The 67,923-nt window shown below is 64.5% G+C and overlaps 3 protein-coding genes across 3 annotated transcripts; all 3 read right to left on the reverse strand.

The window, feature by feature from the left end:
- Nucleotides 1-17,083: 17,083 nt before the first annotated feature.
- Nucleotides 17,084-36,961, reverse strand: FIS1 (fission, mitochondrial 1). The gene is made up of 5 exons (XM_045000094.1): nucleotides 36,647-36,961; nucleotides 21,783-21,915; nucleotides 21,447-21,523; nucleotides 17,748-17,853; nucleotides 17,084-17,525 (listed from the first exon to the last, which is right to left on the reverse strand). The coding sequence occupies exons 1-5, from the start codon at nucleotides 36,689-36,691 to the stop codon at nucleotides 17,428-17,430; spliced, it is 459 nt and encodes a 152-aa protein (XP_044856029.1). The 5' UTR covers nucleotides 36,692-36,961; the 3' UTR covers nucleotides 17,084-17,427.
- Nucleotides 36,962-39,842: 2,881 nt separating this feature from the next.
- LOC123356623 (dromaiocalcin-1-like) lies at nucleotides 39,843-45,796 on the reverse strand. The gene is made up of 6 exons (XM_044999984.1): nucleotides 45,704-45,796; nucleotides 44,660-44,765; nucleotides 43,162-43,280; nucleotides 42,155-42,301; nucleotides 41,077-41,206; nucleotides 39,843-39,975 (listed from the first exon to the last, which is right to left on the reverse strand). Exons 1-6 carry the CDS (start codon nucleotides 45,794-45,796, stop codon nucleotides 39,905-39,907), a joined length of 666 nt encoding a protein of 221 aa, XP_044855919.1. The 3' UTR covers nucleotides 39,843-39,904.
- Nucleotides 45,797-51,206: 5,410 nt separating this feature from the next.
- On the reverse strand, nucleotides 51,207-60,637 carry LOC123356678 (alpha-2,8-sialyltransferase 8E-like). Its single transcript, XM_045000076.1, has 7 exons — nucleotides 60,552-60,637; nucleotides 58,910-58,987; nucleotides 57,328-57,414; nucleotides 56,970-57,114; nucleotides 56,179-56,291; nucleotides 53,206-53,292; nucleotides 51,207-52,274 (listed from the first exon to the last, which is right to left on the reverse strand). The coding sequence occupies exons 1-7, from the start codon at nucleotides 60,635-60,637 to the stop codon at nucleotides 51,812-51,814; spliced, it is 1,059 nt and encodes a 352-aa protein (XP_044856011.1). The 3' UTR covers nucleotides 51,207-51,811.
- Nucleotides 60,638-67,923: the final 7,286 nt, after the last annotated feature.

Consider the following 67,923-nt stretch of genomic DNA (forward strand, 5'->3'; position numbering starts at 1 on the left):
AGGAATGGTGTCCCTAGCCTCTGTTCGTCAGAGGATGGAGATGGATGGCAGGAGAGAGATCACTTGATCATTACCTGTTAGGTTCACTCCCTCTGGGGCACCTGGCATTGGCCACTGTCGGTAGACAGATACTGGGCTGGATGGACCTTTGGTCTGACCCGGTACGGCCGTTCTTATGTTCTTATGTCATTTCACTAAAACTGAACATGCCTGCTGGGAATGTGGCAAATTTAGTGGAATTTTGGTTTGGATTTAAAAAAAAAACTGACAAAAAGCATTTTGACAGGGTTGAAAGGCTCCGTTTTGATGTTCTCATGTGGGAACATTTTGCGTTTTTGTTTTGACGTTTTTTTTCCATACTGGAAAATTGACCCCCCCCCCCCCAAAAATCAAAATTTCAAAATCGAAAGGAAACGTTTCCACGGCCCTGGAACGAACTGTGTTGGGAACTTTTGTTTCCCAAGACATTTTGCATTGTGTTGGCGCTCATCCGATTCGGCGCAAATTTAGACAGCGTAGAATTGCTCATGAAATGGTTCCCGGGCAGCGCTCGCCCCGACACCCTCTCCCACCCAGAGCTTTTACCCTGAAAAGGGAGACGTGTGTCCCCATTAGGGTCTTCGCTCTAGCCCCCGATTACCATAGAAATTTCGGGCCGTTCATCTAGTCCAGCCCCCGAGGCTGGATTAAGTAGGCCCAGGCGAGCCCAGATCCTCAAAGGTATTTGAGATGGCAGGAGCCCAGAGCTACAGTGGTGAACAGCAGGTTACAAACCTAAGAGGTCTGTGTTTGTCCCGTAGCTAACGCAAGGGGGTCCGGCCCCATCACTGGGGGGGGGGGGGGCTCGATGATACTGCAATACACCTACTAAATCCTGTAGCACCTCCTGCAATCGGGCCATGACTGATGCGACAGACACCGTAACTAATTATAAAAAGAGGATGAGAGAAAACACGGCAACAAAAATCCAATTTTTGGTTCCTTTTTAAACGGTTGGAAAGATTTTTCCAAGCCATTTTTATTTCACAGCGACAGGCTCAGGCTCTCGGCAGACTCAGGCAGCGTCGCTGCATTAGTTCTCTTTTTCCATTTTTCTTGGGTTGTAGATGTAAGGTCCTTGTGACCCTCTCCTGCCTAGCAAACTAAGAAAGACTCGAAATTAGGCCAAGTGCATAAAGAATAATTTGATGAGCCGAGTCACATGGGCCCAGAGCGTCAAATGGATTTGGGCCCTTAACGCCCATGGGGTCTGGGCCATGGTGCAATTAATTATTATTATTTATGTTATTAATCGAGCTCATAATTATTATTATTTGAACTAATTATTCCAAGTTTTAAAGAACCAATCGCAACTGACAATGTCTCATTTGCGAACTGTGCTAAAAGAGACGTGAAAAAAACTCTGACGACAAAATGACAATTAAAAACGCAGTGAAAAAACACAGGAGAAACTGACGAAGTGGGAATGTTCTTAATGGTTGCGCTGACTACTGTGTGGGTGCCTCAGTTTCCCCTGTGCAATTCTTAGGTCTCTAAGTGATGGGAGAAGGGGGGTGTGATTGGTGCAGAGCCCTAGCCGGACAGGGGGATGGTGTCTGCACAGAGAATGGCCGACACCCTGTCTGCTGGAAACTGATGCCAGCTGGGAGCTGGCTGGGGAAACAGAGAGACGCCCAGACCCGGGGTCTGGCCTCCCTGGCCCCAAATTGGACCTGACGGAGGGGTCCTGTTCTCTGTACCTAGAAGCTCTGTGTTCCTGTCGGCTAAAAAACCTGCTGTTTTCCCGGCTGGCTGAGCGTCCCGGGGAATCGCCGTGACTGAAACCAACCAGTCGGCCTGTCGCCGCTTTGAAAAAAGGCCATTTGTGTCATTAAAACCCGCAGGGGGCTCGATGGGGGGGCGCAGGGCTGGTTACTTAAAAAAAAATAATAATAAAGATTTCAAACTTCACGTTCGTCCCAGAACAGGGTGGCCCGGTGAATGCAGGGAATTGTTCAGAAAAATGAAATAGTCCAAAAATTTTTTGTTTCAGACTTTAGCGTGTTGTATATGAATTAATTAAATTATATCTATCACGTGACTTGGCAAAATTCATTCATTCTTTAACTAAATTAGACCGGTAAAATAGATGTTTGTTTTTAAGCAATCAACCCAGGTATCCTGCCTTCCAGCCCCCCGCTGCTCTAACCCACTCCCCTCCCAGAGCCAGGGAGAGAACCCAGGAGTCCTGGCTCTCAGAGCCCCCTGCTCCGACCCACCAGCCCCCACTCCCCTCCCAGAGCCAGGGAGAGAACCCAGGAGTCCTGGCTCCCAGCCCCCCCGGCTCTAACCACCAGCCCTCACTCCCCTCCCAGAGCCGGGGAGAGAACCCAGGAGTCCTGGCTCCCAGCCCCCCCCCGCTCTGACCCCCCAGCCCCCACTCCCCTCCCAGAGCCGGGGAGAGAACCCAGGAGTCCTGGCTCCCAACCCCCCTGCTCTAACCCACCAGCCCCCACTCCCCTCCCAGAGCCGGGGAGAGAACCCAGGAGTCCTGGCTCCCAGGCCCCCCTGCTCTAACCACCAGCCCCCACTCCCCTCCCAGAGCCGGGGAGAGAACCCAGGAGTCCTGGCTCCCAGCCCCCCCCCGCTCTGACCCCCCAGCCCCCACTCCCCTCCCAGAGCCGGGGAGAGAACCCAGGAGTCCTGGCTCCCAGCCCCCCTGCTCTGACCCACCAGCCCCCACTCCCCTCCCAGAGCCGGGGAGGGAACCCAGGAGTCCTGGCTCCCGGCCTCTCACCACTATATTCGTCTCCCCCAGAAGCAAGGCGTGTACCCCCTCCCCCCGGGCTGGCCCTCAGTGTGGAGGGGGGGATGAGAGGCGGGAAGCCCCTCTGAGTGAGTGTCCACACGGCATCGCAATCCCCGGTGCGCCCCCGGGTCCCCCAGCTGCGCCGTGCCGGCCTGACGCGGCGGGTCTGCGGGGTCCAGGCTGCCAAACGCCAGGGCCGGGACCCAAGCCGCAGCAGATCTATCCGCCCCCTTGCTCCTACCCCCCCCCCGGTCTCCTGGTTCTGCCCCATTGCCCCCCCCCCCGCCCAAATGGGGCAGACTGGTCAATCCAGCTCTTAGCAGAGACAGACTTGGCACCAGTGCACGTCACCGGCTCGGGCGATTAGCCAGACGGCGAAGGGGCCTTGGCCGAGAGGGTTTAACGGTTCCTGAGACCCGAGCGACAAAGCTTGGTTCCCTGTTGGGCGGAAGATTTCGCCCCAGAGTTCTCAGTGCCGGCCCGGCGGCAGCAAAAACCAGGGTGCCCCGAAATGGGATATTTCCTCCCCACCCAGTTCATGAGACATCACGTGGCCTCCAGTTCACTGCAGACCCAGGCAGCGTCGCTGCGTCTGTCACTGGGGGCAGCTCCCTCCCTGTCCGGGCGACGGGCTCAGGCTCTCGGCAGACCCAGGCAGCGTCGCTGCGTCTGTCACTGGGGGCAGCTCCCTCCCTGTCCGGGCGACGGGCTCAGGCTCTCGGCAGACCCAGGCAGCGTCGCTGCGTCTGTCACTGGGGGCAGCTCCCTCCCTGTCCGGGCAACGGGCTCAGGCTCTCGGCAGACCCAGGCAGCGTCGCTGAATCTGTCACTGGGGGCAGCTCCCTCCCTGTCCGGGCAACGGGCTCAGGCTCTCGGCAGACCCAGGCAGCGTCGCTGAATCTGTCACTCGGGGCAGCTCCCTCCCTCTCCGGGCAACGGGCTCAGGCTCTCGGCAGACCCAGGCAGCGTCGCTGAATCTGTCACTGGGGGCAGCTCCCTCCCTCTCCGGGCAACGGGCTCAGGCTCTCGGCAGACCCAGGCTGCGGCGCTGAATCTGTCACTGGGGGCAGCTCCCTCCCTCTCCGGGCAACGGGCTCAGGCTCTCGGCAGACCCAGGCAGCGTCGCTGAATCTGTCACTGGGGGCAGCTCCCTCCCGCTCCGGGCAACGGGCTCAGGCTCTCGGCAGACCCAGGCAGCGGCGCTGAATCTGTCACTGGGGGCAGCTCCCTCCCACTCCGGGCAACGGGCTCAGGCTCTCGGCAGACCCAGGCTGCGGCGCTGAATCTGTCACTGGGGGCAGCTCCCTCCCACTCCGGGCAACGGGCTCAGGCTCTCGGCAGACCCAGGCAGTGTCGCTGAATCTGTCACTGGGGGCAGCTCCCTCCCTGTCCGGGCAGCAGGCTCAGGCTCTCGGCAGACCCAGGCAGCAGCGCTGAATCTGTCACTGGGGGCAGCTCCCTCCCGCTCCGGGCAACGGGCTCAGGCTCTCGGCAGACCCAGGCAGCGTCGCTGCGTCTGTCACTGGGGGCAGCTCCCTCCCTGTCCGGGTGACGGGCTCAGGCTCTCGGCAGACCCAGGCAGCGTCGCTGCGTCTGTCACTGGGGGCAGCTCCCTCCCTCTCCGGGCAACGGGCTCAGGCTCTCGGCAGACCCAGGCAGCGGCGCTGAATCTGTCACTGGGGGCAGCTCCCTCCCTCTCCGGGCAACGGGCTCAGGCTCTCGGCAGACCCAGGCTGCAGCGCTGAATCTGTCACTGGGGGCAGCTCCCTCCCTCTCCGGGCGACGGGCTCAGGCTCTCGGCAGACCCAGGCAGCGGCGCTGAATCTGTCACTGGGGGCAGCTCCCTCCCTGTCCGGGCAACAGGCTCAGGCTCTCGGCAGACCCAGGCAGCAGCGCTGAATCTGTCACTGGGGCCAGCTCCCTCCCTCTCCGGGCGACGGGCTCAGGCTCTCGGCAGACCCAGGCAGCGTCGCTGAATCTGTCACTGGGGGCAGCTCCCTCCCTCTCCGGGCAACGGGCTCAGGCTCTCGGCAGACCCAGGCAGCGGCGCTGAATCTGTCACTGGGGGCAGCTCCCTCCCTCTCCGGGCAACGAGCTCAGGCTCTCGGCAGACCCAGGCAGCGGCGCTGAATCTGTCACTGGGGGCAGCTCCCTCCCTGTCCAGGCGACGGGCTCAGGCTCTCGGCAGACCCAGGCAGCGGCGCTGAATCTGTCACTGGGGGCAGCTCCCTCCCGCTCCGGGCAACGGGCTCAGGCTCTCGGCAGACCCAGGCAGCGTCGCTGAATCTGTCACTGGGGGCAGCTCCCTCCCTGTCCGGGCGACGGGCTCAGGCTCTCGGCAGACCCAGGCAGCATCGCTGCATCTGTCACTGGGGGCAGCTCCCTCCCTCTCCGGGCAACGGGCTCAGGCTCTCGGCAGACCCAGGCTGCGGCGCTGAATCTGTCACTGGGGGCAGCTCCCTCCCTCTCCGGGCAATGGGCTCAGGCTCTCGGCAGACCCAGGCCGCAGCGCTGAATCTGTCACTGGGGGCAGCTCCCTCCCTGTCCGGGCAACGGGCTCAGGCTCTCGGCAGACCCAGGCAGCGGCGCTGAATCTGTCACTGGGGGCAGCTCCCTTCCTCTCCGGGCAACGGGCTCAGGCTCTCGGCAGACCCAGGCAGCGGCGCTGAATCTGTCACTGGGGGCAGCTCCCTCCCTCTCCGGGCAACGGGCTCAGGCTCTCGGCAGACCCAGGCAGCGTCACCGCATCAGCCGGGCTCGGGGAAGCTCCCCCGTCTCACGGCGACGGGCGCAGGCTCTCAGCAGACTCAGGGACAGGTGCTTTCCAGCGTGTTACTCACTGGCCTTGAGCAGCAACGCAGATCAATGCGCTTCCTTCCCAGCCCAGCCCAGCCGGCCTGGAGCGCCGATGCCCCGTGCAGGAAGCGAGTTGCTGTTGACAGAGCTGCCGGCCAGGAGGCGACAAGGCCGATGAAAGCTGGGCCCGTTCCCAGTGGCCGCCCCGTGACCCTGACATGTCAGCGGAGCGGAGCGAGGCCAGGCGAGCTGAGCCGGGCCTGCACTCAGCCCTTCTGTTTACCCTGCTGGGGGGAATCAAAGCAGCCAGCGTTGCGGTCGCGCCTGCCAGTGATTTGCCAGGTGGGGAAACTGAGGCACAGAACTGGGGGGCGGGGGGGACAAGGAACCTTGTAGGACAGAGCCAATGAGACTTCGCTGCTCTCCTAATCTCTAGGTGTTGGCTTTCTCCCGGGGCCTGCCGGAGTCTATAGAAACCCCGAGACAATCACTCTGCCCGTAATGCAATCAAAGCTTACCACAGGCCTCCACTTCCCGCAGTGGGTGAGAACCCAGGCGTCCTGGCTCCCCCCGCTCTAACCCCCCAGCCCCCACTCCCCTCCTGGAGCCAGGGAGAGAACCCAGGAGTCCTGGCTCCCAGCCCCTCCTGCTCTAACCCACCAGCCCCCACTCCCCTCCCAGAGCCGGGGAGAGAACCCAGGAGTCCTGGCTCCCAGCCCCTCCTGCTCTAACCCACCAGCCCCCACTCCCCTCCCAGAGCCAGGGAGAGAACCCAGGAGTCCTGGCTCCCAGGCCCCCTGCTCTGACCCCCCAGCCCCCACTGCCCCCCAGAGCCAGGGAGTGAACCCAGGAGTCCTGGCTCCCAGCCCCCCCTGCTCTAACCCCCCAGCCCCCACTCCCCTCCCAGAGCCGGGGAGAGAACCCAGGAGTCCTGGCTCCCAGCCCCCCTTGCTCTAACCCCCCAGCCCCCACTCCCCTCCCAGAGCTAGGGAGAGAACCCAGGAGTCCTGGCTCCCAGCCCCCCCTGCTCTAACCCCCCAGCCCCCACCCCCCCTCCCAGAGCTGGGGAGAGAACCCAGGAGTCCTGGCTCCCAGCCCCCCTGCTCTAACCCTCCAGCCCCCACTCCCCTCCCGGAGCCAGGGAGAGAACCCAGGAGTCCTGGCTCCCAGCCCCCCCCCTGCTCTAACCCACCAGCCCCCACTCCCCTCCCAGAGCCGGGGAGAGAACCCAGGAGTCCTGGCTCCCAGCCCCACCTGCTCTAACCGACCAGCCCCCACTCCCCTCCCAGAGCCGGGGAGAGAACCCAGGAGTCCTGGCTCCCAGCCCCACCTGCTCTAACCGACCAGCCCCCACTCCCCTCCCAGAGCCGGGGAGAGAACCCAGGAGTCCTGGCTCCCCGTGCTCTAACCCCCCAGCCCCCACTCCCCTCCCGGAGCCAGGGAGAGAACCCAGGCGTCCTGGCTCCCAGCCCGCCCTGCTCAAACCCCCAGCCCCCACTGCCCTCCCAGAGCTGGGGAGAGAACCCAGGAGTCCTGGCTCCCAGCCCCTCCTGCTCTAACCGACCAGCCCCCACTCCCCTCCCAGAGCCGGGGAGAGAACCCAGGAGTCCTGGCTCCCCGTGCTCTAACCCCCCAGCCCCCACTCCCCTCCCGGAGCCAGGGAGAGAACCCAGGCGTCCTGGCTCCCAGCCCCCCCTGCTCAAACCCCCAGCCCCCACGGCCCTCCCAGAGCTGGGGAGAGAACCCAGGAGTCCTGGCTCCCAGCCCCTCCTGCTCTAACCGACCAGCCCCCACTCCCCTCCCAGAGCCGGGGAGAGAACCCAGGAGTCCTGGCTCCCCGTGCTCTAACCCCCCAGCCCCCACTCCCCTCCCGGAGCCAGGGAGAGAACCCAGGCGTCCTGGCTCCCAGCCCCCCCTGCTCAAACCCCCAGCCCCCACTGCCCTCCCAGAGCTGGGGAGAGAACCCAGGAGTCCTGGCTCCCAGCCCCTCCTGCTCTAACCCACCAGCCCCCACTCCCCTCCCAGCGCCTGGGAGAGAACCCAGGTGTCCTGATGGCCAGGCTACCCATCCCCCCCCCCCCTCTGTTTGCATTCTCAGCTCCAGGATCTTTTTGATTTTTTCACCTTTCCAGCCTGGGCCGCAGCCAGTCGACGTTATAAATCACGACGGCTCCAGGAGCCGAGGTGGAGGCAGCCTCCGGGTCGCCCCACAGGCCCTGCCCGGCGGGTCGTGCCAGGAGCACGGGCCGGAGCCCAACGCCCTCGTGTGCCGGGCAGCCGTGGGGCGGCACGGAGACCCCGGCGCAGGCGCTGGCCGTGCCGGGGAACGCACAGGGCCCTGAGCTGGCCTGCACCCCGGAAAAATCCCCCCCAAAGCGGGACCGAGCTGAGATCTGGGCTGCGCGGGGGACAGCGCCCCACTGAGGCCATCTGAGCTCGGGGACCCCCCTCGTCCCCGGCCGGCGCAGCGGAGCCCCCCACGGGCCCCTGGCCACCCCGATGTCCCCGCTGCTGCCGGCGGCAGCGCTGCCGTCAGAGCTGCCCCGGCGACCTCACGCCCTCCCGGCGCCAGGACCCCCTGGCCTGAGACCCACCCTGAGCCGCTAGGGATTCTCCTCCTGCTGGGAGACGGGGGAGATCCCCATGGCTGGCACGTGGCTTTAGAAGGGACTTTCGGCCCGAACGGCGAAACGCCGCCGGCCCGAACGCTGAACCGAGCCGACCCTGCAGGATTATACGGCGCAGCCGGCGTGGACGTCCCAGGGACCCGCCCAAGCAACGTAATTCCTCGTGGCGGAGCGGCGCCGGGGACGGGATATGGCATCATTGGCGTTAGGTGTCTGACACGATCCCCTTGAGCAACCTAGCGGCGCGTGGGCCAGATGAAATGGCTGTAAGTGGGGTGACCAGATGTCCTGATTTTATAGGGCCAGTCCCGATTTTGGGGTCTTGTTCCTATTACCCCCACCCACCCCCATCCCGATTTTTCACACGTGCTGTCTGGTCGCCCTCGCTAGAAGGTGAGCGCACGACGGGTTGCACGCCCGTCCTCAAAGCGTCGTTACCACGGGGCACCGTCACGCTAGTGGGGGGGGGTCCCGCCGGGGTCACCCCTGGAGTGGGTCCCTTTCGCTATTTGCCTGGATCCCTTGGCAAACGGAGCGACCTGAGCACGTGTTGAAAATTTTGCGGCTGGCCCCCCAAGCTGGGGTGGGGGGGGGGGGAGCCGCGCTTTGCAGGCCGGGGGCAGGATTCGAACCGCCCGCGACAAAACGGGAGAATTGGCCGGAAAGGAACGAGCTGCCGCTCGGTAAAGACGGGGTGGCGGGGGGGGGGCCGAAGACTTCGCCGCTGTTAAGGGCTGGCCTAAAGACGACGTCATGAGCATCGGCAGCGAGGGAGATTTGGGGTCGATCTTTCTAACTCCCAAGGGGAAGGAACCGGGGGAGGTTGTGGGGTCCCTGTCACTGGGGGGTGGGGGAGTGTTTAAGGCTTGGTTGGCCAAACCCCTGTCAGGGATGGTCGACGTTGAACTTGGTGGGACGAAGTGGGACTGTTCTTAATGTTTCCTCTGAATACTGGGTGGGTGCCTCAGTTTCCCCTGTGCAGTTCTTAAGTCTCCTTAGTTGGCCGACACTCTGTCTCCTGGCAACTAATGGCCGGGCCCTTCCCCCTGCAAGGGGGTGCTAACGGTGGGGGAGACAGAGAGATCAGGTGCCTCCTGGCCCGGGAAAGAGACGAAGGCCAGAGAGGAGGGGCTGGAGGGGGTTTCAGTCTGGAGCTGGCTGGGGACGAGGAGTGAAGGGCAGACGTCGGGGGTCTGGCTCACTGCCCCCCAGAAAGGACCCGTGGGAGCTTCTTGCCCTGGAGACAGTCTGCTCCAAGGGAGAGGAGGCCCCCAGAGTCCTGCCTGGCTCCGTGGGGAGCAGTTCAGAGCATCGCCCGGGGACCCCGTGACACTTGGTCGTGCCTCAGCGCAGGGGGCTGGATAAGACGACCTCTGGGGGTCTCATCCTCCCCTACATTTCTATGATGTCGTTACGAAAAAATGGCTGGAAACAAAGGAATTTTTTTTTCTCAAAACAAAATTGGCCCAGCCCTGCCACAGTGCTGCGAAAAGCTTCTCTGCCCGCCAGACAGGATTTCCGGAAGGAAAAAAACCAGCCACCTGAGCCAATTAGATGGTTCGCGCGGCTCAGGGCCTTGGGCGGTGGCTTTCTGTCCTTGCCAGCTATCGCTGCACCAAGGGGCTTAATTGCTCTTGGCACAGGATCGCCCTTAGCAAACAGCTTTCACGGGGCCCTCGGCGGCCTCCACTGAATCTGGCAGCTGCATCACTGAGCTGGATCCCGGGGGCAAATCGACCCCTTCAAAGTCCCAGTCCCAGCACAGCACCATGCGCCCACCCCCTCCCAGCCCCCACCTGTGGCTTTCTCCCCCCAGCCCCACAGAAGAGCTGCCCCCATCTGCCAAGTGGGGGCGGGGAATCAAGCTACACAGACACTAAAGGCCTGATCCTCTGGCCGTCTGTGCCCCCCCCCCGCGCTCCCCCCAGCCCGTGTGCGACAGAGCTCTCAGAAACGGGACCCCCCCACACGCTATGTGGGGGGCCCAGGAACATGCCGGGACCTTAATCACAATGGTGGGAAGGAGGGTGGGGTCTGGTAGGTTAGGTCGGGGGGGGGCGGAAAGTGATTAGAGCAGGGAGGACTGGGCGCCAGGACTCCTGGGTTCTCTCCCGGCTCTGGGAGGGGAGTGGGGGCTGGTGGGTCAGAGCAGGTGGGGCTGGGAGCCAGGACTCCTGGGTTCTCTCCCGGCTCTGGGAGGGGAGTGGGGGCTGGTGGGTCAGAGCAGGGGGGGCTGGGAGCCAGGACTCCTGGGTTCTCCCCCTGGCTCTGGGAGGGGAGTGGGGGCTGGTGGGTTAGAGCAGGGGGGCCTGGGAGCCAGGACTCCTGGGTTCTCTCGCCGGCTCTGGGAGGGGAGTGGGGGCTGGTGGGTCAGAGCAGGGGGGGCTGGGAGCCAGGACTCCTGGGTTCTCTCCCCGGCACCGGGAGGGGAGTGGGGGCTGGTGGGTCAGAGCAGGGGGGCTGGGAGCCAGGACTCCGGGGTTCTCCCCCGGGCTCTGGGAGGGGAGTGGGGGCTGGGGGTTAGAGCAGGGGGGGCTGGGAGCCAGGACTCCTGGGTTCTCTCCCCGGCTCTAGGAGAGGAGTGGGGGCTGGTGGGTCAGAGCAGGGGGGGCTGGGAGCCAGGACTCCTGGGTTCTCTCCCTGGCTCTGGGAGGGGAGTGGGGGCTGGTGGGTCAGAGCAGGGGGGCTGGGAGCCAGGACTCCGGGGTTCTCCCCCGGGCTCTGGGAAGGGAGTGGGGGCTGGTGGTTAGAGCAGGGGGGCTGGGAGCCAGGACTCCTGGGTTCTCTCCCCGGCTCTAGGAGAGGAGTGGGGGCTGGTGGGTCAGAGCAGGGGGGGCTGGGAGCCAGGACTCCTGGGTTCTCTCCCTGGCTCTGGGAGGGGAGTGGGGGCTGGTGGGTCAGAGCAGGGGGGCCGGGAGCCAGGACTCCTGGGTTCTCCCCCGGCTCTGGGAGCGGATTGGGGGTTGGGGGGTTAAGTTGGGGTGCAGGCTCGGCCTGTTGGCTCCTGAGGGCCGGGAGATCCGGGTCCGGGAACCCCGGGGCCGTCCCATGGCGGAAGCGTGGGAACCAGCCGTGCGTGGCTCGGGCGACAAACGGCCCATTGTCCCGCGCGGAGCCGGCTCGCCCACAACTGTCAGGCAGGTGACGGGCGTCCCGCGAGGGAGGGACCCACCGCCGCACAAGGGAGCCTCTGTGCGGCCTGGCGCAGGGCCCGGCCGGAGAAGCCAGCTCGCTGACCCCCGGCGGAGCTGTGTGTCAGGAGCCCCGTACGGCGGGGGAGCGCCCAGGGAGGAGGGGGCCGCTTGGGCACCTCTGCTGGGGGCAAAGGGGTGTGCACGGTCCAGTAACCAACACCCCACGTTCACTGACTGCTATTGGGGTTCGGGGAGCACCCCCACAGCGGGGGCCCCTTGGGCCAGGCACCGTTCCGGACCCCCCCTTGAATGGGATCGGGGCCCCCGTGGGGCAGGAGGAGGCTGCAGAGACAGAGGGGGAGACAGGCCCTGCCCCACAGAGCTCCCAGGAGAAGTAGACAAAGGACAGAGGAGAAAACACAGGCCCGAGACTCCCCCCCCCCGAGGGAGAGCGACAGAACCCAGGGCAGCGGAGCTACCTCCCCCCCTCGCACCTCTGGGTCAAGAGGACTCCTGGGTTCTCCCCCCGGCGCTGGGAGGGGAGTGGGGGCTGGTGGGTTAGAGCAGGGCGGGGCTGGGAGCCAGGACTCCTGGGTTCTCCCCCCGGCTCTGGGAGGGGAGTGGGGGCTGGTGGGTCAGAGCAGAGGGGGCTGGGAGCCAGGACTCCTGGGTTCTCCCCCCAGCTCTGGGAGGGGAGTGAGGGCTGGTGGGTTAGAGCAGAGGGGGCTGGGAGCCAGGACTCCTGGGTTCTGCCCCCGGCTCTGGGAGGGGAGTGGGGGCTGGGAGCCAGGACTCCTGGGTTCTCCCCCTGGCTCTGGGAGGGGAGTGGGGGCTGGTGGGTTAGAACAGGGTGGGCTGGGAGCCAGGACTCCTGGGTTCTGCCCCCGGCTCTGGGAGGGGAGTGGGGGCTGGGAGCCAGGACTCCTGGGTTCTCCCCCTGGCTCTGGGAGGGGAGTGGGGGCTGGTGGGTTAGAACAGGGTGGGCTGGGAGCCAGGACTCCTGGGTTCTCTCCCCGGGTCTGGGAGGGGAGTGGGGGCTGGTGGGTTAGAGCAGGGGGGGCTGGGAGCCAGGACTCCTGGGTTCTCCCCCTTGCTCTTAGAGGGGAGTGGGGACTGGTGGTTAGAGCAGGGGGGGCTGGGAGCCAGGACTCCTGGGTTCTCTCCCCGTCAGGTTGACCTTGGCCCCATCCCTTTCCCGCTGGGTGCCTCCGTTCCTCTCCTGCAGCCCCCCCATCTATTTAGGGTGGGGGTCTCTGGAGCACGAACTCCCTGCTTGTGGGTCCGCGCAGCGCCCGGCCCCGCTCCCAGGCCTGGCCAGCAGCCCGTATCCCCGCAGCCCAGCCTGGCCCCCTGGCCGGCCGCCCGCCCAGCTGCGGCGGGGCAGATTGATGGGCTCAGCCCTGCCCCCCCTTCGGCCCCGGGGGTCCCGCGTCCCCCTGATCCTCGTGCCGCTCCTTAGCCAGGGACCCCGGCCTCAAACCCCAGGGGGAGCCGCCCCCAGGGGCTGCTCTCTCAGGCACCCCGGCCCGGGAGGAGCGCTCCCAGGGCCGTGAGCACCCCGGCTGGCGCTTGCCGTTCAATTGCTGCTCTGGGGCCGCAGACGAGCCCGGTGCAAATCTCCCCGAGAGTCCCCCCTGCCTCAGTTTCCCCAGCTGGCAAATGGGATCGAAAACCCTTCTGCGGCTGCGGAGCCCCCACGCTGTTGGGCGGCGGGGTCTGGGCCACGCCTGGCACAAGGGGGACCCCCCTCTTGGGGGCAGCCATGCAGGGGCTGGCACAAGGGGGGGGCACCTTGTATGACTGGGTTTAAACACCACGCTGGGAACAACCCTCGGCGACAGCTGCCCCAGCCCCTGGCAGATCCCGGCTCCGTGCCCCCCTCCACTAGCTCGCCCACCGGATCTGGGCGGGCGGCAGGAAGCCCCATGTGGAAAACTGACCCAGACCCAATCAGAGAATCAGCGAGGGGCCAGGTTTGTTATGGGATATGGGGCCGGGGCCGGCGCTGGATGCCCTGACGCGCCCCACGGGCAGTTGTCTCGTGCCTGCCCCACAGATTCAGGGCAGTCGGGGGGGGCACACCGAGGAGCCCCCTTTCCCATGCTTTGCTTACACGGTCAGCCAGGAGCACACCCCGCCAGGCGCCAGGTTTGGGGTGCCCGCGGCCTCGCCCTGGGAAACCGCTCACTGGCCCGAAAGGGGGGGGGGTGGCCCCCAGGCTCAGTCAGAGCCCAGCACAAGGCGGACCCTGAGCTCCCGGCCACGGGTTCGGGTTCGGCCTTTCTCTGCTCCGGCCCAGGGAACCGGCGTCTCCGCCGCGTCACGGCACGTGCCCCGTTCCCCGAGGCCAGAAAGGGCTAATGCGACCCAGGGAGGCGTAAACGGGGGGATCTCGAGCGGGAGCAGAGAGGGGATTTTACCTGCGGCTCTGGCCCTGCTGGGATCCTGGGTCCGGCTCCGGTGCCCACAAGTCGAGGCGGATGTGGATAGACTGGAGAGGGGTCGGGGAAGAGGATGAGAGGATTCGGAAACCCGCCTTGGCGTGAGAAACGCCAGGAGCGCGACCAAGGAGACGGTTAAGGGGGGACGACTCAACCCCAGTCTACAAGAACTACGGGACCCAGTGTTTAATAACGGGCTCTTTGGCCCAGCCGAGAAAAGTCTGGGGATTTTTAACGGCGACGGTAATGAACCACGGGAACCATTTACCAAGGACCCTGGTGGATTCTCCATCACGGATCATTTTTAAATCAAGCCTGGACGTGCTTCTAAAAGCTCGGCTCTGGGAATTAGTTTGCGGGGGACGTTGTGCAGATCAGACCAGGTGATCACCACGGTCCCGGCCGGCCGGGGAGGGAGATCTCCAAATCTATGAACATACGGATCCTTCTAGAGCGGAAATTTTAAAATCGGGGCTGGATATTTGCTGGAATCAATACGACTTCCTGGCCCCGTTCCTCGCAGATATTTAGACCGACGTCTCCTTCGCGCCCGGGGCGGTTCGGGCTGCGCCGAAGGCCCGGGAGGATGGGGGGGAGGAGGCCGGGAGCGCTGTCTCTTTAACAGCCGCATGTTTACAGGAGGGAGCTCGTAAAACTCGCTGGAGATAAAAAGCAGATAAGGGAGTACTTGGAAGAGCCAAGCCGTGCCAATGAAATGGGTCCGGCTGACACGGAGCCCGGGGAGCAGCTGAGGATTTCACCCCCTCGAGGCAGCTCACGGGTTGTTTACAAGCCCGGGAATGACCCCAAGGTCGGCCTGATTTTCGCCCCCAAATACGTCGGGGAAAGCAGCCGCGTCAGCGTTACGTATTGCCGCAAATCAAGCTGGTTTTTTATTTTAAAAAAAAAAAGACCAATTTGTGTAAAAATACGTCCAAGTTTATGACGTGTGGGGGCGGGAAAAATATGAGACTTTTCGGAGCCAAGTACAAGGCTCCCTTTCGGGGGCCCCACCGGGCCGAAACCCGGCATTCAGACGGTGCAAACGTGGCCCTGATTCTCAAAACACCGGGGAGAGAGAAACGGGGGGCCCGGCCGTTACCGGCATCTCCACTCCGTTTGCTCTGGGAGCGGAGCACAAGGAAGGGGTCGCCAGAGGGGCCGGCGAGCCCGTGTCTCAGAGCCGGGAGAAGCCAGAACGCCGGAGACCGGCCAGCCGGGATCCAGCCATCAGCTCTGGGCCCCTCGGCGCAGACATTTCACAGGTGGCAGGACTCAGACGCCCCAGCCCCAAAGGAAAAATTGGGGCTTTGATGAAAAAAATCAGAATTTTTAAGCTCCTCCCCAAATCATTTTTAGGAGTCCCCAAAACTCCCGCAGAGCACGTGAAACAGCCGCCTTGCGCCCACTCCCTGGGAGCCCCCCAAAGTTGGGGGAATTTTCGTTGTGGTTCGGGGGGAAACACCCGCTTCGCGGTAGCTCTTCTGGGTCACCCAAAGGATGCCACCCCAGAGGCAGGAGTTCAGCGCGGGCCAGGAGAGGCCGAGCCGGGACACAAGCCATGAATTACGGCCGGCCGAGGGGAGAGGACCTGGGGGAGAGGCTGAAATGAGGACAGCGGCTGGGAGGTTCATGAAGAGTTTCCTGCTCCCGTGTCTGCCCACGAGCCAGAGCCACCACTAGAGGACAGGATCGACCGGGCTTCGCTCCAGCAAAGGACCCGACCCTGCTGGCGCACGGAGAGACGGGGGAGGGAGATTCACCCCGGCACAGACCCTTGGGAGACCATCTCGCTGGACTCCCGCGGGGCGTCATTCACCCGACACCCCCCGGCCTGGCACGTCGGGGTCCGAAGACCCCGCGCGACGGGGAATCCTGCAGCCGGCCCCGGGAGCTCTTGGGAGACGTTTGGACGATGGGACACTCCCGAGCGTTTTGGCGGATGCGTTGGCCCGCCTCTTCCACCCCGGCATCGGCCCCGCTTACAAACCAGAGCCTCGAGCCCGTCCCCCAGCCCCGGGAAAGGACGTCTCCCCACGGCGTCCCCGTGCCCCAGATCATTTACCCCTCTCCTAGCCTGCTGTTTCCGAACTGGGAGCCGGGATCCCGCCCGGGCCCCGGACGATGGCCAAAGGCGGCAGAGACTTGCCGCCGATAACCCCCGGGCCTTATCCAGCCAGAGAGCCCCACGTGCTTTGCAAAACTCCGCAGCTACGTCCCCGTCCGAACGTCTCCAGCGGCAACTCCCAGCCAGGACGTTTGGCCTGCCAGGCGGACGAGCCCCCGGCTAGCAAACCCCTGCTCCCCGCGGAGGAACCGACCCCACGCGCTATTTCAGAGTCGCCGCTTCCCGGGCTCGAGCCCCAGGGGTGGTTCCTAGAGGTACAACCTTCCCGGGGGGGGGGTCCGGGTGCACTGGGGGCGGCCCCTTGACTTTGCAACTTTCACACCTTTTTTTAACGGGGTTTTTTTCCCCTGGAATTTCTTACCCTTTTTACAAGGGGTGGGGGGATAAATTCCACAGGCTGAAACCACCCACCTCCGCGTGACGCAGCAGCAGCGGGGTTTGAAAACTAGCCCTCACCCCAGCCTGCTCTCCAGGGACCAGCTCCAGGCGCTGGCGGCAGTAGAAGGTTGTTATCTCACAAAGGAGAAATCAGAACTCAAATCCCGCTGACTTCACAGCTGAGGCCACTGGGCCCGTGGGGGGAGAGAAGGCACAGGCAAAGGTCTCCCCCCCCGCCCCCCGCTTTCCGTCTCAGCCCCATCCCGGGACAAAGCCAGACCCCTCCGGGCGAACGTCCTGCTGCCTAGCAAAGGCTGGCCCCAGACAATCTGCCACACAGGGCGGCTGCCTGCTCCCCGCCCCCTCCCCAGCAGCAGCCGCAGCGGCAAGAAGAAAAGGGCGCTCGCCGGGCTGGCAGGGCCTGCGTGCGAGAGCCGCCTGCCGTGTGAAGGGCCCCAGCTGTACACGCTGCAATCGGCTGGATTGCCGTGGGCCGTGCCCGCGTGTTTACGGCTCCTGGCCAGAGTCCGGGGTTCAAGGCGAGAGCCGCTTATCGCCCCAGAAGTTTATTGGCCGGGAAATGAGCTTTGGCAGGCGAGAAGGGCTGGCCGGAGGGGATGGGCGGAAAGGGCCCATCGCCCGTGGCCTCCCGCCTGCGAGGGGCCCGCAGCGCTGACGCCTCCGTCGACTCCAGCTCCCGCCCCCTGCCTGTGGGGCGAGACGGTGCCCTCTCCCCCCCCCCGCCCCACACCTGCGCGCGCCGAGCCGGCCGGGAGCGGGCAAAGCCAAGATCCCACTGCGGGTCGAACCAGAACCAGCCTTTATTTACATCGCGAAGGCAGCGGTTCCAGCGGGGACAGGAGGGGCGCGTGTGGGGCGGGGAACCCTGGCGCCGGGGGGGCCGGACGTCAGCCCCCGCCCCCTGCGGGGGAACCACCGTCGTCTCCCCCTGCTGCCTGGGAAAGGGGGGGCCGGCCGATCGCCCCCCCACGCCCCTCTGGCCGAACCCCTATTGCACTGATTAGCCCCCCGAGCGCGGGGGGGGATCCGGGGGGGGGGAAGATTAGTGACTCGGAGCGGAGTTGGCGCGTGGGCTCCCGGGCCCGGCGGGAGGGGAGAACGGGGGGGGGCGGAGCTACGATTTCGACTTGGAGATGGCCAATCCGATGAGGCCGGCCAGGCCGGCCACGCCCAGCGCCATGCCGCCGACGATCGCCATGCCCACCAGGCCGTCTGCGGAGAGAAGACAGGGCTTAGCCGCGGGGGCGGGGCCTCCGCCCGCCAGGCCCCGCCCACCTCTCCCCTCCCCCGCCACCCCGGTGCAGGCTGGGAAAATCCAGCCGGCTGGCGGCGGGGCAATGCATGCTGGGATGCAGAGAGGCGCCGGGGAAAAGCGGGGGCGGGGCCGAGAGGGGGCCTGGATTTCGGGGGGCAGGGCGGGACGGGGGGGCTCACCTTTCTGCATGGCCTTGTCGATGAGCTTTTCCAGCTCCAGCGCCTGCGTGTTCGTGGGCTCCGTCTTCAGCAGCCCCCGGATGTACTTCAGGGCCTGCTCGTACTCCTGGGGGGCAAGGGGGGGGTCAGCACCCACGGTACCTCCCCCCCCGGCCCCCCACCCGCGATCCCGCCCATGGCACAACCCCGACCTGGCTCCTCCCATCCCGTTACCCTCCTCCCACTGAGTAGTGCCCCCTCCCTGCTCCGAGCCCCCCACCCCGCCCCTCTCCCGCCGGGCCCGGCCCCCTCCCTGCTCCGAGCCCCCCACCCCGCCCCTCTCCTATCAGCGCCTCGGGGTTTATGAGCTGCGGCGGCAGAGTCCATAAACCCGGCCATGGCGGGGCCCCGCCCGGCCACCGCCCCGGCTCCGCGAGGAGCCGCCCTGCGATAAGGCGGGGGCGCCCCTGGCCCGCTCCCCCTGCCGGGATTCAGCGCCGGGGTGGGGGACCCCTGGCCGGGAAAGCGAACCCCCTTCCTTTCTGGCCCTCCCAGTCCGCTGCCTGCATCCCTCTGCGGACACGGAGGGGGGAAATGGGGCACGGGCTGGGGCGAGCTGGCCCTGCACCCCAGCCTGTCCCCGAGTCCGTATAACCCGCTCCCCGCGCCCCCCAGCCTGTCCCCGAGTCCGTATAACCCGCTCCCCGCGCCCCCCAGCCTGTCCCCGAGTCCGTATAACCCGCTCCCCGCGCCCCTCAGCCTGTCCCCGAGTCCGTATAACCCGCTCCCCGAGCCCCCCAGCCTGTCCCCGAGTCCGTATAACCCGCTCCCCGAGCCCCCCAGCCTGTCCCCGAGTCCGTATAACCCGCTCCCCGAGCCCCTCAGCCTGTCCCCGAGTCCGTATAACCCGCTACCGTTGACCCCCAGCCTGTCCCCTTGTCAGTATAACCCGCTCCCCGAGCCCCCCAGCCTGTCCCCGAGTCCGTATAACCCGCTCCCCGCGCCCCCCAGCCTGTCCCCGAGTCCGTATAACCCGCTCCCCGCGCCCCCCAGCCTGTCCCCGAGTCCGTATAACCCGCTCCCCGAGCCCCCCAGCCTGTCCCCGAGTCCGTATAACCCGCTCCCCGCGCCCCCCAGCCTGTCCCCGAGTCCGTATAACCCGCTCCCTGCCCCCCCAGCCCGTCCCCGAGCCCGTATAACCCGCTCCCCGAGCCCCCCAGCCCGTCCCCGAGGCCCTATAACCCGCTCCCCGAGCCCCCCAGCCCGTCCCCGAGTCCGTATAACCCGCTCCCCGCGCCCCGCAGTCTGTCCCCGAGTCCGTATAACCCGCTCCCCGCGCCCCCCAGCCTGTCCCCGAGTCCGTATAACCCGCTCCCCGCGCCCCCCAGCCTGTCCCCGAGTCCGTATAACCCGCTCCCCGCGCCCCCCAGCCTGTCCCCGAGTCCGTATAACCCGCTCCCCGAGCCCCCCAGCCTGTCCCCGAGTCCGTATAACCCGCTCCCCGAGCCCCCCAGCCTGTCCCCGAGTCCGTATAACCCGCTCCCCGAGCCCCCCAGCCTGTCCCCGAGTCCGTATAACCCGCTCCCCGCGCCCCCCAGCCTGTCCCCGAGTCCGTATAAACCCGCTCCCCGCGCCCCTCAGCCTGTCCCCGAGTCCGTATAATCCGGCCCCCGAGCCCCCCAGCCTGTCCCCGAGTCCGTATAACCCGCTCCCCGAGCCCCCCAGCCTGTCCCCGAGTCCGTATAACCCGCTCCCCGAGCCCCTCAGCCTGTCCCCGAGTCCGTATAACCCGCTCCCCGAGCCCCCCAGCCTGTCCCCCAGTCCGTATAACCCGCTCCCCGAGCCCCCCAGCCTGTCCCCGAGTCCGTATAAACCCGCTCCCCGCGCCCCCCAGCCTGTCCCCGAGTCCGTATAACCCGCTCCCCGCGCCCCCCAGCCTGTCCCCGAGTCCGTATAACCCGCTCCCCGCGCCCCCCAGCCTGTCCCCGAGTCCGTATAACCCGCTCCCCGCGCCCCCCAGCCTGTCCCCGAGTCCGTATAACCCGCTCCCCGCGCCCCCCAGCCTGTCCCCGAGTCCGTATAACCCGCTCCCCGAGCCCCCCAGCCTGTCCCCGAGTCCGTATAACCCGCTCCCCGAGCCCCCCAGCCTGTCCCCGAGTCCGTATAACCCGCTCCCCGAGCCCCCCAGCCTGTCCCCGAGTCCGTATAACCCGCTCCCCGAGCCCCCCAGCCTGTCCCCGAGTCCGTATAACCCGCTCCCCGCGCCCCCCAGCCTGTCCCCGAGTCCGTATAACCCGCTCGCGCCCCCCAGCCTGTCCCCGAGTCCGTATAACCCGCTCCCCGCGCCCCACAGGCGGTCCCCGAGTCCGTATAACCCGCTCCCCGCGCCCCCCAGCCTGTCCCCGAGTCCGTATAACCCGCTCCCCGAGCCCCCCAGCCTGTCCCCGAGTCCGTATAACCCGCTCCCCGAGCCCCCAGCCTGTCCCCGAGTCCGTATAACCCGCTCCCCCGCGCCCCTCGAGGGTCCCCGAGTCCGTATAACCCGCTCCCCGAGCCCCCCAGCCTGTCCCCGAGTCCGTATAACCCGCTCCCCGAGCCCCCCAGCCTGTCCCCGAGTCCGTATAACCCGCTCCCCGCGCCCCAGCCTGTCCCCGAGTCCGTATAACCCGCTCCCCGCGCCCCTCGAGGGTTCCCGAGTCCGTATAACCCGCTCCCCGAGCCCCCAGCCTGTCCCCGAGTCCGTATAACCCGCTCCCCGAGCCCCCCAGCCTGTCCCCGAGTCCGTATAACCCGCTCCCCGTGCCCCCCAGCCTGTCCCCGAGTCCGTATAACCCGCTCCCCGCGCCCCCCAGCCTGTCCCCGAGTCCGTATAACCCGCTCCCCGAGCCCCCCAGCCTGTCCCCGAGTCCGTATAACCCGCTCCCCGAGCCCCCCAGCTTGTCCCCGAGTCCGTATAACCCGCTCCCCGAGCCCCTCGAGGGTCCCCGAGCCCATATAACCCGCTCCCCGCGCCCCCCAGTCTGTCCCCGAGTCCGTATAACCCGCTCCCGCCGCCCCCCAGTCTGTCCCCGAGTCTGTATAACCCGCTCCCCGCGCCCCCCAGCCTGTCCCCGAGTCTGTATAACCCGCTCCCCGAGCCCCCCACCCTGTCCCCGAGCCCGTATAACCCACTCCCCGCGCCCCTCGAGGGTCCCCAAGTCCGTATAACCCGCTCCCCGCGCCCCCCAGACTGTCCCCGAGTCCGTATAACCCGCTCCCCGCGCCCCTCGAGGGTCCCCGAATCCGTATTACCCGCTCCCCGAGCCCCCCAGCCTGTCCCCGAGTCCGTATAACCGGCTCCCCGTGGCCCCCAGCCTGTCCCCGAGTCCGTATAACCCGCTCCCCGCGCCCCCAGCCTGTCCCCGAGTCCGTATAACCCGCTCCCCGAGCCCCCCAGCCTGTCCCCGAGTCCGTATAACCCGCTCCCCGCGCCCCCCCCCCTGTCCCCGAGTCCGTTTAACCCGCCCCCGAGCCCCCCAGTCTGTCCCCGAGTCCGTATAACCCGCTCCCCGCGCCCCCCAGCCTGTCCCCGAGTCCGTATAACCCGCTCCCCGCGCCCCCCAGCCTGTCCCCGAGTCCGTATAACCCGCTCCCCGCGCCCCCCAGCCTGTCCCCTCCAGCGCCCAGCCCCTAGGCACAGCTCCCCAAGCCACCCCGGGACCCCCCCCCCCACTCACTCACCTTCAGCCGGTAGTTGGCCACGGCCAGGTAGAAGACGTAGTCCCGCTGCTCCTCCTTGCAGCCTCTGGGCACCAGGTCTAGAGGGCAGAGCGGAGACGGGGTCACCGGGGGCTCTGGCTCCGGGGCCCCCCAGCCCCCCGGTTCGGGGCAAGGCAGCAGGGCCGGGGGGGAACCAGGCAGACAGACCCAAGGAGGGGAGGCCCTGGCCAGGCTCGCCTGACCCGGGGCCGCGGTTCCCAGGGGAGCGGGCAGGCCCCTGCCGGGTGTCTGCCTCAGCGGGACAGGCCGGGGGGGGACCCCGGGGGGGGGGGAAAGGGGGCGCAGGGCGTCACTCACCCTCCAGCAGCACGACGCCCTTTCTGATGTCGGCGTTGTATTTGCTGCGCACCAGGCACCAGGCGTATTCGAACTGCGTCCCCTTGGAGACGGTGCCGCCGCTCAGCTCCGCGTTGTACTTCTTCTCGAAGCGCTGCGGGGAGACGGCGGGTGAGACCGCGGGGGTACCGGGAACCCCCACCGGGCTCCGGCTCGGGGACGCACGCAGGGCCAGGGAACCCCCCGCCCGCCGGGCCCCGGCTCAGGGACACACGCAGGGCCAGGGGCAGCACCGGTAACCCCCCGCCCGCCCGCCGGGCCCCAGCTTGGGGACACACGCAGGGCCAGGGGCGGCCCCGGGAACCCCCCGCCCGCCGGGCCCCGGCTCGGGGACACACCCAGGGGCCGTGAACAGCACCGGTAACCCCCCGCCCGCCCGCCCGGCTCGGGGACACACGCAGGGGCCGTGGGCAGCACCGGTAACCCCCCGCCCACCGGGCCCCGGCTCGGGGACACACGCAGGGCCAGGGAGAGGGTGGGAGTAACATGGCAGAGCAGGGCCTGTCACCCCTAACCCTCCATACCCACCCCTAGGTGCACACAGGGGAGAGGAGGGGAGAGAGAGAGAGACACACACTTCCCCCACTCAGGCTCAGGATTCCTGGGTTCTCTCCCTGGCTCCGGGAATGGGGTCTAGTGGTTAGAGTAGGGGGGCTGGGAGCCAGGACTCCTGGGTTCTCTCCCCGGCTCTGGGAGGGGAATGGGGGCTGGTGGGTCAGAGCAGAGGGAGCTGGGAGCCAGGACTCCTGGGTTCTCTCCCCAGCTCTGGGAGAGGAGTGGGGGCTGGTGGGTTAGAGCAGGGGGGGCTGGGAGCCAGGACTCCTGGGTTCTCTCCCCGGCTCTGGGAGGGGAGTGGGGGCTGGTGGGTTAGAGCAGGGGGGGCTGGGAGCCAGGACTCCTGGGTCCCCTCCCAGAGCCAGGGAGAGGAGTGGAGTCTAGCTGGGGAAAGAACCCAGGAGTCCTGGCTCCCAGTCCACCCCCCCTGCTCTAACCACTACACCCCGCTCCCCTCCCCGGGCTGGAGGCAGAACCCTGGTGGGCCCAGGCTGGGAAAGGAGCCCCACAGATCCCTAGCCGGGAGCATTTCTGCCCCGGAGCCCGTCTCCCTCCTGGACCGGGCCGGGCTCCAAGAGGAACAGGCTCCCTCCGATTCCGGGTCTCTGATGCCACATTTCACCTGAGCCAAAGCCCACCCTCCGCTCCTGCCCCGGGCGCGGCGGGCGGCACCCCCAAAGCCAATCCCTCCCCCGCTCGGCCCAGGGCCCCTTCCGTTTTCTCCCCCCCGTCCCTCCCGCTCCTGCGGCGGAACCGGATCGGGGGGGGTCGCAAGCGAAATATGAGGCACCGGCGTAACGTGACTCTGGGCTGTATCAGCAGGAGCGTCGTGGGCAAGACACGCGACGTCAGTCTCCCGCCGGCTCCACGCTGGTTAGGCCTCGGCTGGAGCCGCGCGGCCAGTTCCGGGCGCCACGTTTCAGGGAAGATGTGGCCCAACGGCAGAGAGTTCAGAGAAGAGCCACAAAACTGATTCAAGGTCGAGGAAACATGGGGAAAAAATGTGGATTGTTTCGTGTGCAGAAGAGAAGCCTGCGAGGGGACGTGACCACAGTTTTCAAGTCCGTAAAAGGTTGTTACAAGGAGGTGGGAGAAAAATTGTCCTATCCCCAGAAGTTGAGAACAAGAAGCAATGGGCTTAAATTGCAGCACGGGAGGTTTAGGTCGGACATTAGGAAAAACTTCCCGTCAGGGTGGTTAAACGCCGGAATAAATTGCCTGGGGAGGTTGTGGAATCTCCATCATTGGGGATCTTTAAGAGCAGGCTGGACAAACACCTCTCAGGGATGGTCTAGATAATACTGAGTCCTGCCATGAGCGCCGGGGACGGGACTAACCGACCTCGCGAGGTCCCTTCCAGCCCTACGATTCTGTAATCGTCACTCAGCACGTGCCTGGCGAAGGAGCCTTTGAAACCCTCCCCCCACGAATCGTTTGCTGCTCGTTAATCCCCTGGCGGGATGGCATTAAGCATTACGAGGCTAGGCCGGAAGGATCCCTGGCTTGCAAACACGGCAAGCGAGTCGTTCGACAGGTCCGTCCTAAACGGAGGAACGTGCCTTTGATTTGCCTGATATTTGGACCTACGCCAACCAAGGTCCGTGTTTACACACCAGCAGAAGCCCTTGAGACGGCCTGTCATCGGAAAGTCACGCGCCGCACATCCCATTCCGAGCAGTCCCTCCTTCGGCATTGTTGGGGGAAGAACAAGGTGCCAGATGTATTGAAAGAGGTCGACGGCGCTTAATATGACAGAGCGGCTCAAAGAAAATGCCACCGGCTCAACCACGCAAATCAGGGTGGCAATGGATAAGTGAAGCAAAAGGTCACATTCTGGGAACAAATATTTGATCTTGACATCATACCTTTCTTTAATCTCGTCTACCCATCAGGCACGAGAGTATTCAGCGACATCTGAGCCACCGAACAAGAATGACAGACCCACACGCTCTCCTCTGGCCCCCAGCAACGGGCGTTGCCATTGAATCGCCAGCTCCATCTTCCCGAGACTGATTTTTTCCCTATTTTCCCCAATCAGAAAGAAAAAGCAGGAGGCTGCAGGAGGTGAGACTGGGAGGACCTGGCAGGTTGGGAGCTCAGCGGCATGAAAAAAAAAATGGCAACTGCAAAGATGTGGCCGAATTTTAAAAAACTAACCAGGGAATCATTGGAGATTTAGATGAACAGAATTTCCCCATTGCCGGCCAGGTTTTCCATGCGGATGGGCTGCTTTTCCCTCGGCTCCGCTCCAGTTCGAGTAGGAATTCAGGGCAGCCGGCCGGCCGGCGTTAGACGGGTGGTTATCTGGGGGGCATTGGGGCCGTGGGATCTACGAATACAGGGAGCTCGGCGATCCTTGGGCTGCGGAGCCCCCTCGATCCACAGCCAGCCCCCGCCACGGCCAGCGGGACACTTCCCTGCAGCGTTAGCCGACACTTCCCCACAATTCCCAGGGAAGAGATCAGGGGATGTCTCAGCTCCCCTTGGGATTACGCCCCTCGAAGTCCTAGCAGCAGACACGGGGGGTGGCACAGCCCCCGAGAGGACCCAGTAAGTCGAGGGCAGCCGCTCGCCTGGGCTAACGCTCCAGGGACACGGGCCGCTGCAGAACTCGAGGACGAGAAGCTGCCCGGCCGCAAATCCACCTCGGCGCGAGCTAGCCCGTCGCTTCGGGCCTTCCCTCCCGGGCCGCGGCGGAGACGACCCGCCAGCACGCTCCTTGCGGTTCTGAATGACGCCGGCCGCTTTAATCCACGCTCATGCTTCAGGGGCTCACCCGCCGGGGTCAGGAAGGAATTCCCCGCTGCCCCGCACAGCCGGCCGGCTGGATTCGGTAGGGGTTGGGGTTGCCTTCCTCCGAATCCTCCACACGGCGGGACTGCGAAGCCTCTTTCTAGCGGCCGGGCTCTTGCTCATAGGTTTGGGGCCCCCAGATTGGCAGGGACGTTGGGGTTGGGGTTTTTTGCCCTCCTGGCGGCGCGGAGGGCGGGCCGCCTGCGGGATCACCCAGGCGTGTCTCGCCCAGGTCTCTCCCGCGCCCGTCTATGAAAATCTCCCCCTGCCTCCACTTCCCTGGCCCCCGCACCCTCCTCCCATCCCAGCCGCTACAGCAATCGGCAGACGAACAATTAACCCCGCAGGCTTCCGCCCCACGGAGATCAACAGGGGATTTCCCCACCGCGGGCTTCCCCGTTCGCCACCCTCCGCGTGACCGGCAGAGGCGGTGCCGGGTCCGTATCCGGAAAGCCGGTTTTACGATCGCCCGTCCCACTCTTGCCAAGTGAGAGCGCCACCGGGCCCCGGCCCGACCCCACACTCCCGCCCCAAGGCTGTGTTTGCTCACCAGAGCGGAGAGGCGGGGCCCGGCCGCTCGAGGAAGTCAGACGACGACTGAGAAATGCTCTTTTCATGGCAGGCTTCCCCCCTCCGTGGAGGAAATTAAACCCGGATTCCTTTGCTTCAAACCTCCCAGGGTTGCAACACCCCGGCGCGGGAGCTGGGACGTTGCAACCAAGGGTCACGGCGCGAGCCCTGCCGGGCCGCCCACCGCTCTCCCAGCCTAGCAGACGGAGCCCCGGGACCGCCGGACACCCGGGACCTAGTCCCAGCTCCGCTGGCTGACCGCTTCCCCCCTTCTGTGCCTCAGTTTCCCCCCAGTGTGCAAAATGCGGCGCGAGAGGAAGGCTGGTTTCTCCGGCTACCTCGGGGTGGGCAAAGTTTTTGGCCCGAGGGCCACATCGGGGTTGCAAAATGGTATGGAGGGCCGCCACCCCAAACAGCCTGGGCCCCGCCCCCTGACTGCCCCCCTCAGAACCCCTGACCCATCCAACCCCCCCTGCTCCTTGTCTCCTGAGCGCCCCCTCCTGGGACCCTGCCCCCTATCCAACCCCCCTGCTCCTTGTTCTCCTCCCGAGACCCCCACCCCAACCACACCCCTGGGACCCCGCCCCCTATCCAACCCCCCTGCTCCGTGTCTCCTGAGCGCCCCCCCCGGGATCCCGCCCCCTATCCAACCCCCCTGCTCCTTGTTCTCCTCCCGAGACCCCCACCCCTACCCATACCCCTGGGATCCCGCCCCCTATCCAACCCCCCTGCTCCTCGTCCCCTGACTGCCCTGACCCCTATCCACACCCCCGCCCCCTGACAGGCCCCCCGGGACTCCCACGCCCCATCCAACCCCCCCTGTTCCCCATCCCCTGACCGCCCCCCATCCAACCCCACCCGCTCCCTGTCCTGTGACCCCTAGCCACACCCCCACCCCGACAGGCCCCCCCAAACTCCCACCACCCCATCAACCCCCCCGCTCTTTGTCCCCTGACTGCCCTGCCCCCCTCCAAACCCCTGCCCCCTATCCAAGCCCCCCTGTTCTCCATCCCCTGTCCGCCCCCAGAACCTCCACCCCATCCAACCACCCCGACTGACCCCGGGACCCCCTGCCCTTTATCCACCTCCCTTCCCATGCGGCTCAGAGCACCAGGACGGCCCGGGGGGGACAGCAGGGGAGGGGCGGGGGACGAGCGTCCCCGGCCGGGGCGCAAAGGCTGAGCAGGACGGGCCCGGCTGTGCTCTACAAACGTCGGGGAGGGGGAGGTGAAAGTCCTTGAAGCCGAAGGACCACGCGAGCGGGGGATCAGGGAAGGCCGCAAAGGAGCAGCAGCTTTCAGCCGCTCGCGTGAGGGTGGACCCGGGGTACCAGCAGGGACTGGGACCTTGGCCGTCCTTTCCCGGCCGCGCACTCGGCCAGGGCCACTGGCGCCCCCTGCTGGCCGTCGGCAGGGACGGGCATTCGGCAGAGAGAAGGCACCGCACGGATTCAGAGGAGCCGGGCCCACCGATCACAGCCCCGGCTGCCCTCCTGCGGCCCGAACGAACCGCAGCCGCCCAGCCGCGCCTCAAACACGGGGAATCCTCCGGGTGTCCCAATGGGCAACTCCCCTCGCCGGGGAAACCCAGCCCTGGCTTTCTGGGGTTTCACTGGATCTCGGGGGCCCTGCTATCAGGCTCACCTAAAGTGAGTCACGTCACCCCTCAGCCCAGCGGGCAGCTCCTTGGGTTGATCGCCTGGAGTCTCCCCGCTCCCAGGCCGGTTCTCCAATCCCTCCGTCCTCCCCGCGGCCCCTCTCCAGCCGATCAACCTCCTTCCGGAACCGCGGGCCCCGGAACCAGGGGTCCCACGACGGTCGCCCCGCGGGCAACTCGCCTCCCTGCTCCGAGGTGAGATTCCCCCGTTCACGCAACCTGGGATCACATTCACCCCCGTCTCCAGCTGCTTATCCACCACGATCCCCACGCCCTTTGCCGAGTCCCTGCTTCCCAAGATCCCGGAAGAACGGCCGACGTTCAAACGAACGATCCTGACGCCAGGGGAGCCAGGACCCGCCCCAGGCATTCAGAGGGAGACGACCAGCCTCGGCCTGCCCCAGAACGAGAAGGCAGGGTTGGCCCTTCTGGAAGGCACCACGGAAAGCCAGACAAGCGCAGGCCGGGCCTTCGCCGCCCACCGCAGCCGACGGAGCGCCGCAAACAAGGACACGCCGGCACTTAAAACTCGGGTCTTCCCGAGAGACGGTGGCCAGGCCGACGGAAGAATTCTTCCACCAACCTAGCGCCGTTTACGCCGAGGCTTAGGTGGGCCCGGATACTCCCAAGGATTTTTCCCAGCCCAGAGTCACCGTGACGCTGGCAGACCAGGCGCCAGCTCACGCCGAGGCTGGCTGAACCCGACAAACGCAGAGCTGGAAGCCAGTCCGGCTGCGCTGTGGTTAGTGTTATCAAAACAGGCACTGGCGGGAGAAGAACGTGCTTAGAGTTTGCAGAAGGCTTGTAGGATGAGGCGTGTATTGCTCCCGCCTACCGGATCTGTCCCCTGTGACATAACGCAGCATTTAAATAGTTGCCCGGCGACTATAAAAAAACGTTGGCTAGGACCGTAAAACCACACAGTCGGGGGGAGACGCATTACCGGGTGCGAAATGCTAGTTTACCACGAGAGGCGCGAGCTTCTCCCCGACCAAAGAGGGTCTGCGGGCGTCAGACAAGCCATGGCGGACGGAAGACTCGGCCGGCGGCTTCCCCGACACCCGCGAAGAGGAGTCGTGCACGAGCCCGAGTCCCATCACAGCTTGAACGCTCAGGTAAGGGGGGGGAAAATGCCCGTTAAAGAGAAATTGGTACCTTTATATCTCAAACAGGGTGGATTTGATTTAAAATCACACTGATTTAAAATCATGATTTAAATCTCACTGATTTAAAATCATGATTTAAATCTCACTGATTTAAAATCATGATTTAAATCTCACTGATTTAAAATCATGATTTAAATCACTAGTCAGGAAGACGCAATTTAATCATGGTTTTCTACATAAAAAGTGCATTCTTGTTGGTTGTTATGACCTTAATGCCTATTCTTTACAACTCAGAGCTGGATGAAACCCAAACTGGGTCTCTCTTACGGCCTCCTGCCATCACAGGTTTTCCCTTCTAGCGAGAGAACGGTACGGTAGATCTCAAATCAATGAAGGCCACAGTCCGAAAGACCTCGAGACTTCTGGAATATGCTGCTCCCAGAGTTTCACTTTTGTTTCTACTGCCTGTCCCTCCCGTCTCACATTTATCTCCAGACGTCTTCTCCGTGTCCAGATCTATCCCGCCCCCAACGATCTCCTATTTTGGAGACTTTGCACTTTTAGAGAGAGGGAAGGGCTTGACACACATTTGTGGAGGGACAATGGAGTTGAGGTCTCTACACATGAGGTATTTATTTAAAAACATCGTTGCCGTTAACTAGCACGTTCTCTCCAGAGACACGAACCCCCAGTTTGAGAACTGCAAAACGACGCCTCTCTGATGGCATCTTCTAGATTGAGCCCCATTGGGTAGATAGAAAGATTAACCTCAATAATCGATACAGAGGCCCCTGGGACCCCATAAAATCGGGTCCCTAATCTGTGAACTATTGAAGCTCATTTACAAAACTTTCCTTAAACATGACATGACTACATCGTCTCATACTCTAGAATTAGAATGTATCATCCTATTCCACGAAGGGATCTCTTTGAGCTATAACGTAGCTTAATTAAAACTCTCTTTAGCTAGGGTTTTTTTCCCCCAAAAAAGCATTTTATCAAAAAGATCTGATTTAAATAAAAAAATATTTCTTTTAAATCATTTTTATCCACCTTCGTCTCCAACAGCTGCACCCCCCTCCCCCAGCAATATTTTTGCTGATCGCACACCCCCTCTCCGATAGCCTCACGACCCCCCGTTTGAGAAATGTTGCTTTATGCTGTCAGGCCGCTAAAGGGCAGAAATCCCTGAAGGACCTAACAACTTGCTTATTATAGAAGCTTCTATAAGGTTTTGAATTTAAGATCGCACCTCATTTGTGTGTGTTACCTGCTTTAACCTTGTCAATAACTCGTCGGGAGTTTGTTCGAGGATTGGCTACAAGCATCGTCTCGGGTTTGAGATCATTGGAACGCTGAACATCCCTGTGCTTTTCGGCGGAAAATGCCCATCTACTCCGGAGTCCGGCTTGCCTGGGTGCCAGCTCAGACCGGGGAGCCCAAGGGGACGGTCCCTGGCAAGACTGTCCTAGTGCAGCCGTTCCCCAACCGTTTTCCTCCGGAGGGGGCGAGACGACGAGCCACGGAAGACCGTGGCGGCAGACGAGCACCCGCCGAAATCCGCCGCCAAGTGCAACGTCAATAGGCGTCGCCGCCGAAATGCCGCCGACAAGCAGCGTCATCCAGAGGTGTCGCCGCCAAAATGCCACCGCTTTTCGGCTGCGCCGTCTCTGGATGACGCGGCTTGCCGGCGGCATTGCGGCGGATGCTCGCCCGCCGGCCAGTACGTGGGCACACTTAGATGCCCCGCGGGCACCACGTTGGGGACCCCTGCCCCAGTGCTTCAGGAGCTCAGACGTGTTACTGTGGAAGGGCTTTTTCTGCAAGCCATAAAGGACAGCAAAAACTCACGAGCGAGAAAGCAAAAACCTCACACCCTCGCATCCCGTCTCCACGACATGAAACCAATGAAACACCAGGCTGGTAGGAAGGCTGCTACCCACCCCCACCGGAGAAAGAAACCGAGCCGAACAGGCTCAAAGAAAACGGCGTTTCACTGCATTCTGCCTGGCAAGCAGTCGCTCATCGACACGCGGTGAGGGTGCAATCTAGACGTCTTTCGCGTTCTGCTCTTTACGGTCCCTACGTCTCACCGTTTCTCTGGCCGGTTCTTTGACTGTCTCTGGCCGGTCCAGAACTGATTTGGCTCAGTGTAAATCCGTGGAGCTGGTGGGCTGCGGTTGGGCCCAAGAATGGTTTGACAATCGGTTAAGTTCGGCCAGAGAACTGTTTAGTAATAGTGGAGTCAAACGATCGGTTAAGGCACAGGCTCGCCGATGTTAGCAATCCGAGGACCCCCAAGCCCCGTGCTCAGCCCCTGGCCCTGCCCTCACTCCACCCAATTCCCCAATGCCCCTTCCCGCCCCCCTGCCCCGAGCAAACAGCTGTTCTGCGGCACTGGGACAGGAGGGGGAGGAGTTGATCTGCGGGGCCAGCAGCCCCGGACATGACCCGCGGCCCCCAGTTTGAGAACCCCTGGGTTAAGACACAGCTAAGCACGACTCTTGGGAACCAACTCCAGGACAGGACCCGAGATCAGAGCGGTCAGACCTCAGCCCTGTGCCAACCACGCCGGGCAGAAGCCGGAGTCCCCGGATGCCCTGATCCCGACCGGCCAGCATGCCTAGCGGGCGTATTCGGTTTGGGGGACTGTTAATAAACGGAGGGTAAGGATATTACTGTGTGAGGTTCTTTCGCCGGTAAAAGACCCCGCAGCCCCCCGACTCCACAGGGAACGGGTGTTATACCGGAGCTCACGGCGGAGTAAGCTGGGTGTCTTATGAGCACCACAACCCTCCCTATCACACCCCCGTTTGTGCCACCGCACCAGGCAGCGCATCGGCTTTGCCAGCAGAATCCCCCCCCGCCCCCGAACGCTTTCTAGACTAGAGAAAGCCATTGGCTCAGAGGCCGTAAACCCGCTCCCAGCCCCGGAACAATGAGCCCTTTGCTTCTTCCGATTGTTTACCCTCGGCACGGCCGGCGGCTTCACTCGCCCTCCCAGGCGCGCGCCAGCCCCCGGGCTGCACGGCTCAACGGGCAAAAGGAGGAACGGTTACGTCCGCGAATGGTGTTTCCTTTGCGGTCTAAAATACGGTTCCGGGCAGTGCTGCCTGGCCCCAGGGGGATCCCAGGCCCCAAACGCTCTGCCGATGCTCCACAGCTAATCCCGCTGCACACAGATAACCGCCCCACGGCGATCACTGGCATGGGAGGGGGACGGGGGGAGGGCAAGGGGGAATCCTTGGGCAGGTCAGAGACGCACCGTGCCTCAGTTTCCCCATCTCTACAGCACTGCCCTGCCTCACAGGGAGGATGAATACAGTCAAGACGGGGAGGCACGCAGCCCCTCAAGGCGCCTTCCCAGGCTGCACGGAGACCTGGGGCATCCTCACGCTCAGGGAACGGCTCCGAGACAGGTCGTGAGACCTCTCGAGAGAGAGGGAGGTGAGAGGGCTGATGCCCAGTGTGAACGCAGCCGCCCCATGCTCTGTGCCTCAGGGACCTGAGATACGGTGCAGGGAGGAGCTGCTACCTGTGGTGGGACTCACCTCCCAACCCACACAGCTGGGACGAACCCTCGCTCCGCGCTGACACCGCTCATCCAGAGACCTCTGAACCTGCTCTCCCGCCGCGCCGCACGGTGGGTGTGGGTGAGCTGGCTGGGTGGGTCTCCACCCGTTTCGCTGGGCAGCGTAGCGATATTCTGCACCGAGCGGGCCTCAGCTGGAGAACCGCGGCCAGTTCTGGGCCCCACCTTTCAGGAAAGATGGGGACAACTTGGAGAAAGTCCAGAGAAGAACAACAAAAATGGATGAAAGGGCTAGAAAACATCACCTGTGACGGAAGGTTGAAAAAATTGCGTTTGTTTAGTCTGGAGAAGGGAGACTGAGAGGGGACATGATCACAGAGTGCGCAAAAGTTTGTTACAAGGAGGAGGAAGAATTGTTCTCCTTAACCCCTAAGGACAGGACAAGAAGCAATGGGCTTAAATTGCAGCGAGGGCGGTTTAGGTTGGACATTAGGAAAAACTTCCCATCAGGGCGGTTAAGCACCGGAATAAATTGCCCAGGGAGGTTGTGGAATCTCCATCGTTGGGGATTTCTAAGAGCTGGCTGGACAAACACCTCTCAGGGATGGTCTAGTTAATACTTAGTCCTGCCACGAGTGCAGGGGACCGGACTAGACGACCTCTCGAGGTCCCTTCCAGTCCTACCAGTCCACGATTCCCTCCTACTTGGCCCTGGTGCAACCATTGCTGGAATCCTGACGCCAGTTCCATTCCAGAAGGACGGGGATAAACGGGAGGGGGTTCGCAGCACAGCCGTGAGGACGACTGAAGGGTTAGAAGACGCGCACTTCCGGCAGCTCAAAGAGAAGGCTAACGGATGACTTGATGTATAACTACCTCCGTGGGAAAAGAAATTTGATAACAGACGACGCTTCTTCAGAGCGTCTAAGGGCAGAAGGCACCTGCATAACAGCTCGTCGGATGCCCTGAATGAATCCCAAGTTGAACTAGAGACGGGATGTTGCCTTGATTTAAGAATCCACCACGGCCCTTGGGAACTTTTCCTAATGATGCATTTCCCCCTCGCTGGTAAAAATTCACACCGTCTTTGCAGTCTGCTCGCTTCCCATCGATGGGTATTTCCACGGGAACAAGTCCCATCATGAACTCTTCAGCCCGGCAGACAAAGGTCTAACAAGATCCGACAGTTTGGAATGAGCGACAGGGGATGGATCACTTGACGATTCCCTGTTCTGTTCATTCCCTCTGGGGCACCTGGCACTGGCCACTGTCGGAAGACAGGAGACTGGGCTGGACGGACCTTTGGTCTGACCCAGTGTGGCCGTTCTTAGGATGAATTCAGACTAGAAATAAAGGAGATTTTTTTCAACGAACAACCGGAACCACTTCCCAACCGCTGTGGTGGCTTCCCCATCGCCGGCGATTTTGAAATCCAAATGGGATGTTTTGGGGAAGGGTTCACTCTAGTTCAAACGGGGCCCCGTGCGATACTTGGAGCTGGCAACCTTACGCAACCAGAGCCAACTCCCACAAGAAAGCAGTCGAGTCTCCATCCCTTGACACCTTCCGGACCAGACTTTCTGGAATACGCTTTAGTCACGCGCAAGTTCTCAGGCTCAACCCAGGGGCAACGGGGGGAAAATTGCCAGCCTGTGATAGACAGGTGTCTCCCAACCTTTTCGCTTGCTGCCTTTCCAAGCTGCATCAGGGACACCTCAGGGACCGGTGCCGGTCCACAGACAGGTCCTTGAGGAACACTGGACAACACAGAGACCTTCCGACCTACGCTCAATTCTTCCCACGGGGTCCCAGGCAGCTACCGACGCCAGCGGAAGGCCTTTGACACGATGCCAAAGCCCTGGAGGGAACCACACGAGAGCTGGGGACGAAGCCTTCTCTGGAGAGGGGATCCGGCTACGGAACAATCTCCCTGCAATAATCAGGAGAGTTCAGAGTCTGAGAGCCTTTCGGAAAACCAGCAAGACCCACCTCTTGGAAAATGACTCTCAGCTGAAAGAATGACGCTTGGCTGGGCCTTTCTTTCTACTCAATTAACTCCCAGTCAAGCAAAACAAACAAAGCCTCCCCCAAAATTAGCTCCCCCCCCCCAAATAGTATTTAAAAATCCCACAACCAAAGAGCCTCCTCTAACCAGAATTTTGACCCCCAAAAGGAAGAAAGCACCAGAGATGCTACCAAAGTCCTCTAGGGTCTTGGCTAATAGTCAGATGCTCCAGTGATGGTCAGCAGAACAAACCCCTGAAGTAGATGGAAAGAGCCTGTGTCATCTAGACCAACCAGGAATAACTCCAGATCTAACAGAAAACCCCAATAATCCTCCTTTTCAACAGCGCAGCAACTCGGCTGGCACGGTCCCCAGAGACGGAGAGAAACTGAGTCTTGCTTGTCTAAGGCCAAAATTATAACTAGGTTCGCAAAAAGTTCCTGGAGGACAGGCCCATCAACGGCTACTAGCCAAGATGGCCAGAGAGGCAACAAAAGTTTGTTCCGATTGTTAATCGGCCTAATTGAAAACACCGGTGCCCACTTTTTGGGGGGGAGGGGGTTAAGGTTGTCCGTTTCACCCCATGGCAGCCAAGCCCCAACCACCACCTCCGTCTGGGCCATCGCTAACGCACGCAGGTGGGGTTGTCACTTTGTCCGGGCAGCCCGCTCGCGCCGACGGCTCGGGAAGGGACCGCAAAGCCCCGGAGCACTGCACAGGGCTCGCATTTCCGGATCCCCCGCCCCCAGCGCAGCCCTCCCCGCTGCCACGCGCTCCCCACGGCCTCTCCACACAGAGCCTGTGCACAGCTCACCGCATCCCAACCTGGTGGCACGATCCCCAGCCCCCCACCCCACTCTTGGAGGCCCCTGGTTTGCAGGGGGGTGTCACAGCATCTAAGGAAGAACGTGGTGCCCCCTCCAGCCCCGGAGCCCAAGGCATCACGCACCCAGGGGAGAAAACCAGTGACATCCAAACACACAGGCACCTGCTCCACCAGTGCAGAGAGAATTGGGGGGGGGGGGGGGTTCACTGGGGCCGGAAGGGGAATGGGACCGGTGATTCAAGGGGAGCAGGGGACGGTCTCAGGGAGGAGAGGCCCCAAGGAAAGCCCCAGGGCGGGGCAGGGGAAGTCCGCGGGGAGAGACTCGGGGCAGGTCCCACTGTCGGGGGATGGGAGGGGGCCGGCTCTGGGAGGGAGAAGGCAGGGACAGCTGTAGGGGAGGGGCTATGGGGGGGTGGCCCCAGATCTGGGGGGGAGGGGGGGGATTCAGTGAGCAGGACCATGGGGTAGGCTCAGGGGGAGGGGAGCGTGAATTGAAGGTTCGGGGGGAGGGGGCCCTGGGTAGGGGATCCTTGAGCTCACGGGGAGGCATCCCAAGAGATGGGGCCTGCTAGATAGGATGGGGGCCTCAGGGAGGTGGATCCCTGGGTGGGAGACCCCAGAGCCTGGGGTGCTCAGGGGGAGGGACCCCTGGGAAGGGGATCCAGGGGGTTGGGCTGGACAGGGAGGGCCCGGGGGGGGTGGGTCCTGGGTAAAGATCCTCCTGGGGGGCGCTGAAGAGGAGGGACCTTTGGGTGGGGGGGTCTGGGCCCTGGATTGAAGGTGCAGGGTGGAGGATCCCAGGGACGGGGGCCCCTGGGTAGAGGATACGGGGCCGGGGGGGGTCTCAAACTTCCTTGCACTGACAACAGAAATTCCTTCCCGACCCCAGGACCGGGGGGCCCGAAGCCTGAGCCCAAATCCCACCGCGCCGGGCGGGGCTGCAAACCGCGACCTGAAGCCCTCGGGCCCCGGCAAGTCCAAGCCGGCCCTGGTGAGCCCCTTCTCAGGGGGTCCCGACCCACAGCTTGAGAACCGCTGTCCTAGAGGACCGGGGGGGGAGAGGAGTCCCCGGGGGGGGGGGCACCCAAGGGCACAGCCGGGGGAGGGGGGCTCAGGGCAGGAGGCCCCTGGGTGGGAGATCCCAGCGGGGGCAGGGACGAGGCCCCGGGGGGGGGCAGGTTAAGGAGCGAGAGGGGAGCAGAGGGACTCGGGGGGGGGGGGCGGAGGGGGGAGTGTCAGGGGCAGGGCCTGCGCTGGGGATTCAGGGCAGGAGGACCCAGGCTAGGGGACCCCGGGGGGGGGGGCGGGGCCCAGGTTGGGGGGAGTCTGGGGGCAGAGCAGGGTGAGGCGGGTGTCGGGGGGGGGGGTGAGGTCGATGGGGGCGGGGCTCACGGAGGGGGATGCCGGGGGGGGGGAGATCGGGAGGGGCAGGGCTCGGGGGGGGGGCCTAGGGATGGGGGTGTCGGGGGGGGGGCGATGGGGGCGGGGCCCGGGGAGGAAGATGCTGGGGGGGGCGATGGGAGGGGGATGAGGGGCGGGGCTCGAGGGGGGACCAGGGAGGGGGATATCGGGGGGCGGGGCCCTGGAAGGGGGAGCTGGAGGGGCGGGGCCCGGGGAGTTGCCGGGGGGGGCGCTGGGGGCGGGGCCCGGGGAGAGGGGAGATGCCGAGGGGGGGGCGATGAGAGGGGGATGGGGGCGGGGCCCGGGGAGGGGGGAGATGCCGGGGGGGGCCGATGGGGGCGGGGCCCGGGGAGATGCCGCGGGGGGGGCGGGGCCTCTCACCAGCAGATCCTCCACCGCCACCACCTCGCTCAGCACCGACTCCATCGCGTCCCCACCCCCGGCAGCGGCCGCCCCGGAACTGAACCTGCGGCTCGCCCCGGCACCGGAAACGCGCCCCCCCCCGCCCCCTCGCCGCTCAGGCGCATGCGCCGCTTGGCCCCGGCCGGCTCCCGCCCCTGCGGCGGAGGGCGAAAGGGAAGCGGGGTCGTTTGGCCCAAGGCGGCCCCCGTCCCTCCGCGCCCCTGCCTGCCAGGGAGGGGGCGGCCCCTGTTACCATGGCGCCCGCGCGGCGCTGAGAGACGCGGGCGGGGGGGGAGAGAGGAGCGGCCGCGCCTGCGCAGCGCGGGGCGGGAACGGGCGGCAGGTTGCGCATGCGTTGGCGAAAGGGGCCGCGCAGGGGTTGCCGGGAAATGCGGGCTCGAGCCCGGAGTCCGCCTAGTGACGTTGGAGTGGGGAGATGCTGGGCACGCCCCCTTAGTTACCATGGGGACGCGACGCTCCGACAGGGACACCCCCCCCTTTTGGGGGGCGCGCCCAGCTCCCGTTCCCATGGCAACACAGAGACCAGCCCCCCCCTCACTTGGGGGTATCCCCAGCATCCTGTTCCCATGGCAACACAGGGACCAGCCCCCCCCCTCACTTAGGGGTATCCCCAGCATCCCGTTCCCATGGCAACACAGAGACCAGCCCCCCCTCACTTGGGGGCGCGCCTAGCTCCCGTTCCCATGGCAACACAGAGACCAGCCCCCCCTCACCGCGGGGCGCGCCCAGCAGACCGTTCCCCTGGCAACACCGAGACCAGCCCCCCCCCCCTCACTTGGGGGCGCGCCCAGCATCCCGTTCCCATGGCAACACAGAGACCAGCCCCCCCTCACTTGGGGGCGCGCCTAGCTCCCGTTCCCATGGCAACACAGAGACCAGCCCCCCCTCACTTGGGGGTGCGCCCAGCATCCCGTTCCCATGGCAACACAGAGACCAGCCCCCCCCTCACTTGGGGGCGCGCCTAGCTCCCGTTCCCATGGCAACACAGGGACCAGCCCCCCCCACTTGGGGGCGCGCCTAGCTCCCGTTCCCATGGCAACACAGAGACCAGCCCCCCCCCTCACTTGGGGGAGTGCCCAGCATCCCGTTCCCATGGCAACACAGAGACCAGCCCCCCCCCTCACTTGGGGGAGTGCCCAGCATCCTGTTCCCATGGCAACACAAACGCCCCCCCCTCACTTGGGGGTATCCCCAGCATCCTGTTCCCATGGCAACACAGGGACCAGCCCCCCCCTCACTTAGGGGTATCCCCAGCATCCCGTTCCCATGGCAACACAAACACACACACCCCACTCGGGCATGCCCAGCATCCCGTTCCCATGGCAACACAGGGGCATCTTCCCCCTTTTGGGGGCAGTGCCCAGCATGCCGTTCCCACGGTAACAGAGGGCTCCCCCATTTGGGGGGGGTCTCTGCCAGCTGTGGGCCTGGCCGTGGGGTGCAGGCTGTGCACACACCGGCTTGGCAGGCTGGGGGGGGAGCAGCTCTCCTGGGGGCACATCAGCCGAGGGAGGGGCCCCCCCACCGGGGGTCCCGCCTGTGCCAGGCGCCGCGCCCGCCCCCTCGGAGCGATCGGCTCAGGCTCTCTGCAGACCCAGGCACAGCCCCCCTCCCTTCCTGACACCTCCCTCTGCCGGCCCGGTGCCCGCTCCAGGCCTGGCTCCTCTCCCCCCACCGGTCCCTGGGGGGGGCTCTGGGGCAGCTATTCCCTGCCCTGGGCCTGCTGCTCCTTGTGGCACCCTCAGCTTCCTCCCTTGCTTCCTCTTCCGCAGGTTGCCAGCCTGCCTTCTGATCCTGCCCGCGCCCCGGTGCCAGCCTGCTGCGTGCGGTGCGAGGCCTGGCTGGCTCCAAGCCCGGAGCGCCATCTTCCTCACCCGCAGCGAGGGCCCTGCTGACGACGGGGGCGTTTCTCTCCTCTTGGTATGATGCCGGTGTGTGCCTCGGTTTCCCTTCTCCTACCTTGCATTGCCACTCAGTGGAGGTGTGTGCAGGGCACGGTGGCACCTGGCTGGCTGGGCCGCAGCCACGTGGGCTGCTGAGGAATGGGGAGGACACAACCCCCGGCCAGTCGAAGGGGGCGGTGAGCCCACCTGGCCGCCTCTGCCGAAGGACAGAGCCCCCTGCGAGTCCCTCCCCGAGACGGCTCCAAAGCTGGGGCGTAGAACCGATCCTGGGGCTCCCTGATCCCCCCCATCCTTCCCTGGGACCCAAGGGTGAGAACAAGCCTCCCACCCACCCCCACACAGAGCCCACCCCCACCCCCACCACAAGACCCAAGACCCATGGGAGCTCCCTCCACCCAACCTCCTACGCACAAATCCAGGTGGCAGCCTGGGCCCATTCTGTGTTTTCTGTCCTGATGTCCAGACCCCCACCCTAGCCACCAGCCCCCATTCCTCTCCCAGAGCAGAGAGAGAACCCAGGAGTCCTGGCTCCCAGCCCCCGCTGCTCTAACCCACCAGCCCCCACTCCCCTCCCAGAGCCGGGGAGAGAACCCAGGAGTCCTGGCTCCCAGCCCCCCCTGCTCTAACCCCCCAGCCCCCCCTCCCTTCCCAGAGCTGGAGAGAGAACCCAGGAGTCCTGGCTCCCAGCCCCCCCCTGCTCTAACCCATCAACCCCCACTCCCCTCCCAGAGCCGGGGGGAGAACCCAGGAGTTCTGGCTCCCAGACCCACCAGGCCCCACTCCCCTCCCCTCCCAGAGCCGGGGAGAGAACCCAGGAGTCCTGGCTCCCACCCCCCCCTGCTCTAACCACCAGGCCCCACTCCCCTCCCAGGCAGGGTGGCGAGCTGGGTAGGATGGAGAGCCGGGAATACCACTGCCAGTGCGGGGGAGACAGGTTTACTTCAGGCTTAGCATGCAGCAGAGCGGTGCCCAGGTCGCCAGGGCAGCAGCCGGGGGCGCACGGACCCCCACTGGAGGGGGAATCCAGGGGGCGCACGGACCCCCACTGGAGGGGAATCTGGGGGGCACACAGACCCCCACTGGAGGGGAATCCAGGGGCACACGGACCCCCACTGGAGGGGAATCCGGGGGGCACACAGACCCCCACTGGAGGGGAATCCAGGGGCACACGGACCCCCATTGGAGGGGGAATCCAGGGGGCACACAGACCCCCACTGGAGGGGAATCCAGGGGGCACACTGCCACCGCACGTCACCCAAGTGGCCAGGGCACAGCTGAGCCAGGCGGGCACCTCAGCCTCCCTCCGAGCCCGTCAGTCCAGCGAGCGCTTGCAGACGGACATGAACTCCAGGGAGGCGTCGTAGTTATCCCAAGTGATTGCATCTGTGGGGACAAGAGAGGCAGTGAGCATGGGCCGGGAGCCAGGACGCCTGGGTTCTCTCCCCGGTCTGGGAGAGGAGTGGGGGCTGGTGGGTTAGAGCAGGGGGGGCCGGGAGCCAGGACGCCTGGGTTCTCTCCCCGGTCTGGGAGGGGAGTGGGGGCTGGTGGGTTAGAGCAGGTTGGGCTGGGAGCCTGGACTCCTGGGTTCTCTCCCCGGTCTGGGAGAGGAGTGGGGGCTGGTGGGTTGGAGTATGGGGGGCTGGGAGCCAGGACTCCTGGGTTCTCTTCCCAGCTCTGGGAGAGGAATGGGGGCTGGTGTGTCTGGGAGCCAGGACTTCTGGGTTCTCTCCCCAGCTCTGGGAGGGGGGCGGGGAGCCAGGACGCCTGGGTTCTCTCCCGGGCTCTAGGAGGGGGGCCAGGAGCCAGGATGCCTGGGTTCCCTCCCCGGCTCTGGGAGGGGAGTAGGGGATGGTGGATTAGAGTAGGGGGGGCAGGGAGCCAGAACTCCTGGGTTCCCTCCCCGGCTCTGGGAGGGGGGCGGGTAGCCAGGACGCCTGGGTTCTCTCCCCGGCTCTAGGAGGGGGGCCAGGAGCCAGGACGCCTGGGTTCCCTCCCCAGCTCTGGGAGGGGAGTGGGGGATGGTGGATTAGAGAAGGGGGGGCTGGGAGCCAGGACTCCTGGGTTCTCTCCCCGGCTCTGGGAGGGGAGTGGGGGCTGGTTGGTTCGAGCAGGTGGGGCTGGTAGCCAGGACTCCTGGGTTCTCTCCCCAGCTCTGGGACGGGGGGCGGGGAGCCAGGACGCCTGGGTTCTCTCCCCGGCTCTAGGAGGGGGGCCAGGAGCCAGGACGCCTGGGTTCCCTCCCCAGCTCTGGGAGGGGAGTGGGGGATGGTGGATTAGAGAAGGGGGGGCTGGAAGCCAGGACTCCTGGGGTCTATTCTAGCTTTAGGGACCCAGCCCCCTGCCCCCGCTCCCGCCGGGAAGCGACGCCCATGGGGCAGGGCTGCCCATGTGCCCTCAGCGTCAGCCCCAGGAGATGGCCTGGTCCCTGGGCCACTGTATGGACCAGTGAAGGGGCGGGGCCTGTCCCCGCCCTGCTGCCGGTACCTTGATCAAACTTCCAGGTGGCCACGAAGGCCTCCGCGGTGGCCCTGTCCGGCTTGCCGTTCCCGAAGTTGTGATAGTGCCAGGCCGAGCCGTCCGTCCAGCGCCAGGAGCCCTCGCCCTCCGTCTGGCCCTAGGGGGCAGCGCGGCGTTGAGAGCGCCGGGCCGAGCCGAGCCGAGCCGAGCCGGCTCCCTAGCCTGGGCCAGCCCGTGGCTGAGCTCGGCCGGAGGAGCAACTGAGGCACAGCGCGTCCGCCCTGTTCTTCAGGAAGCTCCTGCCGTCCGAGCCTCTGCCCGATTTCCCCCCCCCCCACCACGTGCCGGAGCCCCGAATCCCTCCCCCGTAACCGGAGACGCCCTGAGGACCCCCACCCACGGCCGGAGGAGGCCTGGCCACACCGGGCTGAGCCCGCGATCCACCCCGAGCGCCGGGCCGAGCCGCCCCATTGCAGGCAGCAGGCAGTGGGGGGCCTCAGGAATGGTGTGGGGGGGTCTTAGCCTTCCCTGGCCTATTATCCCGCCCCCCATGGAGACCACAGTCTCCTCAAGCCGGCGAGGAGGCGGATGGGAATTTGCATCCCAAGTTTTCCATCAGAAACCCCCCTCCTTGGAGGACCCCCCCAAATTCGGGGCACCCCTTTGTTTTAGGGGACATTGGCATGAGTTTCCCTGGTGGAAATTTCATTCTGAGAGGGGAAAAATCCTTTTTTTGCGGGGGGGGTGGAAATATGAGTCCCCAAAGTGTGGATCTTAGGACCAGTGGCCCCACCGCTAGCCCGGCATGGACTGGTTGGAAGGAGGGGGGCTGGGCAGACCCCCGGACTGGGGCCGGTTTCCTGGAGAACGGGGGCTCGGGAAAGGATCTGGGGGGCAGGGGCGGGGGCTAATGCCATTCCGGGACGTGCCGCGGAGGGGGCAAAGCGGAGGTGCCCCAGGGCGAGCCTGGATCCCTTCACCCGCCTGAAAAAGGCATTTGACGGAGTGGAGAGGGGACAGCGCCGACCCCACCCCGAGCCGAGCCGAGGGGCCGCGTGACCCGGGGGGCTCGGCAGCCCCCAGCCCCGGCAGCGGAGCCCCTCACCTGGGCGTCGCGGCGCCCCCCCAGCCAATAGGCTTCCTTTTTCTCGTAGTCGCGGGGGGTGCCCATGAGGTGATAGATGAAGTTGTTCTCCTCGGCGCTGTGCACGGATGCCAGGTGGGCGCCTTCCGCCAGGTCCTTGCAGTCCGCCTGGGGTGGGGGGGGGTGACACACACCGTGGGGGTCGGGGGAGCACAGCCTGACCCCTCACTACCCCAACAAGCCCCTGCCCTCCCCCACTCCTCCCCACATCTCAGGCCCCCCCCATTCCTCCACTCCCGCACCCCAGTGAGCTCCCCCGCCTCACCCCCCCGCCGCCGCTGCTCCCCCACCCCCACGCCAGCTGTGATGAAATGGGCGTTTGCTGACATCGTTTTAGGAAGCCGCTGTGTGCCTCAGTTTCCCCATATGCGAAAAGGTCTCGTTCGCGCTCTGGGCAGGCTAGAAGGCAGGTGCGAACGGCTCCTAGCTGCGGGGGGCTTGGGTCCCGTATCAGGGGAGCCTTCGAGAAGCCCAGTCACTCGGACTCTGATACCCAGCAAGCCAAGCCGTGTTCGGCCAGCTGGAGGCCGGAGGACTCGGGAGGTGCCAGGGGGTGGTTACAGGTTGGCTGCTCCGGGCGCTGGGCACCCCCCCTGAACTGGGACAGAGAGGTCAGGGGGGCCTGGGGCTGACCCCCCCCCCCCCCCCGGGCCAGGCTGTGACTTTCTGTTCTCCGGGCCGGCCGAGGACTTTCTAACGCACCCGAGTGTGGCCGGGCCGGCCGGGTGTCCCTGCGGGGCACCCTGACAGACCCCAAAGCTGGGGTCACAGAGCCCCAGTCCTGCCGGTCACCCCCGCCTGCCCCACAACCCCCCCGCCCTCCAGCCCAGTCACCGCTGCTCCCCCCAGTATTCCCACACCCCCCAGTCTCCGCAGTACCGGGGGTGACACCCTCCCCCCCACAGCTCCCTGAGGCCAGGCCAAGCCAGATGCCGTGGGCCCTCGGACCCGGGGGGGGGGGGCCGTACCTCGGCTTTCCACCAGCCTTTGGTGGCCGTCACCGGGTAGTAGCAGGAGTCACGGTACTGGTACCAGCCGGCGGGGCAGCACCCTTGGGTGCACGGGCAGGAGCGGACGTTGGCGGAGGCTGTGGGGAGGGAAGGGAAACATGAGCCAGAGCTGGCGGGGGCTCAGAATCCGGGATCGGGATCCCCGAGCCCCCCACCCCAGGAGAGGACCCCCAGATCCTGACCCAAGGGGCTTTCCCGGCCTCCCACCCAGCCAGGCTCCGTGGGCCCTGCTGCCAAACCGCGTGTCAGAGACCCCCAAACGGTGAAAACCTTCGGCTGGGGGGGGGGAACCCCGATAATTTTTTCTCCGAGATTCTCAAAGGAATCTGCCAAGTTTGGGGTCAAAAACCACAGCTGAGTTTTTGGGAGTTTCCAGCCACAAATATGACAGTTTGGGGGGGTTCCCCCCCTCCTCCCATTTAACAGTTTTTTGGCTGGAAATATGACAATTTAAGGAAATGTGAAGCCCCCCAAATGTGATGTTTTTTACCCGAAATTCGATCGTTTGGGGGGATTTTCTCAGTTTGGTTGAAATTTGCTGGGATAACCCCCTCCCCAGTTTCCAAGTGGTTTTGTCAAGGGCCGACTGGCCGCCTTGGGGGGCCCGGGCTGAGATGGGGGTTCGACTGACCTGCCACTCGCTCCCTTCGTGACCCCTCGTAGCAAGAGCCTGTCACCCCCCCGGGTTCATCTGCCTACCACATCCTCTCACTCACCTCTGGGGGGGACCCTGCGCCTGGCTGGGCTGCTGGGCCCAGTGGCAGGGAGTTCCCCAGGCTCCTGGCAGCAGGGCAACAGGGCAGAACCTCTCCCTGGTTCCAGACCCCATCCTGTCCCTGCCCTTTCGGAGGAGACCAGCCAGGCCCGGTCGTGCCACTGTGTCCCATTGGTTACAATCCACTTAGCCATGGCGCCCTGCTCTAACCACTAGACCCCACTCCCATCCCAGAGCTTAGGAGAGAACCCAGGAGTCCTGGCTCCCAGTCGCCCCTGCTCTGACCCACCAGCCCCCACTCCCCTCCCAGAGCCGGGGAGAGAACCCAGGAGTCCTGGCTCCCGGCCCCCCCTGCTCTAACCCACCAGCCCCCACTCCCCTCCCAGCGCCTGGGAGAGAACCCAGGAGTCCTGGCTCCCAGCCCCCCCTGCTCTAACCCACCAGCCCCCACTACCCACCCAGAGCCGGGGAGAGAACCCAGGAGTCCTGGCTCCCAGCCCCCCCTGCTCCGACCCACCAGCCCCCCCTCCCCTCCCAGAGCCAGGGAGAGAACCCAGGAGTCCTGGCTCCCAGCCCCCCTGCTCTAACCACCAGCCCCCACTCCCCTCCCAGAGCCGGGGGGAGAACCCAGGAGTCTGGAGTACTTGCAGCTCCCAGATCTGCACCCTTTAACACCCCACCCCAGGGGGCAAGAGCCCTTCCCCCGTCTCTCCCCAGCCGGCCCTACCCCTCCGCACTTACCCACTGGACTGGGGGATCCGAGCAGGAGAGTGACAAGGAAGGGACCCAGGCATCCGGGCAGCGTCCCCATGTCTGAAAGGAAGAGCTCACGGGGGGGGAACCGGCCCTGGAGGGGAAGGAAAGGAGGCCAGTCCCCTGCTGCTGTGCCCTTAACAACCAGTGCTCTGACCACTAGCCCCCACTCCCCTCCTAGAGCTGGGGAGAGAACCCAGGAGTCCTGGCTCCCAGCCCCCACTCCCCTCCCAGAGCCAGGGAGAGAACCCAGGAGTCCTGGCTCCCAGCCCCCCCTGCTCTTACCACCAGGCCCCACTCCGCTCCCAGAGCCGGAGAGAGAACCCAGGAGTCCTGGCTCCCAGTGCCCCCGGCTCTAACCCACCAGCCCCCACTCCCCTCCCAGAGCTGGGGAGAGAACCCAGGAGTCCTGGCTCCCAGCCCCCCCTGCTCTGACCCACCAGCCCCCACTCCCCTCCCAGAGCCGGGGAGAGAACCCAGGAGTCCTGGCTCCCAACCCCCCTGCTCTAACCACCAGCCCCCACTCCCCTCCCGGAGCTGGGGAGAGAACCCAGGAGTCCTGGCTCCCAGCCCCCCTGCTCTAACCACCAGCCCCCACTCCCCTCCCAGAGCCAGGGAGAGAACCCAGGCGTCCTGGCTCCAGCCCACCCTGCTCTAACCACCAGCCCCCACTCCCCTCCCAGAGCCAGGAGAGAACCCAGGAGTCCTGGCTCCCAGCCCCCCCTGCTCTGACCCCCCAGCCCCCACTCCCCTCCCAGAGCCGGGGAGAGAATCTAGGAGTCCTGGCTCCCAGCCCCGCCTGCTCCGACACACCAGCCCCCACTTCCCTCCCAGAGCTGGGGAGAGAACCCAGGAGTCCTGGCTCCCAGCCCCCCCCCCTGCTCTAACCCACCAGCCCCCACCCCCCTCCCGGAGCCGGGGAGAGAACCCAGGAGTCCTGGCTCCCAGTCCCCCTGCTCCGACCCACCAGCCCCCACTCCCCTCCCAGAGCCGGGGAGAGAACCCAGGAGTCCTGGCCGGGCTGTCCCTTACCCAGACAGGCGTCTCTAGCTGATGCAAGGGGGCAGCGGTGCCCCCGTGGGAGCTCCGTGGGTCAGGGCGGTGCCCGGCGCTGCCCCCTTTCATGCACCCGCCCCAGCGGGAGCAGCTGTGTTTGCTCTGGCTCGGGTGGCCCCGGACAATGGGGACGAGACGCCGCCCGAACCGCCTCTGCCCCCGGCACCAGGGGCTCCGCCCCGCCTGGATCCCGGCCAGGCTCAGGGATCGGGACCGACTCCGGATTGACGCCGGGGGTGGGGGCTTTTTCTTATATCGGCCCCTATTACCCCCCACCCCGGCCCGATGTTTCACACTTGCTGGCTGGTGGCCTTACCCACACGTGTGTCCTTTCACGCGCCCGCCCTCTCGCACGGCCACCCGCCCAGAGACATGCGTGTTACACAAGCACACGCCCGTGCAGGCCGGCGCACGGCCAGAGACGCGGCGTGCGAGCGGGGCTAAGCGTTCGCGCCCGAACCCAGGAGTGGCGGGGGTGGATTCGGGTCTCGGTTCCCCCCGGCGTCAATCCGGAGTCGGTCCCGATCCCTGAGCCTGGCCGGGATCCAGGCGGGGAGGAGCCCCTGGTGCCGGGGGCAGAGGCGGTTCGGGTGGCGTCTCGTCCCCATTGTCCGGGGCCACCCGAGCCAGAGCAAACACAGCTGCTCCCGCTGGGGCGGGTGCATGAAAGGGGGCAGCTCCGGGCACCGCCCTGACCCACGGAGCTCCCACGGGGGCACCGCTGCCCCCTCGCCTCAGCTAGAGACGCCTGGCTGGGTAAGGGACGCCCCCCCCCACGCACACACACAGAGCAGGGCCCCTCCCCTCCAGCAGGGACACACACACACACACACACACACACACACACACAGAGCAGGGACGTCCCCCGCAGCAGGACACACACACACACACAGACGGACACACAGAGCAGGGATGTCCCCTCCAGCAGGACACACACACACACACACACAGAGCAGGGCCCCTCCCCTCCAGCAGGGGCACACACACACACACACACACACACACACACACACGGAGCAGGGCCCGTCCCCTCCAGCAGGGACACACACACACACACACACAGAGCAGGGCCCCTCCCCTCCAGCAGGGACACACACACACACACACACACACACAGCAGGGACGTCCCCCGCAGCAGGACACACACACACACAGACGGACACACAGAGCAGGGACGTCCCCTCCAGCAGGACACACACACACACACACAGAGCAGGGCCCCACCCCTCCAGCAGGGACACACACACACACACACACACACAGAGCAGGGACGTCCCCTCCAGCAGGACACACACACACAGAGCAGGGCCCCTCCCCTCCAGCAGGGACACACACACACACACACACACACAGAGCAGGGACGTCCCCTCCAGCAGGACACACACACACAGAGCAGGGCCCCTCCCCTCCAGCAGGGGCACACACACACACACACACACACGGAGCAGGGCCCGTCCCCTCCAGCAGGGACACACACACGGACACACACACACAGACACACACAGAGCAGGACACACACAGAGACAGCAGGGCCTGTCCCCCCCCAGCAGGACACACACACACAGCAGAGCCCGTCCCCCCGCAAGCAGGACACACACACGGACACACACCCCCTTCACCCCCATGGGATCCCGACCCCCCCGGCCGGGGACCGGCTCACTGCAGGCGCGTGGCCGGCAGCAGGGCAGGGACCCAGCACCGGGGCAGGGGTTCAGGCCTTGCTCCGGGATTTGATGGGCCGGGGCTGGGTGTGTGTGGGGGGGGCATTCGGGGGTTGGGGGGGCTCCGAGTCCCGTGCCTGGGGGCTGCTCACAGCACACGTCCCAGCCCCCGACGGGCGTGAGCGCGGCTGCGCCGTTGCCTGGCTGAGGAGGTTAATGAGGGTAATTTGGGCCGTACGGGGTTGGGGCTCCCCGGTCTCTTTGACCGGGAGATAAAAGTTCTTGCCCCGAATCAGGCTCCCCTGAATTTCCCAAGGACCCTTGGGGCGGGGACCGGACGCTCCCGCTGAGACAGATTCGGCCCTGAAGCCGTTCCCTGAAGTAGTGATGAAATGGGACAATTATCCGAGTTACGACGTTCCAGCTGCATGGCTGCTGTTCCACGTGGTGTTCTGGGCTACAGCGCTCCCGTTCCCACCCTCCCCGGATAGCCCGGCGCGGGGAGACCCAGGCCCTGCCTCGCCCCCGGCGGGGCCGCGGCCTCACTTCCCAAGCCAGCGGCACGGCGCTTAGGAGAAGCTGGAGCTAAAAGGTGTCGGAGCGAACTTAGACTATCCTTTGCTCCCTTAAAATCAAAACCTAATCCGCAAAGCTCAACGCAAACGCTCAGGGAACCGCGTCTCCTGGGCACGGAGAGAGTTCGGCGAAAAACCCGCCCGGGCCCCCTCTAGCAAGGTGAGTCGCCCCTTTTATGGGGCGAACTTTGCCTTAGCTTAACATGCAGGATCCGGCCTGTAGGTCTCTTGCATTGCAGCCAAACTCACCGGAAGGCACTGCCGGAAGCGTGGAAAATCGGAACAGGAGGTGGGGAGGTAACAGGAACCTATATAAGGGAAAAGTCCCCAAAATCGGGACTGGCCCTATAAAATCGGGACATCTGGTCACCCTAGCCGGGCACTCCAGTTACCGGACAGGAAACAGGGGAGGAATAAACGGTCGGTTTTCTGACTGGGGGGAGGTAAATCGGGGTGTCCCCCCGGGGGTCTGGACTGGGCCCAGTTCTGTTCAACGTGTTCGTAAACGAGCCGGAAAAAGGAGCGAACAGGGAGGTGGCAACATTTGCAGTTGATACAAAACTGCTCCGGATAGCGAAGCCCCCGGCAGACCGCGAGGAGCTACAAAGGGATCTCACAAAACTGGGTGACTGGGCACCAAAACGGCAGATGAAATTCCATGTTGAGAAACGCAAAGAAATGCACATTGGAAACCACCATCCCAACTAGACGTATACAATGACGGGGTCTAAATTAGCTGTTACCTCTCGAGAAAGATCTCGGAGTCACTGTGGAGAGTTCTCTGAAAACATCCACTCCATGTGCAGCGGCCATCAAAAAGCGAACAGGATGTTGGGAATCATTAAGAAAGGGATGGATAATGAGACAGGAAATACCATGTTGCCTCTATATAAATCCATGGAACGGCCACACCTTGAATACTGTGTGCAGATGTGGTCGCCCCATCTCAGAAAAGATCTATTGGAATTGGAAAAGGTTCAGAAGAGGGCCACAGAAATGATTCGGGGTCTGGAACGGCTGCCGTATGAGGAGAGATTAACAAGACTGGGACTTTTCAGCTTGGAAAAGAGACGACTAAGGGGGGATATGGTAGAGGTCTGTAAAATCATGACTGGTGTGGAGAAAGGAGATAAGGACGTGTTAGTTACTTCTTCTCCTAACACAAGAACCAGGGGTCACCCAATGAAATGAACAGGCGGCAGGTTTAAAACAAACAAAGGGAAGTATTTCTTCACACAACACACAGTCAACCTGTGGAACTCCTCGCCAGGGGACGTTGTGAAGGCAAAAACCATAACAGGGAGCAAAAAAGAACTAGATAAATTCCTGGAGGACAGGTCCATCAGTGGCTATTAGCCAGGCTGGGCAGGGATGGTGTCTCTAGCCTCTGTTTGCCAGAAGCTGGTTATGGGCGACAGGGGATGGGTCACTTGGTGATTCCCTGTTAGGTTCACTCCCTCTGGGGCACCTGGCATTGGCCGCTGTCGGCAGACAGGACACTGGGCTGGATGAACCTTTGGTCTGACCCAGTGTGGCCTGTTCTTCTGTTCTTATACAGAACCCAGATGTATCTGCCCCCCACTGTAACCCACTAGACCCCCCTCCCCTGCCAGAGCTGAGACAGAACCCAGGAGTCCTGACGGGGTCTCTCTGTCCCCGCAGAGTCAGTGACCCAGTAAGAACAGACACTAACATTTTAAACCTACCCAGTGTCCCTTAACTTGACTCTCCACAAGGTGTCAGAACGTGTTCATAATAAAGCTGATATTTATTTTTCTTTATTTTCTATAGGAATTAGACACAGTCAGCGAATTGCTAAGTTACCTGCCAAAGAACCATTCTCTAACTGCTGTTTGGATGGTGAGCAACCCCTCGTCTCAAATATCATCGCTTTTCTCCGCAGGCGTTCACGACTAACACAACCAGGGAATGCGTCATGTCGCTTCTGGCATTCGGAGAAGACGAAAATGGCATCGAAACGGATAACAACTGGCCCAACGTGTCCGAGGAAACATCGTTCGTGAAACACTGGAATGTGACCGACGTGGTACATCGCCCAAGTGGCATCGCTCCATATTCCAAATGCCCGTCCTGAGTGCAGGACGCCGCCTTTCCCGATCTGAACCAGCCTGTCCTCTCCACCAAGGTCCAGGTTAGGGAATACCCTTCCCAAGTGAAGTCTCCCAAAAAGTTCATGAGTAAGTGGCAATGTTACTCCCTCTCCCCTCACGTCGTTAAACCAGTAACACCCAGGGAAACTGAGTCCCAACTCCTCTGCATGCAACCCCCTGGAAAACACGAAAAAAAACCCAACAAGAAACGCCCCCACACTTCGTCACACAGGGCGTCCGGTCTACTCCCCGGCACACGTTACGAAGCACGCTCCCGGCGGGTCACCGAAAACGGTCCCCACGGCGCGGATGAATTCCTCAAGCTGCCCCAGGAGCAGGGCCGGAAGTCTCCAGGAGGGGGCAGACCCAGGCCAAGGACTTCCCCGTTTTCACGTAGCGAGGTCTTCAGGGAGTCAGCCTGGTGGCCATGCCTGATCTTCGGCGTTTCTCTCTCGGGTGGCTCGTCGTCTCAGGGACACGATCGGGAGGTCAGGGCTAATGATCGGGGCCACGGGGAGGCTCGATGTTCGCTCGGGTCTTGTGATGTCAGCACACAAGGCTTGTCCGTCGCTATGGCTTTGATTCGAAGATCAAAACAGGAATATTCACATTTGTTAAGACACTTGAGGGAAACAGGATCATCGTCGGTGTGTCTCTTTCCAGGTTGGGGTCCCCTGGATCTGAACTGTCTAATGGATAAATTACTCTGTGCTAATTGCCAGGATGGTTGGGAGAAGGAGAATCGTGTTGTCAGGCCGAAAGGCTGCTGGAAATGTATAAAAACCCTGAGACACGATCCCGCTTCATCTCAGACCTGCTTTGGGTTCCTTAAGCCACAAGGACTGAGATGCCCCGTCACCGACGGGAGTCACCCTGAATATGGACCCTGGACTTGTGACAGGGTCGGGCCAGATGGCTACAGGAGCGCGTTAGAAGGCAGATATACTAGTCCCAGATTACAGGGCCGCCCAGAGGATTCAGGGGGCCTGGGGTCGGGGCGGGTCCCGGTGCGGAAGGACCCCCCGCCGCCGAACTGCTGCCGAAGACCCGGAGCGGAAGAAGCCTGAAGGGAAGGACCCTGCTCCAGGAACTGACCTGGGCTGCGGCGTCTCCCAGAGGGGAAGGTCTCTGGACTGTTTCCAAAAGGACTTTTGGCAACTACAAACTCATCTGTGCCGTGTAGCGGGACCCCAAGAACTGAATTCACGTCGGTCTGTCTATGGATCTTTCAACCGACTCTGCCTTCTCTTTGTGAATAATTTGTACTTTAGGTAATAAGAACGGACTCGAAGTGGATATTTTGCGTAAGATCTAAGTTCTCATTTGACCTGGGTCTGGGGCTTGCTGCTTTGGCATCGAGAGAACCGTTTGCTTTCATTGGGGTGTTGGTTTTCGTAACCATTCGTCCCCATGATGAGAGGCGCTGGTGGGGATACTGGGAGACTGGAGTGTCTGAGGGAATTGCTGGTGTGACTTGTGGTTAGCCAGTGGGGTGAGACCAGAGTCCTCTGTGTCCGGCTGGTTTGGTGCCTTAGAGGTGGAAAACCCCCAGCCTGGGGCTGTAACCGACCCGCTTCAAGCGATTTGTCCCGATTTTGGCGCTCTCAGCAGGGTCCCGCCAGAACCAGCCTCGTTACAGCCCCATGCCGGGATCAGCTGGGCCCTGCCGTAGCCGGCTCCTCCACATCCAGCCGCGCCGCCACTGCATCTCGTTCTGCGCGGCCGCCAGCCGCGCCCTCACCGGCAGCGCCCCAGATGCAGCCGCAGCGCGCCCTGCCGGTGCATGCCCAGGTACCGGGTGAACTCCTCGGGCATGGCGTGAAGGCCCGGGATGGGGGGCTGGTCGTCGTAGTAGTGGTGGGGCAGGGGCCGCCCCTGGGGGTCGCTGGGGAAGGGCCAGAAGCCGTAGAGGGTGAGGTGCCGGCACATCTCCAGGGCGGCGCTCACCAGCATGAAGCCGGAGGAGAGGCGCTTGGCGCGCAGGCCGCGGCGACGCCAGTGCCCGTCCAGCCGTGCCAGGTACTCGGGGTTCATGAAGAGGGCGCGGGCCGGGGAGCCGAAGTCCTCCAGGGTGTAGAGGGCCTGGAACGAGATCGCGGTGTTGCTGGCGAAGGTGAAGGCCGGGATGAGGAGCAGCGCGGCCCCGTGGGCACCCACCGCCTCCGCGAAGGGACGACGCCAGCGTCTCAGACTCCCGAACCTGCGGGCAGGGAGAGACGCCCCCGTCAGCCGCGGTCCCGGCACGGCCCGTCCCCCAGAGCCAGTCCCGGTCCCTCCCACGGCCTCAGTCGCCTCTGCCCCGGTCCCCCGGTGACCCTACGGCCGATCGGAGAGCTGGGGGCTGGGCCTCCTCTGACCCCCCCGGTGACCCTACGGCCGACCGGAGAGCTGGGGGCTGGGCCTCCTCTGACCCCCCCGGTGACCCTACAGCCGACCGGAGAGCTGGGGGCTGGGCCTCCTCTGACCCCCCCGGTGACCCTACGGCCGACCGGAGAGCTGGGGGCTGGACCTCCTCTGCCCCCCCCCCCCCCCGGGGACCCTACGGCCGACCGGAGAGCTGGGGGCTGGGCCTGCTCTGACCCCCCCCGGTGACCCCACGGCCGACCGGAGAGCTGGGGGCTGGGTCTGCTCTGCCCCCCCGCCGGGGACCCTACGGCCGACCGGAGAGCTGGGGGCTGGGCCTCCTCTGCCCCCCCCCGGGGACCCTACGGCCGACCGGAGAGCTGGGGGCTGGGCCTCCTCTGCCCCCCCCCGGGGACCCCCCGGCCGACCGGAGAGCTGGGGGCTGGGCCTCCTCTGCCCCCCCCCGGGGACCCTACGGCCGACCGGAGAGCTGGGGGCTGGGTCTCCTCTGCCCCCCCCCGGGGGACCCCACGGCCGACCGGAGAGCTGGGGGCTGGGCCTCCTCTGCTCCCCCCCCCCCGGGGGACCCCACGGCCGACCGGAGAGCCCCTGTTCCCCCCCACACACTCTGAAGTGGGTTCCCCCCTCCCCTGGCAGGTCACTATCGGGGCTCTCCCCTCCATCCCCCCAGTTCCGATCCCGGCTCCCCCATGGGCCCCACCACGACCCACCCCTCCCCCTGCTGGTCTCAGTCCCCCCCCCATGTTCCCCCGGGGCCCCCCCGGTACCGGGCGCGCAGGACGCTCTGGTTCATGGTGACCACACTCGACCGGGTGCCCACGTCGGCGGCGAAGCCCGGGGGGGGCAGGTTTAACCTGGGGGGGGAGGCGGGGTGAGCTGGGGACCAGCCACGGGACCCCGGTGCCCCCCACCCCATGGGGTGTCCCCGTCTTAACCCCCCCTCTGTGGGCGGAGCCTCCCGAACAGCCTGGCCCCGCCCCCGGCCCCGCCCCCATTCCCAGAGCTCGGCCGGCGGGGGGGGCTCTGGGCTCCTGCCTGGGAGGGGGGCAGAAGGGGGCAGAAGGGGAGGGGCCGGAGGCTCCCCTCGCCCCATGCCGCCCTCCCCTGGTACCGCCCCCCACACCCTGGCCTTTTCAATGGGTCACAGCCCCCTCTTCTCAGCCAGCGACCCCCTGCCCTGCAGCGCGACCCCCCCACCCGACCCCCCACTCGCCCTGAGCCCCCCTCTGCACCCCACTCGCCCTGAGCCCCCCACTGCACCCCACTCGCCCTGACCCCCCACTGCACCCCACTCGCCCTGACCCCCCACTCGCCCTGACCCCCCACTGCACCCCACTCGCCCTGAGCCCCCCTCTGCACCCCACTTGCCCTGAGCCCGCACTGCACCCCACTCGCCCTGAGCCCCCCACTCGCCCTGAGCCCCCCTCTGCACCCCACTCGCCCTGACCCCCCTCTGCACCCCACTCGCCCTGACCCCCCCCCACTCGCCCTGAGCCCCCACTGCACCCCACTCGCCCTGACCCCCCCACTCGCCCTGACCCCCCACTGCACCCCACTCACCCTGACCCCCCACTCGCCCTGAGCCCCCCACTCGCCCTGTGCCCCCACTGCACCCCTCTCTACCTGACCCCCCACTGGGCCTGTTCCGCCCACTGCTCCCCACTCGCCCTGACCCCCCACTCACCCTGAGCCCCCCACTGCACCCCACTCGCCCTGAGCCCCCCTCTGCACCCCACTCGCCCTGAGCCCCCCTCTGCACCCCTCTCGCCCTGTCCCCCCCACTCGCCCTTACCCCCCACTGCCACCCTCTCGCCCTGTACCCCCCACTCGCCCTGACCCCCCACTGCACCCCACTCACCCTGACCCCCCACTCGCCCTGAGCCCCCCCCTGCACCCCACTCTCCCTGACCCCCCACTCACCCTGAGCCCCCCACTGCACCCCACTCGCCCTGACCCCCCCACTCGCCCTGACCCCCCACTGCACCCCACTCACCCTGAGCCCCCACTCGCCCTGAGCCCCCACTGCACCCCACACGCCCTGACCCCCCACTCGCCCTGACCCCCCACTGCCCCCCACTCGCCCTGTCCCCCCCACTCGCCCTGAGCCCCCCACTCGCCCTGAGCCCCCACTGCACCCCACTCGCCCTGACCCCCCCACTCGCCCTGACCCCCCACTGCACCCCACTCACCCTGACCCCCCACTCGCCCTGAACGCCCACTGCACCCCACTCACCCTGACCCCCCACTCACCCTGAGCCCCCACTGCACCCCACTCGCCCTGACCCCCCCACTCGCCCTGACCCCCCACTGCACCCCACTCGCCCTGAGCCCCCACTCGCCCTGAGCCCCCACTGCACCCCACTCGCCCTGACCCCCCACTCCCCCTGACCCCCCACTGCACCCCCACTCACCCTGAGCCCCCACTCGCCCTGAGCCCCCACTGCACCCCCCTCGACCTGACCCCCCACTCGCCCTGTGCCCCCCACTGCACCACACTCGCCCTGTCCCCCCCACTCGCCCTGACCCCCCACTGCACCCCACTCGCCCTGAGCCCCCACTCGCCCTGAGCCCCCACTGCACCCCACTCGCCCTGAGCCCCCCACTCGCCCTGAGCCCCCCACTGCACCCCACTCACCCTGAGCCCCCACTGCACCCCACTCGCCCTGAGCCCCCACTCGCCCTGAGCCCCCCACTGCACCCCACTTACCCTGACCCCCCACTCGCCCTGAGCCCCCCACTGCACCCCACTCGCCCTGACCCCCCACACGCCCAGAGCCCCCCACTGCACCCCACTCGCCCTGACCCCCCCACTCGCCCTGACCCCCCACTGCACCCCACTTACCCTGACCCCCCCCTCGCCCTGAGCCCCCCACTGCACCCCACTCGCCCTGACCCCCCACTCGCCCTGAGCCCCCACTGCACCCCACTCGCCCTGACCCCCCCACTCGCCCTGAGCCCCCCACTGCACCCCACTTGCCCTGACCCCCCCACTCGCCCGTACCCCCCACTCGCCCTGAGCCCCCCACTGCACCCCACTTGCCCTGACCCCCCACTCGCCCTGAGCCCCCACTGCACCCCACACTCTCTGAAGCCCCCCACTGCACACCCCTCTCCCTGACCCCCCACTGCACCCCACTCGCCCTGAGCCCCCCACTCGCCCTGACCCCCACTCGCCCTGACCCCCCACTGCACCCCACTCGCCCTGACCCCCCACTCGCCCTGAGCCCCCACCGCACTCTCTGTGACGTCTCATCTAACCTCTCACTAAAGGAGACCAGGGCCAGAAGGAGTTAATTAGCTCCCAGACTAACTTGACCCGTGGGGCCAAACTTTAAACCCTGGTTCAGAAGAGCTGGAAATGAACCGAGCTGGGCCGTGCAGCCGCGTGGGCAGGGGCACAAGGAGTTAATCACCCCCCAGCCCGCCCTGCCCATGGGGGAACCTTTGGGGTTCAAGGGGGGGATCGAGGCTGGAGCCGCCTGAATACGGACCCTGGGCTGCGACCTCGGGGCTGGGTCGAAAAGGACTTTTGGCAGCTCCGAGCTCCTCTCTGCCAGGCCGGAGCCTCAGGGTCTGGGTGTCGATGGAGCTCGTCACCGGCCGTCACGCTGAGAACCGGCCGTGGCGGGGGTTTGGGGCGCGACCCACGTGCTCACGGGACCCGGGTGTGTGGCTGGCCCGGTGGGCTGGGAAGGGCCCTCCTTCCCCTGCTCCCCTCCTGCCCCCCCGGCCGGCGTTACCTGACGACGAACTGGGCGCGGTCGATCTCGGGGCCGCAGCTGCTGTTACGAAGGATCCCCCCGTTCCCCACCACGGCGCAGCACTCGTAGGGGGCGTCCTGAAACGGGGAGCCCTGCGGGGGAGAGGGGCTGGGTCAGCACCCACCGACCGTGCACAGGCCTCCCCCCCAACGCTGAGATGCAGCCAGCTCTGGGGTGGGGCGTGGGGGGGGCTGTTTATACAGGGACCCATTGCCCGGGGCTGAGATGCAGCCACCTCTGGGGTGGGGCGTGGGGGGGGCTGTTTATAGGGGGACCCATCACCCGGTGCAGAGATGCAGCCAGCTTTGGGGTGGGGCGTGGGGGGGGCTGTTTATACAGGGACCCATCGCCCGGTGCTGAGATGCAGCCAGCTCTGGGGTGCGGCGTGGGGGGGGGCTGTTTATAGAGGGACCCATTGCCCGGGGCTGAGATGCAGCCAGCTCTGGGGTGGGGCGCGGGGGGGGCTGTTTATACAGGGACCCATCGCCCGGGGCTGAGATGCAGCCAGCTCTGGGGTGGGGCGTGGGGGGGGCTGTTTATACAGGGACCCATCGCCCGGGGCTGAGATGCAGCCACCTCTGGGGTGCGGCGTGGGGGGGGCTGTTTATAGAGGGACCCATCGCCCGGGGCTGAGATGCAGCCAGCTCTGGGGTGGGGCGTGGGGGGGGCTGTTTATACAGGGACCCATCGCCTGGGGCTGAGATGCAGCCAGCTCTGGTGTGGGGCGCCCGGCGTGAGCCCCCGGCACCCCCCAGGCCAGCGCCCCCTACCTGCGGCAGCACCTCCAGCAGCTCCTCCTTCACCGGGTACTTCTTGCCCTGCTGCGCGTCGTAGAGGATCTGGGAGCCCAGCCGCGTGTTGTTGTGGGTCAGCACCAGGTCGGCTGAGGCGTTACAGCAGCGCCCCAGCTGCTCCCTGTGCGGGGGAGAGGGGCAGCTGGGGGGTAGTCGGAGGCGGCAGGGGGCAGAGGGGTGGGGGGCTGGGGGCGGGGAGAAGGAGGTATTTGGGGCAGCAGTGGGGCAGGGAGGGGGCAGCGGGGTGGGGGAGGGGAAGCAGGGGGCAGGGCAGTGGGGTGGGGGTGGGGGAGAGGAAGGGGGGCAGGGCATTAGGGGTGGGGGAGGGGGTTACCTGTACCGCCCCAGGGCGCTGGCGTTATGCACCCAGGGGCAGCTCTGCACCAGCTTCAGCTGCCTCAGGATCCAGCCCTGCTCCCGCCTGGGCCGGAGACACAGAGAGTCACGGCTCTGCCCCCCCTTCACTGCGCCCCCCCCCCCCCCCGCCGCCCGCCCCCCTCCGCCGGCTCCGGCCCCGGCTGCCCGCGCTGGCCGAGACCCGACACACGCGGCGCCGGAGCCGGCCCAGCCCCCCGGCGCGTCGGGCTGGCTCAGGGCAGGGGTGGCTCTGCCCCGGACGCGAACGTTTCGCCCTCAGCCTCTGCGAGCGGCTGCCGGCAGGATTCGCACTCGCGGCGGCTCTGGCCCAGGCTAGGGGGAGCGACGGGAGTTTGGCTTCACAACGGGGCCAACGTTTGCTGGGGACTCGCCCCCCAGCCCAACGCTGACGACTAACGAAACGAGCTGGGCCGGGCGGGATCATCGCACACGCAGGGCTGGGCCGTGGCCCGGTCGCCCCTGGGAAACGCCACGTGGCACGAGGCTCGGCCTGTGGGCCTGGACGCTGAACAAACCACTGGAAATGTCCCGTCTTTTTGGCTGTTTGAACTCGGAGGGGCCAGAGACTCCGAACGGCCTCCGCAGACCCCCGGGGCCGCTCTGGAGACACTTTGACCCGACAGATCACGGCAGCGCGGTCACGCGTCGCATTTCGCTGGCGTGTGGATGTTCGCTGGCTTTCACCTGCAACTAACTCGCTGATTTCTTTGTCCCGGTGCCAGTCTTCGACTCCCTAGATTCACCGCCTTTTTAAGGTCTCATTTGAAAACCCATAATTTGCTGATCATTATTGTCCTGATGAGTTTTGGACAGAGAATGGCTTGTGAGGTCTCATTTGAAAACCCATAATTTGCTGATCATCATTGTCCTGATGAGTTTTGGACAGAGAATGGCTTGTGAGGTCTCATTTGAAAACTCATAATTTGCTGATCATTATTGTCCTGATGAGTTTTGGACAGAGAATGGCTTGTGAGGTCTCATTTGAAAACTCGTTAGTTGGGTGCGACTTTCACTTTCTGGAATCCGCTCCTGACGTTTATGGCTCATTCCAGTCCCTGCGAGTCGATCTGCTGCAGCTAATACATGTGTCTGGGGGAAGCCGGCGGGTCTGGAGGGACCCGGGTGGGGAGCTCTGGGTGAGTTAAGCAGATGGGCACCTCGGTTTCTGTTCGTCCGCGACAGGCCGCAGCTGAGCGCCTGTTCCCCCGCAGAGGGCTGGGCCGGCCAAGGCCCGTTTCCGGGGGGCACGTCTGGGACGGGGAGTTTGCTGGGGCGACTCCGGAGCGGCTGGACTCCCGCTAAAGCAGTGGGGACGGCACCCCGGGGCCGGGACTCCGGGGGTGAAGCTTGACCCCGGGGACGCCGGGCTCGGCTGCGGGGGTGGGGGGCGGTGTCGGCTCGGGGGGGGGCCGTGCCCGGGGTCTTGGGGCTCGACGCGGGGCGAGGGCCCGGTGTCTGGCTGTGGGGGGTCTCGGGGGGTCCGGGGGGGGGTTGGAGGGGCTGCCCCGAGGCCGCGGGACGCGCCCGGCCCCACTCACCTGGCGGGGAGGCTCCCCGTGCTCCAGTTCTGCTCCGGCGCCCGGCACTGCTCCGCCCCCATCACCGGGGCCTCGGGGCTGCAAGGGGGGCGGGGGGGTACACACGGCCCCCCCCAGCACCCCCTCCCCCACCGCCTCCTCCCCATCTCACAGAGCCCCCGCTCCTCCCCTCCCCCTCATCCCCCTCCCCACACCCCACCAAGCCCCCAGTCCCTCCCCTCCCCCACCGCCTCCTCCCCATCTCACAGAGCCCCCGCCCCTCCCCTCCCCCTCCTCCCCCTCCCCCACACCCCCCCAAGCCCACAGTCCCTCCCCTCCCCCACCGCCTCCTCCCCATCTCACAGAGCCCCCTGCTCCTCCCCTCCCCCTCCTTCCCCTCCCCACACCCCACCAAGCCCCCAGACCCTCCCCTCCCCCACCGCCTCCTCCCCATCTCACAGAGCCCCCTGCCCCTCCCAACCCCCTCCTCCCCTCCCCACACCCCACCAAGCCCACAGACCCTCCCCTCCCCCACCGCCTCCTCCCCATCTCACAGAGCCCCCGCTCCTCCCCTCCCCCTCCTCCCCCTCCCCACACCCCACCAAGCCCCCAGACCCCCCCACGTCCCTTCCCCCACCTCCGGCAGGGATGTTGGGGGTCCCGCCCCGCTCCTCTGCCAGCCGCCGACGCTATCTTGGGCGGGGACGCCCGGCTAGGGGGCAGAGAGAGGGGGGTTAATGCCGCTGGCCCCGCTCCCCGGGGACCCGGGTGCCTCCCCACTCCCTGCCCCACAGAGGTTCGCTCCAGGCATGACCCCCCCCCCGGCAGCCCCCTGGGGCGCCCAGCCCTGGCACCGGCTTCGCGGTGCCGGGTCGAACCCCACGAGCGCAGCCGGGGTCTAGTAATGAAAACCTGTGTCAGGCCGGGCAGCGGGATCCCGCGAACCCCCCGAGCGAGGATGGGAGACGTTTCTGCTGGGTCCCTGCGTGCCTCAGTTTCCCCTGTCTGTCGCTGGGCTGCCCGGGGGGCAGGTTCACGTTTCCCACTGTGAGCCGGTGGGTCTGTGGGGCGCTTGGGGGGGGTTTGAAGGCCGGAAGAGGGGGTTCGGGCTGGGATTTTTTGATGATACCCCAGGTGGGTTTGGGGGGGAGGCGACAGCGAGAGGGGTGGGGTTTGGGGGGTTATTTCCCTACTGAAGCAAGCAAAGGCTTCCACTCTAACCACTAGTCCCCACTCCCCTCCCAGAGCCAGGAGAGAACCCAGGAGTTCTGGCTCCCGGCCCCCCCTGCTCTAACCCCCCAGCCCCCACTCCCCTCCCAGAGCCGGGGAGAGAACCCAGGAGTCCTGGCTCCCAGCCCCCCTGCCCCCACTCCCCTCCCAGAGCCGGGGAGAGAACCCAGGAGTCCTGGCTCCCAGCCCCCCCCCCCGCTCTAACCCCCCAGCCCCCACTCCCCTCCCAGAGCTGGGGAGAGAACCCAGGAGTCCTGGCTCCCAGCCCCCCCTGCTCTAACCCACCAGCCCCCACTCCCCTCCCAGAGCCTGGAGAGAACCCAGGAGTCCTGGCTCCCAGCCCCCCCCCGCTCTAACCCCCCAGCCCCCACTCCCCTCCCAGAGCCAGGGAGAGAACCCAGGAGTCCTGGCTCCCCGCCCCCCACTCACTCACCTCTGAAGCCTCCACAGCACGGAGAGGCCGAAGCTGAGGGTGATGCTCACACCCAGCGCCAGCGCCCATCTCCATCTCCGCAGCATCCTGGGGGGGCCCCCGGCGCTCGCTGTGGGGAGACACGTTCACCCACTATGTGGGAATCCACCGGGCACGGCCCCCCTGGGTGCCCCCAGGGCCGTCCTTAGGGTTTATGGTGCCCTAGGCAGGGTTATTAACCTGGGGCCCCTGTGCCTGTCTTGCTCTTAGCAACACAAACCTGAGCTGACAGGACTGGAAAGCTTGCCCCACGCCCCTTGGGAAAGCCAGTGTCAGTGAGTGAAGCCCACGGCAGTGCTGATGGACTAGCACTGAGAAGTAGCACCAGAGACAACATTCTGATTTGACAGAATGGTGCAAATAATATAATTGTTTAAAGTTGCCAACATTTTACTGGAAATGTCTCTGAAGAGGTATTGGAACAAGGATTCGTTCGGAATTCAAAGCATCTTCCTGGCTTTTTTGGCTGCAAAATCAGCAACAATGGCATGGTATGAGAAAGGCAAAGTGATGGCTTGTTCGGTTGCAAGAATAGCAAGACCAGTCCAGTGTTCCTGACTCCTTGTAGAGCAGCGAGAGTTTTTAATTTGCTTTAGTTTGGAGAAACTCTGTTCTCTTGATGCTCCTGTTATGGGAATTGTCAGGAGAATACGAGTGGCAACGTGCACATTAGGATATATGTCAACAAGTTTGCTGGTATAAATGAACTGTACAATGTCCATCATCGATGTTGCATGTGGCAATAACTCAATTCTTCGTACAGTTCAAGTCCATTTCAATCAAAACGATCACCGTGCTGCAGGAGGCTCCCTAGCCCAGGGGTCCCCAATGTGGTGCCCGCGGGCGCCATGGCGCCCACAGGAGCCTCTGAGGGCAGCCGCGTACTGGCCAGAGGACGAGCATCTGCCAAAATGCCGCCGAAATTCGGCGGCATTTCGGCGCCGACGCCTCTGGATGACGCCGCTTGCTGCCGACAAGCAGCGTCATCCAGAGGCGTCGCTGCCGAAATGCCGCTGAATTTCAGCGGATGCTTTTCCGCCATCATGGTCCTTCCTCTGGCACCCGCCAGACGAAAAAGGTTGGGGACCAGTGCCCTAGGTTCCTGCAGTTTGTCATTAGTTGCTCTTGTTTTCCTATTTCGTTGAATTTAGTCCCGCTCAGCCCGCTGCCAGCTGAGTGACTGGAAACCCAGGCCGACAGCGGGTTGAGTGGCTCAGCCGGGGTCTCAGCTGCCGGCCTGCTCAGCCCGCTGCCAGCTTGGGGTTCCTTGGGGGTCGCCAGGCCAGCAGCGGGTGCTGAGTGGGGCCGGCGGCCGGGACCCCGGGTGGCAATGGGGCAGCAGCCGGAACCCCAGAGGAGCGGCGGGCTGAGCCGCTCAGCCCACCGCCGCCTGCCATCAAAACTCAGCTCGCGGGCCACCTTGCCGACTCCTGCTCCATACACCAGTAAGGAGAGGAGCGTATTACCGTTGCTGGAGGGCTCTATTTAGCAGTAACAGGCTGTAGGAAAGTCAGTCAACGTTTTTAGTTTCTCTGATGAAAACTGGCCCACTCCCTTTCTCATACCAGACTTGTCACAAATAATTGTCAGCAACTTAATTTCCGGTTTTGGGCTAAGAGACTGATATAAAAAATATGGAAATTGGATTCAGGATTGTTCGCAAGCATTTTTGGCGAACAAATGTGCTCAGTGACAATCTAAATGGCAACGCAGCCCTGCTTTCCTGCTCGGCTCACCCCCCAGCCGGCCGGTCTGACAGCTGCAGGACCCCCAAATCCACCTCTTGGGGTGCAGAGCGGCAACAGCAGCAGCAAACCCTGAGCTCCGATCCCACGCCAACGGGCACCACCGCCAGCCCAACGACCAGGGTGAAGTGACCCCAGGGACGGGACACCCATGGAGCCACAGCAGCTCATCCTGCCGCGTGCAGCTCCCCCCGGATGGGATGGATCCCTGCCAGCCCGGGGGAGAGACGCGCTCCCCCGCCGGGGGGACCAGCTCCAGATGGCCTGATTCCTCAGCAGGTAGCCAGCCAGCCTCCCCCCGCCCCCAGCACCGCCCCCAGCCCAGCCCTGACGGCCTCACGCCGGGGGAAGAGACCCACTCACAGGTGAGCTCCTCCCCAGAGACCCCCGCAGCCCATCCCCTCCCTCCGCCGGTGCTGGCACCCAGCAGCCCGGCTCTTACCTCTGGCAGAGCGGTGCCCCCAGAGCCAGCGCTGCCCCAGGCGGCTGCCTGTCCTGCCTGTGCCCTGCGTGCCCCTCCTCCGCCCTGGCCTCCTGGGTCCTCACCCTGGCTCAGGGAGGGGAGGGGAGTGGGGGCTGGTGGTTAGAGCAGGAGGCCTTAGGAGCGAGGACCCCTAGACACCACTCCCCTCCCTGAGCCGGGAGAGAACCCAGGAGTCCTGGCTCCCAGCCCCGCCTGCTCTGAGCCACCAGCCCCCACTCCCCTCCCTGAGCCGGGAGAGAACCCAGGAGTCCTGGCTCCCAGCCCCCCCTGCTCTAACCACCAGCCCCCACTCCCCTCCCCGAGCCGGGAGAGAACCCAGGAGTCCTGGCTCCCAGCCCCCCTGCTCTAACCACCAGCCCCCACTCCCCTCCCTGAGCCGGGAGAGAACCCAGGAGTCCTGGCTCCCAGCCCACCCTGCTCCAACCCACCTGCCCCCACTCCTCTCTCAGAGCGAGGGAGAGAACCCAGGAGTCCTGGCTCCCAGCACCCCCTGCTCTAACCCACCAGCCCCCACTCCCCTCCCTGAGCCGGGAGAGAACCCAGGAGTCCTGGCTCCCAGCCCCCCTGCTCTAACCACCAGCCCCCACTCCCCTCCCGGAGCCGGGAGAGAACCCAGGAGTCCTGGCTCCCAACCCCCCCTGCTCTAACCCACCAGCCCCCACTCCCCTCCCTGAGCCGGGAGAGAACCCAGGAGTCCTGGCTCCCAGCCCCCCCTGCTCTGACCCACCAGCCCCCACTCCCCTCCCAGAGCCGGGGAGAGAACCCAGGAGTCCTGCCTCCCAGCCCCCCTGCTCTAACCACCAGCCCCCACTCCACTCCCGGAGCCGGGGAGAGAACCCAGGAGTCCTGGCTCCCAGCCCCCCTGCTCTAACCACCAGCCCCCACTACCCTCCCAGAGCCGGGAGAGAACCCAGGATTCCTGGCTCCCCACCCCCCCTGCTCTAACCCACCAGCCCCCACTCCCCTCCCTGAGCCGGGAGAGAACCCAGGAATCCTGGCTCCCACCCCCCCCTGCTCTAACCCACCAGCCCCCACTCCCCTCCCTGAGCCGGGAGAGAACCCAGGAATCCTGGCTCCCAGCCCCCCCTGCTCTAACCCACCAGCCCCCACTCCCCTCCCAGAGCCAGGGAGAAAACCCAGGAGTCCTGGCTCCCAGCCCCCCCCTGCTCCGACCCACCAGCCCCCACTCCCCTCCCAGAGCCGGGGAGAGAACCCAGGAGTCCTGGCTCCCAGCCCCCCCTGCTCTAACCCGCTAGACCCCCTCCTCCCCTCTGAGCACTGGGCTTTCACCTCTGGCACCAGTTCCTTGCTATCGGCCTCCGGGGCTGCGGGGAGCCACAGCCTGAGTGTCTCCCGGGTGGGTCGAACTCCTTCACTTTTGTTTCTTCAGAGTCAAAGGAAACAGACACCTGCATGAGCCGAGCCAGGATCTAGGCAGGGCCCTGCTTATCTCTCTGGGCAGCCAGCCAGACGCTTCCCGCCTCGCTTCCCCGCCTCGCCCCCGTTCCGCTGACACCTCGCCGGCCGCAGCAGAGAACGGGCTGAGTTAAGGGGATTTCCTTCCCCGGCGTCTCCCGGCACCGCCTCCCCAGGCACCAGCCAGCCGCTGCCGACCCTTGGCCCAGGGGAACCCCTGAAGCACCAGCTCCGTGGGGCTGGAAGCGTTTTGAGACATTTTGGGCGGAGCCGTTTCGGTTTTGACCAGAAGCTTTCGGAAGCGTTTTTCCCGTGTAGGTTTTAGAGTCATTTTTCCTTGCACTTTTGAAGCCGATTCCCCCCCCCCCACACACTCCCCTGTTTTTTTGGCAGGGATGTGTCCAGTTTTGGGGGGCCACCGTTGCAACGTTTGGCCATTTTCTTTTCCTCCGTTCGTCCGTGCGACGGCGGAGTTTAGGGCACACGCCGCGTTCTGCCGCACGGGGCGGAGTTTGCAGGGCACCGTCTTGCGGCCGTGGGTGGAGTGGAAAAGTGCGTGGGCTTCTCCCCGTCCATTTCGGGAACCTTCCCTGTAACGACCAGAGAGTGCCGACGCAAGGGGAAACCGAGAGCTTTGAGAGAAATGAAGCCAGATATAAATATATCAAACTATTCTGAGTACTCGGCAAGCAAGTTATTTCAGACTCTGTGATTGGGAGGCCAGTCGACATTGATTATAATTCCTTGACTATGGGCTAGTTTTTCTCACTTTCTCAGTGCCTGGCTGGAGATCACCAGTCTGGTTTCTGCTACATGCTCTCGCTTTCCCACCCGTAGCTTCTCGTCGCTCGGTGCGGCCGAGATGTTCACTCGAGCTTCATCCCGGGGGGGACGGAGGATAAAGACGGGGCCGCGACGAGGGACGGCTGCGAGAAAAGCTCTCTGCCCGAAGGGTTCTGCGTCTCGGCAGCCACCGGCCCCGGAGCGGCTCCTTCGAGGGCATCGTCAACCACTTTGCGCTCCAAAAACCACGCGAGAAAAACGTTTCCAATCCCGGCGTTCGAACGAACGGGATGTGCAAGCAGCCGGAGCCGCGGCTTGTCCCGCTTCCAGTCAGGCAGCCGGCTTGCGCAACTGGAACTGCGTTTGCGTTGCTGTAGACGAGACCGGTTTCTTATTGACAGATGGAAACATGCAAAGATAATGCTGACAGGGGTATTGCAGGGCGCGGTTTATTGAGGTTATTATTCTATATTTAAGAGCTTGGCTTTGGTGCGTGTGCAAATACAAAGCTTGTGTGTTTATCCAGCCCACGTCCTTTCCGGGGAAATAATGAATTGATGGTGTAACGCTGCTGGCTCTGGCGGGACCCAACGCAAGGCACCAATTCAGGACAAATCGCTTAGAACAGGTCATCAGTCCTTTGTGCAGAGCTTCAGCTTGTAGCAAAGTCCCTCCAGAGGTAGAAGCAGGATTGAAGACAAGATGGAGATGAGGCATTAGCCTTATATAGGCTTTTCCAGGTGCAAGAACCTCTTTGTCCTTACTGTGGAAAATTACAGCAAAATGGAGTCTGGAGTCACATGGGCCAGTCCCTGCACTTTGCTGAGTCACAAGGCGTGTTTGCTTTCTCTCCATGGGTCAGTTGTGTAGCTGATGGTCCTTAATGGGCCATCCAGCAGGCTAGGCAGAGCTAACACCAGCTTGTCTGGGATGTCTCCCAGAAGCACAGCATAAGTTGGAAATACAGACAGGATAGAGCCAATATTCATAACTTCAGCTACAAAATGATACAGACATACAGACAGCATAATCCTAACCAGCAACCCATAACCTGGTCTTGGACACCTCATCTGACCCCCTTTACATAAGATTTGGTGCCACTGCCGGACCTTGGTTGCAACCCATGTTCTCCACGGTCCCAGATTATGTCAATAACGTCACACAAAGGTTAGGGCCTCCGAAGGGCCCAACCCGGCCCTGATCGGGTGGTTCTGTACAATAACATTGGCCTGAAAGACGGGGTCCCCCCCGGGGATCCCTGCCGTGGGGGAACGTCCGTCTCTCCCCAGCGGGGCTGACGCCCTCCGCGCCAGCAGAACACTGATCTCAGGCGGGCCGGGAACCGGAGAGCGCTGGGTGATGCCTACAGATGGGCACCGGGACAGGCTGATGCTGGGGGACAAAGGGGGCGGGTTGGGTTGGGTTTTCACTCGGCTCCACACCCCCGTCTCCGCCCGCTGCTCCTGAACGGACGCTTGGTTTATGGCAGAACTGGTCCCGGGGCCTGCGCAGGGCGAAAGCGCCAGGCTTCTGGGTGCTTCCTCGTCGGACGCGGCAAACTCAGGACCTGGCGCGAGGGCCAGGGGAGAGGGGCCACCCATTGCAGGGAGACGGCGCTGGGGAACCCTGAGACCCTCCAGTCTGTCTCGCCAGCCAGACACTTAGCGATCGATGGTCCCTCACACCAAAAACCAAATCACGGTCAGGGTACGTCCACTCTCGAGAGACCAGCCCTTGCCCCCAGATCTGGTCCCCCAGGCTTCACACCACAGTCAACAACTGTAGCCGATCCTGGAATAAACAAAGTAAAAGTTCATGAACATCCAGGGAATCCGGTGGGTGGCTGCCTCTCAGACTTGGGATCTGTCGCCGTAATGCTGCACCGAGGAATCCTGTAGCTTTACATGCAATGTTGCCACCTATATTTTACCAGGACAATGATGATCAGCAAATTATGAGTTTTCAAATGATACATCACAAGGCCTTCTCTGTCCAAAACTCATCAGGACAATAATGATCAGCAAATAATGAGTTTTCAAATGATACCTCACAAGGCCTTCTTTGTACAAGACTTATCCTAGTGCTGAGAAAGGGGGTGAATATAGGGGGCACAAGACTGGCGTAAGGACAAAGGACTCAGAGAGTTTGTCGCAGGTGACAGCCAGCGAACATCCACACGCCGGCTACACTGGAAGAGTGACTGAGTCATAGTGATCTCTCGGTTCAAAGTGTCTTTCAGGGCGGGCCCGGGAGGCGGCTCCTGAGGATCCCTGGCAGCAGTTCAAAGTCTCTGCCCCCTCTGAGTTCAAAGAGCCGAAAAGATGGAAAAGTTCCAGTGGTTTTGTTCCGTTTCCAAGCCCACAGGACGAGCCTCCTGCCACGTAGCGTTTCCCAGAGGCGACCGGGCCACTGACCAGTCCTGTGTGTGCGATGATCCCGCACGGCCCAGCGGATTTTGTTAGTCTTCTGGGAGCGCTGGGGGATGATTCCCGTTCCCCGGTCCTGCTGAGCCAGACACTCCCGTCTGCTCCAGCACGGACCCAGGGGCTGAATTACCTGCCCCAAAGCTGCAGGTTTGCCTGAAAGCAGCTCACAGGAGTGTGCTTGTCTCTAACACTCAGATGCCCAACTCCCAGTGGGGTCTGAACCCAAATCAATCCCTTTTACCCTCTATAAAGCGTATGCAGGGTGAACTCCTCAATTGTCCGCCCTCTGCAACACTGCTAGAGAGACGTGCACGGCTGTTTGCTCCCCAGGTAGTAACACACTCTGGGCTAATTCATAAGGCAAACGTGATGTTATGAAATACAGAAAGTCGGCTCGACGTGGTTGCCAGTAGTACCAGACAGAACAAAGCGAATTCCCCATGAAAATAAAACAAACCCGCAAATCTCACCCTAAGGCC

Source organism: Mauremys mutica, chromosome 26 (assembly GCF_020497125.1).
Source record: "Mauremys mutica isolate MM-2020 ecotype Southern chromosome 26, ASM2049712v1, whole genome shotgun sequence".
Lineage (NCBI taxonomy): Eukaryota > Metazoa > Chordata > Testudines > Geoemydidae > Mauremys > Mauremys mutica.

Bases quoted from the DNA above. Each gene is read 5' to 3' on its own strand.
- FIS1 (XM_045000094.1), bottom strand. From the start codon at position 36,691: ATGGAGTCGGTGCTGAGCGAGGTGGTGGCGGTGGAGGATCTGCTG. The intron at 17,854-21,446 runs GTGAGTGAGTGG...CTTGCCCCCCAG, and splicing joins TGGCCAACTACCGGCTGAAG to GAGTACGAGCAGGCCCTGAA. The intron at 17,526-17,747 runs GTGAGCCCCCCC...TTCTCTCCGCAG, and splicing joins CGACAAGGCCATGCAGAAAG to ACGGCCTGGTGGGCATGGCG.
- LOC123356623 (XM_044999984.1), bottom strand. From the start codon at position 45,796: ATGAAAGGGGGCAGCGCCGGGCACCGCCCTGACCCACGGAGCTCCCAC. The intron at 44,766-45,703 runs GTAAGGGACAGC...CTTCCCCTCCAG, and splicing joins AGCTAGAGACGCCTGTCTGG to GGCCGGTTCCCCCCCCGTGA. The intron at 39,976-41,076 runs GTACCGGCAGCA...TTGTCCCCACAG, and splicing joins CACCTGGAAGTTTGATCAAG to ATGCAATCACTTGGGATAAC.
- LOC123356678 (XM_045000076.1), bottom strand. From the start codon at position 60,637: ATGCTGCGGAGATGGAGATGGGCGCTGGCGCTGGGTGTGAGCATCACC. The intron at 57,415-58,909 runs GTGAGTGGGGCC...TCTCCGGCCCAG, and splicing joins ACGGGGAGCCTCCCCGCCAG to GCGGGAGCAGGGCTGGATCC. The intron at 53,293-56,178 runs GTAACGCCGGCC...CTCCCCCCCCAG, and splicing joins CGCGCCCAGTTCGTCGTCAG to GTTAAACCTGCCCCCCCCGG.